General features: G+C 34.5%; 1 protein-coding gene across 1 annotated transcript; it reads left to right on the forward strand.

Annotated features, from left to right (window-relative positions):
• The first annotated feature begins 4,080 nt into the window (after positions 1–4,080).
• On the forward strand, positions 4,081–42,698 carry LOC127873279 (Bardet-Biedl syndrome 1 protein homolog). The gene is made up of 15 exons (XM_052417059.1): positions 4,081–4,229; positions 5,850–6,019; positions 7,844–7,933; positions 21,256–21,380; positions 22,673–22,719; positions 28,875–29,118; positions 29,576–29,682; positions 31,840–31,963; positions 35,168–35,293; positions 35,594–35,696; positions 36,431–36,589; positions 37,643–37,776; positions 38,224–38,358; positions 40,717–40,803; positions 41,485–42,698. Exons 1-15 carry the CDS (start codon positions 4,183–4,185, stop codon positions 41,569–41,571), a joined length of 1,785 nt encoding a protein of 594 aa, XP_052273019.1. The 5' UTR covers positions 4,081–4,182; the 3' UTR covers positions 41,572–42,698.
• Positions 42,699–72,089: the final 29,391 nt, after the last annotated feature.

Here is a 72,089-nt window from a genome sequence, read left to right on the forward strand (position 1 = left end):
GAGAAGTTCAATGATGGCGAGAGATGCACTTTAGCATGGGTGCTAACACATTTAAGATTTATTTTAATTGTTGATATGACCCCAAAAATGGTTAATATTGTAATATTTGAATTGTGACACAACAACGCAACACTGTAAGAATCAGAAGCCCATAATTTATTTGCTTCTACATAAAGTCAGACTTCTGGCTTCTTCTGCGGGAAATAAAGCATGGCCTTCTTTCTTGAAAGCTCTCTAGTCGAGCTGAAAAAAACAACAAGCATCTCAATTTCACTTCATTAGGAGTGTTGTATTTTACTTACACAGTTATAACATTACAAATTTACAACACAACAAACTACCCCAAAATCAAAATTATTTATAAACACAAGGCTGATGTGAACAAATAAAACACAGTGTTGTTAAACATTTTAATATTTAAGAAGATTAACTTTAGAATGTCTTTTCACTACAACTAATATTATTAATTTGAATTGTCAACCTTCTTGAATCCAATATCTGCAGCATATTCTCTGAAGCATCTTCTGCACATGTTTAGGCCATACTTTCGGATCAGACCATGGGTGTTATTGCACACACGGCTGAAAAAAGGAAACAATGAGCCATTTTAAATTATTATCATCTATTTTTTTAAGTTTATTTAGAGCATTTTTTACATTTCACATAAAAAGGATATGTATACCATTTGTTCTGGCTACCACAAGTTTAAAATGTATCTTTTTATAAGTTCTAACATTTTGCTAGATTATGTTATGGTAAAACACCTAGAGCAGTCTACAAGCATTTAACAGTTGATAGACAAGTCACCATAATTACTCCCAGTCTTTTTTCAATGACTGAATTTTACCGAAATGCGACTAACCTATTTTTAGTAACAAAACATGTGCTCTTTCTGCATTTGAAAGAAAACAGAATTCTTTTGAGTGTAACCTCCCCATGCTTATTTTATGAACACACTATATTTTGTATACAAAAAAAAGAATACATCTAAATGCAAAAACAAATGTTAACACTGGTTTGGCTTAACAAAAAATGCGAAACTGACAAAAATGCAAAACAGACATTGAAAGTTGTATTGACAAATCTCATAACACAGCCAAGGTCTATTTGCAACCATTCAAATGGAAATCTCGCCACGAGGTAAAACAATATGGCCTAGTATAACAACATACGCTGATATTGTTAGATGCATTAGACCATTTCAATTGACTTCTCGCTGTATCAAGAATTAATATCACCACACTTGTATATACACGGACTTCTTTCATAACATTAAAACTATTGTTTAGTAGCCCGACCCATATATAACTTTCCAAATAGGGTTACAGGATTAGTCATTTATTTTAAACCTATTGGTTGAAGTTCCTTTAGCTATCATGAGCATGCCGTAATAGAGCGAATACAAATTAATAAATTTAGGTGAAAACATTATTAATATATAAATTATAATAATTTTTCATTTAAATGCTTACAGACATTTGTTTGATTTACCCGTAACACGAAGTAATTATCGCCGGAACTGTAATGTTATCACTTCACTTTCATAGACAAAAAATAAGTCGGCCATTGAACAGCGAAAACATGTTACAGTACCGATTAAAAGACCTAAAACTTCTTTTTCTTAAAAGACTTCAACTCGATGCTAGAGATGCTAATACCAATAAAGATTCATTTTATCTTATTCCAAACTTAATAAGGTGAATTACCAATATCTAGAGCCAGGGCCGTATCTTTTGGGATGAGAATTCCAAATGTTAGCGAAACCCATGTTGAATCTCGACGGAAAAGGATACACACGAGGCGAAAATTACCCACAATACTTTTAGGTCAAAGCGTAGCTGTTGAAAATTTCAAGCCAAACATAGGTGCCGGAACTACAATCTTCCGAAAATTAAATCAATAATTTGATCTTTTCGAATTTTCGAATTAGTATTTTTTACCATAAACAAAACTAAAATTATTGTAAAACTATCTCTCTATATATTTTATATAAGGCAAACCTTCTAATCACTGTTAGGTGCCCATCTTTAACATCTTCAAGTAACCCTTAGTGATACCCATTGCTGTGCCGGCCGCGGCCACCGTAACCGGAGAGGTCTTGGTTGAAGAGGAGAACACGAAGCTGGCAAAACTTTTACTATCTCTATACTTTTAACTACAAAATCTCTTCTATCTATCATATCACTTCATATCTTTCTCTTGACCTAGCACCACCCGTCGCGTAATAATAAAGTGTGATTGCGCCGACGTATGATGTAGATGTAGATGTAGATGTAGAAACGATTTGTGCATTATGACATAAACACCTAGCATAGGTTTTTGTTGTTGAAAGCGTGTATACGACATATACAGGGAGTTTCATTGTTTTGTGAAATAAAAGGCATCTTCGTACATATCTTCCATGTTGTCATATAATCGTATGCAGTCTTAAAAGGATGTAGCACTGCACTATATTTGATATGTGGGTGAAACATAGCTACAATATTTCTTACACCCAGTATTTCTCATAATTTTCTGTAGATACATCGCTTACTTGATATTTAAATATATTTCATATTTTGACCGTATTTGTTTACCTGCTAATTACTTTAAAACCTATCACGTAATCGTGTTTCTAGATTTCCGATACTTAAGACACTAGAACTTCACACTTCTGTGTGCAGTATTCGATTCACACGTCACGTTTTTGGCATTTATGTTTTCATTTTTTGTCTGCATGTTTATCAAAATCGGTTTAAACTCGTATGCTTTGCAATGACCGTACCAAGGCGGTTATTCCAGTTCCGATCATTAAGTTTTATAGTAAGTGTTCTGTTATGAATGTAGTTGATAAGAACAAGAATTTCTCTCTCAAAAAAACATTATGGAGTTTTATAGCCATTTTTGTTTTCTGTCCATGTACGTGCATTTGATTGGACTCGTTTTTGACAAGCGCTTGGTCTGTGAATAATTCTTGGAAAAGTATGCGTTTCGGCTAGCCCCAAAACCGGTTTAAACTTCAATGTTTAATTACAATGTCCGTTCCAAGGCGATGAATTATTTCTGTGTTCATAATTTTATAATTTTCATTGCTTTCTAGACTGTTACTCACTATATTGAAGTCAAATATGCCCAAATAACATACTATTATATGCAGAGTAGTGGATCTGTTATCAAATAAAATGCAATAAATTATAACATACTTTTTATCCATTTACAAAAAGAAAGCATGTTCTTTGATATTTATTTAAACCAAATTGAATCAATTTACACTGACCAATCACAACCTTAAGCGAGAAAAGATCGCATACATGTTTAGCGATCATGAGATTACGGGTTTTATCCCCATTGTGTGAACGTTCTTAAGATCTTCCCCAAAGACAACAAGTACTGGTTCTACCTAGAAACGGACAAAGCGCGTTTTAATAAGCCTTCGGCTGTCGATGCATTCGAGCTAAAATAAATATATTTAATCTTATCCGTCACATTTAACTTTTACATTGATATCCGTTTTAACACTATAATAAACATGTCGTATCGGTGCATACATTGATTGGGTGTCATGCATATTGCTGCGGGTATTTCTGGTTTAAATGCTTTGACAGCTTATGAATCTCGCTTTGTGTTAAATCATACTTTTTAATTTCAACTATTTGAAAAAAACACACAACAAATTCTAATATTGCATTTTATTTAAGATAGACATTAACAACCAAGCTGTGTAATGTTAGCATTTACAACATTATTTAGGCTTCTTCCCGAATTGCCAGGGTGGGAGCTGATGCTTTTGCATTCACATTCCAAGGTGTTGACCCCAGTTTTATTCATACGTGTTTGCGTTTTTTACTTACGATTGTGTCGTTTGGTTAGGGTCTCACATAAATTAAGGACCTCAAGCTGAAGGCTAACTTTATGTGAATATGAATGTGTTTATTTGTTGTGATTTTCTGTAAGATAAAATACTTAAGTAAAACAAGTGAAAATACCAATACAATAGAACGGTAAAATGCTTCCGAGACGTAGATATCTACGTCTCTGAATGCTTGTTCTATGTATGTGAGATGAAAACTTACATTTGGCTGTGAAAGTCTACTGTGTGACCTCATAAGACGTTATGAATGTTTAGTTTTCACAACACACTAATATTTTTGCACCGACAAATTGTTTTCATCGGTAACGTCAAGTGGTGAAATATTCTGTAAAATGGCCACAGTTGACTTTGCAAAGCACCCAGTAGATATTCAGAAAACGTAATTAAATTCATTATGATTTACTTTGTAGGTGTTAATAAAAGCTTGGACGTATGTATGCATAAATAAATGATGACGCTTAAAAATATACTTGACAAGACTGAACATAATGTTGTCTAGTTACAAAATAGCATTCCAGGCAATCCAGCTGTAATTCGTTTGCATTATCAACATACACCAAGTATAAGATAAATTTATTTTTAAGAAAAATAAAAATAATAGCACAAACAATGACGTCAAGTGTAATGATAATTTAAAGTCTGGATATAAAGGTTGTTTTTAAATGTATGCACTCATTTCTGAACAAGATATTTTTACAACATGCCCATTGTATTTTCCAAATGGATCCATGAAACTTATATCACTTGCAATTAATCCTTAGTCTGATTCCCAGAGTGTTTGATAATTTTTGCAATGACAGCTTTGAGAGTCCATAAGCACCCCTTCATAAACTCAATCATTTTGAGCAGCAATTCAGTGCCCATCACTAAACAGTAACTAATTAAGGAAAGCCTTTAATAAACTTCTTAAACACATTAAATTTATCTGAATGGCAGTCTACTAATGTTATCCGTTGCATGCACCTTTAAAAACACGACGATGTTTCAACACACTCTTGCCAACATGTTTATGTTGAAATTTTTAACAGTGTTAATATTCAACATCTTTTGGACTTTCTTGTAAACTAAGGCTACATCAAACATCGCAATGTGCAAAAGATTGGTGTACAGCGACCTAACAGATAGCGACGCTTTAAGTCAGCAACATTATGACAGTTTTCCAATATGGTGGATAAAGCGTACGAAAGAATAACAAAGTAAATTAAAAGCAATTATTTCTTGCTTTAATGGTACCATTTTCATGAGTTTAAGCTTTAGACAGGTAAACAATGATACATTTTAAAAGAATTAGTGTTCCTTAGCCCTTGCAGTGGTGATCAAATTTTGCACCCTAGGACAATAGACAGCCCATTAAAGCTGAGAGTTGAATTATTGCAACTAAATAAATCTCCAAAAGACAGGTATATCAAATAGGACTGCAAAAACAAAATTCACCTAAGAGATAAGAATATTGTTTATTGAAAACATAAGCCAAATAATCAGTAACATATACATAATTATGAATTACAAAAATATTTCAATGTTAAATAATTGCATTAAGGTGTTAATTTTTTTTACGTTTCTGTGTGTTAGAGCCATGAAACCTTTAAGAGATGACCTGATCATACAAGTCATCAGTTTACTTAAAATGGAATCATGCACTTGACTAGAGTTTATTTAAATTATTCAGCAACTTTGTGCGTGTGAATTAAAAGATTCTTACACATTTGAGGTCATTTGAATTTTGTATTCAGAACTGCTGATAGCAATATTTAAGTACTGTATTTAATATTATATAAGCAGATACTATTATATTAATAAAACTTAAATTGATTACTACCACAACTCAGAAAATTAGTAGCCTAATTTTTTAATATGCTACTTACATCTTGTTATTCCAAATGGCTTGTACAAATTTGAATGCACACAAAATATTTTGTACAGTGAATCCAGGCAAGTTGCTAGTTACAAATTTAAATATCCACAAAATAGAAAATTGTCAAGGCATATTTTGTTACAGTGAACCTAAGCAGTCTAAATGGCTGGATGCCTATCAGGACCCAGTGGCCTCACTCTACTCGTTCACCCAGTGTATAACGCTTGCCGACATACAGGCTGATGGGGACTGGAAACTCATTATTGCGGACCTGGGCACTGGCTCCTTCAACATGAAACTTAAAGTGTACAAAGGTATTTGCAAGATAATTGTTAACTTGTTATATCTTGCAATGTCTGGTAATTGTCAACTTTTTATTTAAGGTTAATTTGTTGGTGGTTGTCAAAGTGGATAAGCAATTTGTCGTGTAGGGTTATTATTTTGCAATCAGCAATATAGTTTAGCTTAGTTTTTCATCAAACAATTCTGCAAAATAACCTTACTGACCTACTGAAATCAAAACATATTAACATAATAAATAATATTTACCCAATAAATCAATATATAAAATATAAACACATGATAATTTGGGTAAAACTTGCCAATTGTATGTTTCACCAAATATGTTTATAACGATAAAAAACACATTTAAGACAATTCTAAAGAATCAAAATGAATCCAAATTAAAACTTGTGTCTGTATTGTGAAAGCACATCCTCAAATAGTATTATACTAACTTTTTAATTATTCTGTGACTATAACTAGAATATTATTATCTCCAGCAAAAGGCAGTGGGATATATAATCAGGGTTCGCACAAGGCTTGAAAAGTGCTTGAAAACGTGTCCTAGGCTTGAAAAGCCCTTGAACAAAGGTTGGCCTTGAAAAAGTGCTAGAAAAATACTTATTTCATGTAAAAAAGCCTTGAAATTTTTTATTTTGTTCAAAATTACTTTTATCATCGCCATAAACTTAAATCGTTCTTAAGGAAAATATTACGAAAATTTATCATAAATTCCTTCGCGCAAAAAATGTGTACCAAAATATAAGTTTCGTACACTATTGGGTACGAAACATTAAGTGTACACGTCCCAGATTATGTGTACTACGTCAGAGGTTCGCCATTGTGATCAATTTTCGCGAGTAAAAATTCAGCGATGGGGAAGTGTCGTTTCAAACCAGAGTGGTTAACTGAATATTCCTGGCGCTACTTTCTGGTCATAAACACCGATGATATGCAGAAAAATGCTTAAATAATTACAACTTATACGATACGTCAACATTCTTTAAACATGAATATTCATGGCGCTATTTTCTGGTCTTAAAGAAGTTGTCAAAATGACATTTATCGTTATGTTTTGCGCGAAACTTATGAATGTTCCTCGGAACAGAAAACACATGACATTTGAAAAGCACATTGTTGGGTCTATATAAAGACCATTGGTGTCGGGGGAAATGGGTGAAAGCGCTTTGAAAAGCCACAATAAAGGGGAAAGCCACAAAGAAAACATGAAATTGAGAAGCAAACAGGGGTCCTGCATTGTGCTTTTTGGTGAAACAGGAAGGTGCTATTGTTAAAACTGTGCAATCTAAAACAGACATTAACAACAACAGCCCTGTGAAATACAAAATGTTATAGTAAATGACTTCTGTTTAAATGAAATGAACTAGTCTGTTTGATGTGAGCATATAAAGAGACAGTGTGTTTGTTTGTAATAACTTTAAAAAGTAAATACATATGTGAGACTCATTGAGTTAAGGATGGATAACATTTATGTGTATGTAATAATTAGAAATAACACAAATGATTTATTGTGAAATTAGTTTAATGTGTTAGAGCAAATAAATGATATAAACTGTGTTAATCTGGCTTGAAATGCATTTTTTAAAGGAAACTAACATACGGTTCTCGGCCTTGAAAATGAAAATTTGGCCTTAAAAAGTCCTTGAAAAGTGCTTGAATTTAGGTTTGAGATTTTTGTTTGAACCATGATAATTGACCCTGTTCATCCGTTTGTCAGTCCGTTCCCCCCGCCAGTTTCTCCGTCTTTCTGTCACAACATTTATTTTTGGTAGGGAATATCAATTCAACGAATTTGCTCATTTATTATGTAAATTTCATCAAGGTTTATATTATAGGAACTGATCTGTTGAGTGAGAACACGATTATTGACCTTCCTACTGGTGTAGTCACCTTCTACATGGACACTCATGAGCCCAGGACACCTGGTATTGTACCAATTGTTCATCATATGAATGCATTGTTTCCACACGAGTAATGAGACAATCATGTCACTTTGTTGTATACTGTAATAACTCTAAGTCTACAGACACTCTAATTTTTCGGACACCCTCTTTTTAAGCAAAAATAATTATTTTTCGTGACTCTAAATTTTTTGGATGTCCAAGTTTTTGTCCATAATTAATGTCTCTTAATTTTCAGAAATATATTTTACCGCTTTTCTACAGACTTTGGCCCTGTTTTTGCTTATCTTGTGACATTTCGATCATGGATTTTTACAATGGGATTAAGGTCATAAAACCTGCAGATTCATGCCTGAGGGCAATGGACCATTACGTTGGCGAAATTGGGTAAATAACCATGTTTTGGGTAGAAAGTAATGTATTCACCCAACAGCTTTTAAAACAGTATCGTCCTATTAAGGAATCAGAATGTTTTTTGACTTTACGTTTTTGTTCTATATCATTTCAAGCAGGAGTTAGCAAAGCTGTGAAGTTTTATTTACTTTTTTTAAGCAGAAAAAGAAGAGTTCATCACAAGGAAAATATTATACATTGATTGATTGCATGTATTTCAATATAATTATTATTTTCGGACACCTGAATTTTTGTCTCTAAATTTTAAGAAACCTGTCATTGTTGAATATTTTTCGTACAAAAATTTTCGGACACGAACATTTTTTATAATTTGTAAGTGTCTGAAAACTTAGAGTAATTACGGTAACCCTTTACATGTTTACAACATTTTTAATAAGTTTCAGTCTCTTATTATTATGCCCCCGGTAGGGTGGCATATAGAAGTTGAACTGTACGTCAGTATGTCAGTCTGTCCGTACGTCCGAAAAAAACTTTAACATTGGCCATAAATTTTTAGCTCACCTGTCACGAAGTCACATGGTGAGCTTATATGACCGTGTGATGTCCGGCGTCCGTATGTGCGTGCCTGCATGCGTGTGTGCGTCAGTCAACAATTTGCTTGTGTAGACAGTAGAGGTCACAGTTTTCATCCAATCTTTATGAAATTTGGTCAGACTGGTTATCTTGATGAAATCTGGGTTGGGATTGTATTTGGGTCATCTGGGGTCTAAAACTAGGTCACTAGGTAAAAAACTAGGTCAAATAATTGAAAAACCTTGTGTAGACTATAGAGGTCGCAGTTTTCATCCAATCTTTATCAAATTTGGTCATAATGTTTATCTTGATGAAATCTGGGTTTGGATTGTATTTGGATCATCTGAGGTCAAAAACTAGGTCGCTAGGTCAAAAACTAGGTCAAATGATAGAAAAACTTTGTGTAGACAATAGAGGTCGCAGTTTTCATCCAATCTTTATGAAATTTGGTCAGAATGTTTATCTTGATGGAATCTGGGTTGGGATTGTACTTGGGTCATCTGAGGTCAAAGACTAGGTCACTAGGTCAAAAACTAGGTCAAATAATAGAAAAACCTTGTATAGACAATAGAGGTCGCAGTTTTCATCCAGTCTTTATGAAATTTGGTCAGAATCTTTATCTTGATAAAATCTGGGTTGGGATTGTATTTGGGTCATCTGGGGTCAAAAACTAGGTCACTAGGTAAAAAACTAGGTCAAATAATAGAAAAATCTTGTGTCGACAATAGAGTTGGCAGTTTTCACCCAATCTTTATGAAATTTGGTCAGAATCTTTATCTTGATGAAATCTGGGTTGGGATTGTATTTGGGTCATCTGAGGTCAAAGACTATGTCACTAGGTCAAATAATAGAAAAACCGTCAACAATTTGTTTGTGTAGACAATAGAGGTCACAGTTTTCATCCAATCTTTATGAAATTTGGCCAGAATGTTTATCTTGATAAAAACTGGGTTGGGATTGTATTTGGGTCATTAGACGTAAAAAACAAGGTCACTAGGTCAAATAATAGAAAAACCGTCAACAATTTGTTTGTGTAGACTGTAGAGGTCACAGTTTTCATCCAATCTTTATGAAATTTGGTCAGAATGTTTATCGTGATAAAAACTAGGTTGGGATTTTATTTGGGTCATCCGGGGTCAAAAACTAGGTCACTAGGTCAAAAACTAGGTCAAATAATAGAAAAACCTTGTATAGACAATAGATATTGCAGTTTTCATCCAGTCTTTATGAAATTTGGTCAGAATCTTTATCTTGATGAAATCTGGGTTGGGATTGTATTTGGGTCATCTGGGGTCAAAAACTAGGTCACTAGGTCAAAAACTAGGTAAAATAATAGAAAAACCTTGTGTAGACAATTGAGGTTCATTCCATTTCGTGTTTCCGGCCGCCATGTTGGCTGTTTGTCAATAAAGAATATATAAAAGCTTCTGAAATTAACCGCCAAAGTTACAGGAAAACAGAGAGGCCCTGCAAGAACAGAGAAATCCAGATCCACACTACTACCGCTATTGATTCCTTGCCCGTCCATGACTAATTTTTTTTCTTTTTCGTAAATTCTTTAATAGCACTATTTCGGACGTCATTTGGTTTTCGGAAACTTTTTTCTTGGTTTTATATTACAGTATATAGCAACTACCAAATGACTTAACATAGCATTATTATTTGTTTATATAAACTTTTTGGGTTATTTACCGGTGCGGTGCGTGTTATTTATGTTATACTGTCAGGTTATTAACGACAATTAGATTAAATTTATATATATTGGTTGATTGTCCCAGGATTGCGATTGTAGTGATTATTCTTTCCTTATACCTTGTCGATTTCTTTTTCTCATTCAATTCCTACAATGTCCTTTCACAACAAAACATCCAAAACATCCAAGGGGCAGAGCAAGAACCTGGCCCCTTTACTAGGGGAGGCACTTTCAGGGTTAGATTCCCATCATCTTACTCACAACATCATGCCCTTTAAGTGCCTCCTCCAGTCAGTTGGAAGTGTAGGCCCCATTATGTCTTTTTTCACTATATTCCAACTGGTCTCGTGTTTGGCTAAGGAGCTCCCTGGACTCGTTGAGCGGACTGTGCCTCTTGCGTCCGGTTGCATTTTACTGCAACTCAAGTCCGCTCAGGCGCTTGCCACCCTACTCTCTAGGGGGACTTTCTACCTTGGCAGCGTCGCAGTCCGGGCCTTATCACCTTCAAACATGAGGTCAGTGTCAGGTTTCATAGCAGGGATCCCGGAAAGTCAGGAACTCATGGAACTTCAAGGAAATCTTATATTTAGCCCTGCGATTCCCCTTTCCGAACTCTCTATAACTAACTTGGAAAGGGTTAACCCCTATCGCCCTGCGCCCCCTGGCTTTCCGAGACTGGTCAAAATAACTTTCCTTACATCTATCCCAGTCCCAAACAAAATCCTTGTGAAGGGCACAAATATTGCCCTTGACATTCGTCCCTGCCCGGTCCAACCTGCCCGGTGTTTTAACTGCCAGGGTTTTGGACACATAGCCAGCAGGGGTAAATGCTCCAGCATCACTACCTGTTGCCGCTGCGCCGGAACTACTTGCCAGAGAAGGTGCACCAACAAAACACGTTGGTGCGCCAACTGTGGTGGCCCGCACTCTGCTTCCTACCAGGGGTGCCCCTCCTATAAGAAGGCTGTCTCCTTAGCCACCTTCGCTCATTTTTATGGGGTCACCTGGTCCGAGGCGGAGAGCAGGCTATTTATGCCTGACACTGCGAGCCACAGCGTGGGCGCCCGTAACACAATCAACACAACCGGTTCCAAGTCAACAACCAAACATGCCTCTGCCGGTATTATCACGCCCCAAACCGAGAGGTCATGTCCTTTAGTTGAGGGGCTAGTGGGTAAGAGTACCCCCCCTCAACCTTTAAATAGGAAATCCTCCCCTAAGGTTACTATTGTGGAACCGGTAACCAAACAAACACCAGATTTATGCACCACCCCCCCTGTATCGCCTATCCAGGGGGATCCACCCACTCAGAGACGCCCTCCTGTGGCTACCAGGGGGTCCTCCCCGTCCACCACGTTGACCGACGGTGCTAGCCACACCACCTGTAGTGGTCCTACACTGTCGGACGACTCTATGTTTGATATCACGGGGAGAGACTCTCTGGTGTCAGTGCACTCCAGTATATTGGAGAACCTTTCTATCTCTGGTATCTGTGAAATAGAGGAGGAACCCCGAGTTAGTGTCCCCCCTAACCGTCCCAGAATGGTCGACTCCCAGACATCCCCAATGAGCTCCCCTTCCGACAACACCAGCAGACGCAACTCGTTTGCTGGGGACTCATTTATTAAAATCAAGGGTCCGCCAGCAACAGGTCCCACCTATAGGAAAATATATCTCAGCGAGCTGGCGGATCTGGTTGCTGAGATAATAAAGGACCAGAAAAGGCCCACTGGGAGTCGAGTTATATCTTACATTTATAATAAAATTGATTCTCGATTCAAAAATTGCAGAGAATCAATAACAAAGGTTATCCCCCCTGATAAAATTTTAACTAATAAAATCCATTCTGGAACTGGGGATCCTCCAATAGTAGTAGCAGATCCAGGATGCCCCCCCCCCCCGGCCAGCGGTACCCGCCCTACAAATAAGAAACACGTTCGGCTTGCCAGGACCCCTGCGAAACTCAAAGGGGCCTGTGCAGGCCACAAACTAGGAGTTAAATCTCCTCACCACTCAATTAATCAGATTAAACGCAAGTTAATTTCGCACCACTATGGACAGTAACCTGCAAATAATATCATTCAATGTTGGTGGTCTTTCCGCCAACAAATTTACTGAATTAAAATATTTTATTGACTGCAACCCTAATACCCATATTATATGTTTACAGGAAACTAAATTTTCTAATATTTCTGTAAAACAAATACCAGGGTATAACTGCGAATTTAAGAATTATGTTACTTCAAACCAAAATATTGCTGGTGGTCTTGCCATATATATTAAAAATACAATTAATTATGAACACCTGGGAGTGAACAACCAATTTAAATCTGATGGTAGCACTGCTATTGAGGCATTAGCAATTAAATTGGTTATTGACAAGAACCGGCCTCTTATCCTGGTCAACTTATATTCAAGAGGATGTGATCTTGAAACCCTGAACGGCCTCTTTAAGGAATTAAGGACCATTAAAGGACCCTTTGATGTAATATTCACAGGCGACTTTAATGCACATCACCCTGCTTGGGGTTCCATAAATTCAGATGCAGAAGGTCGGGCGGTAATAGAATGGTTGGACGAGCAAGATCTTATACTGCTCAATGACGGTTCTCCAACCAGGCTTAACCCCACTGGTTTAAACTCCCACATTGACCTTACTGCTGTTAATGCCAGGATAGCAAGTGCGTCTGCATGGGCAACTGTTAAAGATACCATGGGATCTGATCACCTCCCACAACAGGTTACCCTGCTCAACTATATTGCACAGGGAACTGAGGCCCAATGCTCAGGGGAGCAAAAGTTTTTATTGGATAAAGCAAATTGGGCTCAGTTTAGGGACCTCTGCTTAGATCTCTCCCTTGCAGATGTTCACTCCCAGGATCCAAATCTGTTTTGTATTAACTTAACCAGCAGGATACTGTCCATAGCGGAATGTGGCATACCGGTCTCCTCCGGCAAGGTCAAAGCCAGAAATAGGGTCCCGTGGTGGAATGAGGCGTGCTCCAATGCGGTACAGGATCGTAAAAATGCTTTAAAAATCCTTAAAAAGAACCCCGCTGAGCATAATCTTCTTAATTATAGGTCCCTCGAAAATCAGGCAAAGCGGGTTATTTTGGACGCAAAAACTCAAAATTGGAAAGAATTCTGTGATTCAGCTATCATTAATAAGAAAAATACTAGGGATTTTTGGCAAAAAATTCACAGAATTAAAGGAAATTCATTCACCCCTGTACCGCTACTTAAATACAAAGGCGAAATTGCCACAACCCCAAGGGACAAGGCTCAATTTTTGGTACGACATTTTCAATCTGTCTCCAGTGACTCAAACCTTCCCGTTGAAACTCTGAATTATCAAAAGCGGTTTGAGACTGAGCACCGAAATATTTTAAATGAGCCTGGGGATAATAGCACGCCTCTCAATTTACTTTCACTATTACAGAATTATTAAGTGCCATTAACAGCAGGAGCAACACCGCCACGGGGCCTGACAAAATAGCATATTTAATGTTTAAAAATATGCCAGCCATAACTCTAAAAATCTGGCTTAACCTATTCAATCAGGTGTATAGGACAGGCAGGATACCACCCGATTGGAAGTAGGCCACAGTGATTCCAATTCCTAAACCTGGTAAAGACAAAAATGATCCAAACTCATATCGACCAATAAGTCTAACATCACATGCAGGTAAATTACTAGAAATAATGGTCAAAAATAGATTAGAACACTTATTGGACTCAAATAACATACTAAACCCCTTCCAGTCTGGCTTTAGGAAGGGGCGATCTACTCTTGATCAGCTAGCTAGATTACAACATGATATTCTTTCTGCAAAAAATCAAGGGCAATCAGTATTAGCAATTTTTTTGGACCTTCAGGCTGCCTTTGATTTAACATGGACCTTCGGCATACTAAAAAAGCTAGCTGACTATGGAATCACTGGATACTGTTTCCACTACCTCAGAGCATTCCTAGAGGGCCGTAAAATCCAGGTCAGGGTCGATGGGGAGTTATCAGAGGTAACCATAACTGATCGCGGAACCCCTCAGGGGTCCGTAATATCCCCAACTCTGTTCTCCCTCATCGTAAACGGTCTACCTGATGCCGTAAAAGACTCAGGAATGGTTATCTCCCAGTTTGCCGATGACTCAGGCACTTGGTTAAAGGGGTCTAACATGTTACGCCTGCAAAAGAGGGCTCAAGCAGGCTTAGACTCCATATGGAAATGGGCAATTGAATGGGGATTCAAAATTTCTCCAACCAAAACAGTAGGAGTACTATTTGGCGAACAATTTCAGCACTCTTTGGACTTAAATTTAGGCGGCACCAAAATTATCTTTGAAAAAGTGGTGAAATTTCTAGGTATGTACCTAGATAAACAGTTAACTTTTACTCACCACTTTAAATATTTGGCAGAAAGGTGCGAAAGGGACCTAAATTTAATGAGAATGTTAAGAGGCACAGGTTTCGGATCAGATAAAAATAGCCTCTTAACACTCTACAAGTCCCTTATACGTCCAAAGCTAGATTATGGAGCCCAAATCTATGCATGTGCTAAGCCAAACGCCCTAAAAATGGTTGATGCCATTCAACACAAGGCCCTAAGGATAGCTCTGAGAGCCCTAAACTGTACACCGGGTGCACTGCTAGAGGAGGAGGCCGGTGTGTTACCTCTTGACTTGCGTAGAAAACAACAGTCCCTCAATTTCTGGGCCAGGGTTAAGTCTCGGCATGGTTCAAACCCCGTAAACAAACTTGTCGGGACTGGCACCTTCGTCAAGGGGAAAATACTTAAGCGTAAGCATGTCGCCCTACCTTTTGGTGCGAGTATTAGGACCCTGGTTGAGGATGCCGGTCTCGACAAGGTACATGTAGCAGACCTGAGGCCCTCCAAGGCCCCCCCCTGGACGCTTGGACCCATTGATGTTGACCTATCACTCTCTAATAAAATAACGAAAACTGACTTGCCACAACTCATCAAGTCAGAAGCTCTCTCTCTTATAGATAATATGTATGCTGAGCATCTAAAAATCTACACTGACGGCTCCAAATGCCCTAACTCTGGTTTGGTAGCCAACTCTTTTGTAATCCCTTCAAAAAACATTAGTAAAACGCACAGGCTCAGCAACAATCTCTCTATTTTTACAGCAGAACTTTTGGCAATTAAATTCTCTCTGTGCTGGATATTGGTCAATAAACCTACTAAAACTGCTATTTTATCAGACTCAATGTCATCTCTTGAGTCCATAAAAAACAGAAATAGCAGATCTAGGCCTGATATTTTAGCTAGCATTTTGGAACTTCATCAACAGTGCCTAGATAAATCTTTAAAGGTCACATTAGTATGGTGTCCAGCACATGTCAACATCAGTGGGTATGAACAGGCCGACAGGGGGGCCAAAGAGGGCCTCTTGAGGGGGGCCGTAGATGTTGGGGAACCCCTGGCACCTTCTGAGATCTACTCCCTGACAAAGAAATTTGTTTTGGGCGAGTGGAATCTCCGGACCGACAATTTGTCTTCCCGTCGACATACTTTTACTAGACCTGCGAAAACCCTCAGGCCGCCTGACAGATACTCAGCAAGCATTGTGCTTGACAGAGCCATCACGCGCCTGAGGATGGGAACCACCCTATTACCCGGTGGCGCAGGAAAGTATGTCCTCGGTATAGACCCTGCATGTCCTAGGTGCCAGGAACCTCTCACTGCGCCCCACATGCTGCTACACTGTCCTAACCATAAGGCGCAGAGGGACCACCTTGAAGCTGCATTGCACTCCCATGGACTAGTTTTTAACCTTACCAACGTGCTAGACCCCAAGGGAGCAGCTAGGGGCCCGGTCTTCTCTGCCCTCGCCAAATACTTACTAGATTGTCAGATAACTGACAAAATCTAGGCCATTGGGGGAGGGAGAGCAGCCAACACCCACCTAATTATACAGTCTTGTGACTGTTTTCTTTTAAAAATGTGTAATCTCTGCACAAACCTGATGTAATCAAATAATTGTGTTGGATTTGTGTCGCTTTTACACAACGTTTATTTTAGTTTTTAATGGGTTTATTGTTCTACCCCGCCCTTTCTAAATCAGGCCAATGGCATTGACCTGGTCTTCTTTATTTTAATTCATTTTTTATGAGAGCATGACGTTAGTCCACCATTTACATTTTTCAGTTTTTTAATATAATCATATTTTATGGCATTTCTTACTACAAGAAAGGACGAGGCTGTCCAGTAACCTGGGATTGTTGGCTGCATTGCACCCCCTCCCTTCCTCTTTGACACCCCACCCTTTCCCCTTCAAACTCGAAGAACCATGTCAGACTGGAGTGCACGGTGCAGGGCCTTATACCATGCTAAAACCCGTTTTTAGCCCTATCTAGGACAAAGTATTGTCGACCTTGTTGAAAGTACTAATCTTGTACCTTGGAGTACACTAAGGATTATTATAACTGCTATCTTGTGTGGCAATTTCCTTATTTTTGTGAACACTGCTATTTTATATAGCAAATTGCCTTAATTTTATTATTATTGCATTAACTCATGTTAAAATTGCTACTTTAATAGCAAATATCCTAATTTTTATATTAAATTGCTATTTTATATAGCAAATTGCCTTGGTTTTACTGCCTAATTGTCATTATGGATACCATATAAGGTACTTAAGTATTATTTCCTCCAATGTTATCATCAGTATACTAATAATATTGGATAGATAAGAGCTTTTAGGGTTTATCTTAACGTATCAAGGTAATATTTGGTCTTTTTACCATGTTACATCTTACCATTATCAATTTTCCTTCAATAGTATACAAACTATTTTTCATTTACCGTGCACTCCCTCTGGTCCAGGGGAAACAACCATTGTAGACTTCATCATCACAATTACCTTAGTACAACTGAGTGACACCACCCCTGCTGGCTCTTCTTTTCCCCCACCCACATCGGCCTACACTTCCATAAAATCTCTCCTTCTTTCAACCCTCCAGGGTGGCAACATGTATTTTAAATATTTAAATGCATATAGTCCTGTACATATTGTAAATAATGTACATCTTGTACAAATTTAGCTGTCTGTCTTATTTTTAACTGTAAAGTACATTGTCTTACCCTTAATTTTTATGTGGCCCTATGAAGGTGACCGTTTGGAGACACGTAAGTTATTGCCCTTAACATATAAGGGTTTATTACTAAACCCACTTTTAAATATTGTTTTAATGCCACTCTGGGGGGATCTCTCTTTCCCATAGCCCAATCCTCCTTAAGTTCCATACAGACAGGGTCTTATGTTGGAGCATTACGGCTATATTCCCTGTCTGCAAGTGTTCAACATTGAGCCACATACATAAACTTGTACTCATTAATTTTTTATCAACTCAATACTCAATTGCAATATTAATATATAATTGAGAGTTACACACTCTATGTGATATCATATATTGTCTTTTTTTCTTTTTTTCCTTTCCTTCTCATATAATTGCATTTGCACATGCAACTTCACTCTACATTTGAGAGCTGTTAAATCAGGCTCTGGCTTCTCTATTAATAAATGTTCTTAGATATAAACATATCTCTCTTATGATTAGATCTTGTTGTTTGGCGCTTAGCTTAAACTTTAAACATACACATAAAAATGGTACTTGACTATGCATGTAAACATATTGTGGCAATGTTCAACCACTTTGTGATCTGGAAAACCCTCAAATATTATTATTTTGTTACACAAACATATTACACATCTGTGTATTCCTTTTTCTATAATTAATATATTAAAAATTGTCCTATTTGGATTCAATTTTTTAAACCACAGATCACAAAGTCTAAAGACTCCAACAAACTCATTGCAGTATATACTGAACAGTGGGTCTGGTAATGATGCTGCCACATACAACAGTATGTGTGTTTTCACCATCTTTACTTATAAAAATTGGGCTATTCTTTCTCTCTCTCCTCCTTAAAAAACAATACAAAGAATAACATACAATAACAAGATCATATGAATGATATAAATTAATAATAAGTACAGTATACTAAAAAACAACTCCATGTTCTTTTGGATTAACTCATTCTTTTTCTTTCATTTATATTTTTGCATATAAACCATTATTGTTTACTTTTTCTTAAAAGTACAAAGTCAGCCGTGGGAAAATCTATTTTAAAAACGGATTGACCTACTGGCAATCCTTAATAAGAAATTTCGGCCAACCAGCGCCATCGTTGTATAAACGCATCAACCAATTAAAACGCCGCTTTTTTAACCGCGTTAGGCCTATTCACTGTATAGCACTGCGTCTTTTTAACGCTTCATATAAAGGTTATATATTTTTAAACCAATAGATTTTTATTAAGGCACCGCACCAACACTGCAAAGTTTTATATTTATACCAATGGTACAGCCCAGTAAAATCGGGCTGTCCATTTTATGGCCGTTTTCGGCTTTTTATGCAGAGTTCTATGTTAAGCAGTGTGCTCGGGCAATGGTTTTTAACCGAAGTCCCGAGGGTAAATAACCCCAATAGAAGAGGTTGCAGTTTTCACCCAATCTTTATGAAATTTGGTCAGATTGTTTCTTGATGAAATCTGGGTTGGGATTGTATTTGGGTCATCTGAGGTCAAAAACTATGTCACTAGGTCAAATAATAGAAAAACCGTCAACAATTTGTTTTTGTAGACAGTAGAGGTCACAGTTTTCATCCAATCTTTATGAAATTTGGCCAGAATGTTTATCTTGATAAAAACTGGGTTGGGATTGTATTTGGGTCATCTGGGGTCAAAAACTATGTCACTAGGTCAGAAACTAGGTCACTAGGTCAAATAATAAAAAAAACATTGTATATACAATAGAGGTCGCAGTTTTCATCCAATCTTTATAAAATTTGGTCAGAATGTTAATCTTGATAAAATCTGGGTTGGGATTGTATTTGGGTCATCTTGGGTCAATAACTAGGTCATTAGGTCAAATAATAGAAAAACCTTGTGTAGACAATAGAGGTCACAGTTTTCATCCAATTGTCATGAAATTTGGTCAGAATGTTTGTCTTGACGAAATCTGCGTTGGGATTGGATATGGGTCATTTAGGGTCAAAAACTAGGTCACTAGGTCAAATAATTGAAAACGTTTTGTAGACAATAGAGGTCACAGTTTTCATCCAATCTTTATAAAATTTGATCAGAATGTTTATCTTGGTGAAATCTGGGTTGGGATTGTATTTGGGTCATCTGGGGTCAAAAACTAGGTCAATAGGTCAAATAGTAGAAAAACCTTGTGTAGACAATAGAGGTCACAGTTTTCATCCAATCTTTATGAATTTTGGTCAGAATGTTTATCTTGATGAAATCTGGGTTTGGATTGTATTTGGTTAGTCAGGTAAGCGATTCAGGGCCATCATGACCCTCTTGTTAAATATTGAAGATAGCAGCTTGATATTTGGCATGCATGTGTATCTCATGGAGCTGCACATTGAGTGGTGAATCTACAGTCACGGTTGTGGCTTTTAATTATTTGCTACTAAAAATAGAGAGTGGCTATTAATTATTTGCTACTAAAAATAGAGATTTGTTAGAGACAATATTTTCAAGGGAAGTAATTAATATAATTATAAATCTCATATTATATATTTCCTTACCAAGAATTTAACTTCTTTTCACAGTTACTGTACAGATTTTTTATTTTGGTTATTTATAACTCAAATGAATGATTTGTCAAAGTTTTTTTTTAATGATATAATTATCATTTCTTTACTGTACTTATTCGTAAATGGTAAGGTTTACTACATACCTCTGAACTTATGTCTATAGGTACATGCTGAACTCTGGCTATGATCTTTTTAATAAACCACAGGCCTTGGTTGTCAATTATGTCTGACTTGGTCATTTCGACTGTCTACAGACCCTCCCCCGCCCCGCCTCCCCCTCCCCCTGTTTGGATTGGACAAAATCCAAGGGAAGTAATAAGCTTTTAAGGAAGATGATTTCTATACCTGCCAAATGATTAATATAAATTTTATTTCAAAGCGGCGCAGTAGGGGGCAATGTGTTTCTGACGAACACATCTCTTGTTTATTTTATTGTTTTATGTCAAACACCATATTTAAATATATGCTCTTCCTCTGACTTTTTTAATGCTCAAGATAAAACGGCTATAATGGAAACATTTTTGTTGTGCTTGACAACTGTTCATTTCTTAATGGAACAAAACAACTGTTTGGCAAGTGTTGGTTATGCACTTGCAAACAAAGTGGTGTAAGCAGTTTTATTCGTGTCACACTTTTGGTTCGAAGTCTGACCACATAATATATTATACTATTGTGCAGCTAATTCTCCATTACCTCTGCATTTTTCAAGAAATCAAATTGAAAATTGAAATATGTCATTACCGCGAAGTGCAGATGTTCATGACACACTTTTCAGACACAGAGATGCATTTATTAATGAATTTATTGCCATTGAAATCCGCCATGGGTAATTTTCTAGTTCCATCTAGTTCAAAAATGCCTGTTATCACTGGAATAAATCAATCAATCATGATTTCTATTCTGGATTATACCATAATAATAATACTTTCTTTTCCTTGTTTGACAAAATATCACTTTCAACTGAATTTAAGAATATAAAAAAACAACACAAAACATCTTGTAATTAGTGATTTAAACTACCAGTATGCTTCAACATGCATCAGTAACTTGTGTGTGTTTTGGCTCATCTCTGTTTTTTATCTATGCTGCCTCTTTCAGCCATTGCCGTAGCCTCTGGCCCATTCATCTACATCTACAAGAACCTGAAACCCTACTTTAAGTTCACCCTGCCTCCATTGGAGGTGCACCAAGTGGAACAAGACCTCTGGAACCAAGTCAAGGAAGTATGCAATGTGGTGTAATTAACCAATTGATGATACAAATTTTTAACCACAGTTTTGTCTCGTTCATTCTCTTTAAAAAGATTTAATGGATTAATTTTATCAGAAAAACTCTTCACCACTGACAAAAATTATGTATTCTTTAGTGTGAATTAGATTTTGACAATTCACAGAAATCTTAAAGTATCTGCTGTTTGATAGCCTTGTCTTAACTGAATTTGAGTACAAGTATGGAGATTTTTTAACCACGTAACTCAAATTATATCTATAAATAATTCACTAACAAGCTAAAAATTTTGAAAATGATTATGTTTAAAAGGATAGCAGTAGACGTGCCACTTCATAAGACAAAGTACTTTTAATGTCTTATTTTTTGGAATAGAACATTGTGTAGCTTGTGAATCTACTGTTACTTATTAGGCTTATCAAAGATGACACCTTCTGCCTGTATGGATTTTTCTATTTAACCCTTTCAGTGCTGGAACCGAATTTTGAAGGCCTTTGCAAACAGTTTGGATCCTGATGAGACGCCACAGAACGTGGCGTCTCATCAGGATCCAAACTGTTTGCTATTCTGATAGTATTCTTTGAAAAAAATTGAAAAAAATGCTAATTTTAGAAATTCAGCAGACAACATTTTAGCAGACGACAAATATCCCAGCATGCAAAGGGTAAAAGGAAGTCCCTTTTAGACCAAATCCAGTGTAGGTGGAAAGTTCAAGCCTTGATTTGTCTGTGCAGACTGCAAAGGCTAAAAAGAGACAATACTTCACGCATATAATTATGCATTAAGCCCAGTTTTTCCTAAAACCGGCTCAAATGTTAAGCAGACACAACAGTTTACATTCATTATCTGTGGTTGTTTTCAGGGAAGGATCAATGTGTACGTGTTAAGCAGACACAACAGTTTACATTCATTATCTCTGGTTGTTTTCAGTTTACATTCATTATCTCTGGTTGTTTTCAGGGAAGGATCAATGTGTACGTGTTAAGCAGACACAACGGTTAACATTCATTATCTCTGGTTGTTTTTAGTTTACATTCATTATCTCTGGTTGTTTTCAGGGAAGGATCAATGTGTACGTGTTAAGCAGACACAACAGTTTACATTTATTATCTCTGGTTGTTAAGCAGACACAACAGTTTACATTCATTATCTCTGGTTGTTTTCAGGGAAGGATCAATGTGTACGTGTTAAGCAGACACAACAGTTTACATTGATTATCTCTGGTTGTTTTCAGGGAAGGATCAAGCAGACACAACAGTTTACAATGATTATCTCTGGTTGTTTTCAGGGAAGGATCAATGTGTACGTGTTAAGGGAAATGCTTGAAGGGTTAAGGTGAGTTCCAGTCTTAATAATCACATGTAAGTCTGCTCATAAGGGTGTACCAATGATGTATTAGTTAGTTGAGTACTTTTTATACGAGGATGATCCTAACTTCACAATATGTCCAACCAAAAAAGTCTTAAGTCTTGCATGTGATAAAAAAATTAAAAATAAATATTATGTTTAACTGCCATCTTAATGGAAATAGTATAGCCTGGCAGATGAAGTTTTAGAAGAGGTATATTGCAGTCATTAAGGTGGTTGGGCAATCAGCATAAAATTGTATAATTTTGTGGAGCAAAATTCTTCCATATTTTTAGCTCACCTGTCACGAAGTGACATGGTGAGCTTATGTGACCATGTGATGTCCGGCGTCCGTTTATGCGTGCGTGTGTGCGTGCGTGTGTCTGTCAACAATTTGTTTGTGTAGACAGTAGAGGTCACATTTTTCATCCAATCTTTATAAAATTTGGTCAGAATGTTCATCTTGATGAAATCTGGGTTGGGATTGTATTTGGGTCATCTGGGGTCAAAAACTAGGTCACTAGGTCAAATAATAGAAAAACCTTGTGTAGACAATAGAGGTCACATTTTTCATCCAATCTTTATGAAATTTGGTCAGAATGTTAATCTTGAAGAAATCTGGGTTGGGATTGTATTTAAGTCATCTGGGGTCAAAAACTAGGTCACTAGGTCAAATAATAGAAAAAACCTTGTGTAGACAATAGAGGTCACATTTTTCATCCAATCTTTATGAAATTTGGTCAGAATGTTTCTCTTGATGAAATCTGGGTTGGGATTGTATATGGGTCATCTGGGGTCAAAAACTAGGTCACTAGGTCAAATAATAGAAAAACCTCTAACAGCATAATTAATTGTTTTTCACTAAGTGTATAATAATAATGTATATATCAGATTAAAGAGAATAAAATTTTCTTTATTATGGTTTTTATTTCATGAAAATCCATAAAGGATAAGTGTTATTAATCGTTGCTTAATTATTGAACGATGCGGATTATTGGTATTGATTTTTTTCCTGACAAATGCCGTCCCAGATATTAAACTCTTTCACCTGTAGACTGTGCATCAATACATCGCCATGTTATTGACCTGAAAAATTGAGACGTAGTCGGCATTAACACCGGTCAGAACCGGTCATGGAGACAAAGGAATATTACTGGTGTGAAAACGAAACAATGCTGTAATCGTACATCGTAGCGGCTTAAATAAACAATTTCATATGATTAAAGATTAAAGATTGCTGCCGATTTAAATCAATTTGAGTAAAAGCCGTTAGCGAATTATCAACTTAGTCACACAATGAACGTAAGTAAAGAAGTTGATAATTGATTTTAATTTCGAGAAGTTCTTAATGTTGTAATGATTAAAGGCTAAATGTGTTACAATTGTGAATTATGATAGATGAACGGGTATAAAACCCTTGACATTTTCGGGTATAAAGTGTCGGAAATTGCGACTGTTATTATGGCGACCATAGGCAATAAGCGTCCTTTGGACTCTGACAAATCTAATGACCGGGTCTAAAAAAAAAATCAAAACTGATAATAGCTAAAGAAACTTCAGCATACAGTTTATATATTTTACCTGTACGCTGAAGCCAAACCCGTATCGAAAGTCAACCAGAGTCGTAACATATTTATGTCACGCTATAAATCAAAGAAAGCTCATTTTCTTGGATACATTTCTACATATATTGGTGAATGAATATAAATTACTGCATCGGGGAATATTTTAAGGTTCAAATGTTTCAAATGCATCTTACAATAGATGAAAATAACTATCATCAGTCTGAAATTCACAATTTTGACGCCATTGTCGCTTTGTCACGCGACGTGTTTTTATTTGGATACTTTCAGATCCACCTTGACATTTTTTGCTGAAATTGTAAACATTGCTTTCTGTTTCTGAAATCTATTATTTGTGATTAACAACTTACGTCTGGTGGATTATAAGACTGATTTCAGTGTGAATCAGGTAGTTTTAAATAATATTTCCTTTGAGTTTGTATTTACACTGCCATTTGTTTACAAAACAAGTCAAAATAATCTAAAATACCGGGATTTGTCATTCTGAATTTGAAAACACTTGAGCACATGGTATGTTACTAAAAATAGAAATAACGTCATATGACTGTGAAATCTCGGGAGATTCGCATTTCAAGAAAGTCTGTCACATCGCTGTTTTTCTCGATATGTAAGAGCAGAATATATGAATTTTAAATGTTTAAGATAGTATTTTGTGAAAGAATATATCAGTTTAATGTGAAAAATGTCAATCTTTCCAATCAAGTGGTTGATTTGAGCCAATAACTGCATTTAAAAGCTGTTTTGGACCGGTCTTTGTTATCTGTCAACTTTTCGGGAATTTCTGGTTGACTTTCCTATTGGGGTTGGTCCATAACTATAAAGTCGTGCCTGTCAAAAATCATAAAAAGCGACATTTAAAGTTATGGAAGCCAGAACTTATCTGATAATAGATCATTCAAAGATGTTTGGCTTTCCGAATTTAAGTGGTTAGATTATAATGCAAAATCAAAAACGATGTTTTGCAAAATATGCATACAGTTTCAAAAATCAAATTCATTCACATCTGAGTGTAGTATGTTGAAAAAAGACAACATTTCAAAACACGAAAAATCAAAAGATTATAAAAAAGAATGACAATCAATATTTAAATGTATATACATTAATATATGAATAATATATTAAAAATAACAATAATATGTTGTTATGTTCATAATAAATTTATATTGACACTTTTCAAAATTAGCTTTTTGTTTTGAAATTAAGCATATTTGATTTTGTTTATTTCAGATCACAACGAGGCCTCACAAGCTTCTAGTCGTAAAACATCAATGACAAACGCGCAGGCTGCAGCAATATCCAAAAGTGAAGCAGCTGTAGTGTGGGCTATGACTAATGTGTACTTTGCTGCACAATATACTCTCGCATCATCGCTGGTTCCAGACCTGAACAGATTGTGTGTCTTGCAGGTAAAAAATAAATAAAACATTTTAAAAACAAATTTGATTTATTTTAAATTGATTGATAAATAATTTTTTAAGTTTGCTAAAAATATTGAGCAAAATATATTTGAAATCATAAATTATATTTTCAGGTTGCAAATTTGTACTTATATATTTTCAGGGTGCAACCCAGCTCAATGAACTTAAAGTTGACAGCCATACGTCATATGAACACAGCTCCAGTGTGTCGGAATTTCAAAACTGTATGGCAGACGTTCTGAGGAGTGATCTTCTCCAGAAGATATAGACATCATGCAAGTACAGTATCCCGATCGATGAGAGCACAGACATTTCAGTGAAGCAAAATTTAGTGACCTATGTTAGACTTTTGGAAACTGATGAGTTTGGAATGGCTTTGCCACATACTTACTTTTTAGGTGTGGCTGAACTTCAATGAGCAAATGCAGAGAGCATACATGAGAATGTAGTTAATTTGCTTGGTAGAAAGGGAATTGACATTAAAAATTTATGTGGGGTGAGCACTGACCATTCTGTAATGGTTGGGCGAAATTCTGGGGTAGTCACCCGTCTGAAGCGTGCAGTACCAGGTGTGTTGGCAACACACTGCATAGCACATTGGTTGGCATTGAGTTGTGCCGGGGCAGCCAATACCATTCCATATTTAGTGAAATACCAAGAGATTCTGAATTCTGTTTATAAATTCTTTCAAATTCTCCAAAAAAACATGTCCACTCTTTCGCAAATTCAAATGGTACTAAAAGGGGGAACAAAGAAGTTCAAAGAAATGTTTCACACTATGTACTTCTATAAATGGTTTGTTGTAAACTGTTTATTTTTGTTATGCACACATGATGATTATAGTAATAAACATATTAAAGCTTCGTTTTGTAGTTTCTTCTTTAACACCCCTTAGCCTAGACTTACAACAGTTGGTTCCTAATGCTTTGCTAAAACTTTGGCTACAGTTTCTAAAATTTGGCTACATAAAATTCCATTAGGCTAAAATGTTGGCTACAGAAATTTTAGGGCCAGGGGAGCCCTGTTTGGATTGTATTTGGGTCATCTGGGGTCAACAACTAGGTCACTAGGTCAAATAATAGAAAAACCTTGTGTAGACTATAGAGGTCACACTTTTCATCAGACCTTAATAAAATATGGTCAGAATGTTTGTCTTGTTGAAATCTGGGTTGGGATTGAATTTGGGTCATCTAGGGTCAAAAACTAGGTCAAATTTAAAAAACACTTTTGTAGACAGTAGAGGTCACAGTTTTCATAAAATCTTTATGAAATTTGACCAGAATATTAATATTGATGAAATCTAGGTTGGGATTGTATTAGGGTCATCTTGGGTCAAAAACTAGGTCACTAGGTCAAATCATAGAAAAACTTTGGGAAGACAATAGAGGTCATAGTTTTCATATGATCTTAATGAAATATGGTCAGAATGTTTATCTTGATAATATCTGATTTTGGATGGTATATGGGTCATCTTGGGTCAAAAATTAGGTCACCATGCCAATTCTAGTAAAACAATGTGTAGATGAAAGAGGTCACAGTTTTCGTCACGTCTTAATGAAATTTTGTCAGAATGTATTAATAAATGAAATTTGGCATGGGATTGTATATGGGTCTAATAAAATTTAAGTTCATGAAGCAAGGTAAGTCAGGTGAGCGATTCAGAGCCATCATGGCCCTCTTTTTTAATCAACCGAATTTGAATTAAAAATATATCGCCCCAATAACACGAAAATGAGCAAGACACTTTTTTGGATGCCAAATGATCCACACATTCTTAATTCTGGGTTATTTGCCCTTGAGGTGATAACTGACCAAGAGAAGTAGACGTACTTGACATGTTTGTAACATAGCTCTAGGTGTTTTTATTTAGTTTTGAGAAGTTGTATACTTTAGACACAGAAAAAGTAACTTTTCTTATCACTCTATAGCAGTGTGTGTCTTGCTCCATATTCATTTTATTTTATAGTGAGTATTTACATAAAGTTGTCAATCATTATTTTTCAAAGTTAAATTTTCTTTTACTTATCTTTTTGTACTTGTTATAACAACATAGTCAGCCATTGATGCTTTCTATGGCACTTCATAATTACCACCTACACCTAGATCTGAAGGCAGAATACTCACTGCGTGTAGAGTTCACCCATGTGATTTACCTTTCATCATTGCGTATCTTGTTTCATTTTGAATTCACAATCTTTTCCTCAAGTATGTTTATTTAACCCATGTAAGCACATGTATGTGCCATATGTGGTTCTGAGTGTAATTCCACAATCTTCTTCCTGGTCAATGTATTCCTGAAAACATGATTCTGACCATGTACTTCATGTATCCTTGTAATTTACCCTTGTATTCCTTCTTTCATTTTTTCTGTGATAGTTCACAATCTGTTCCCCATCCCCCATCTATGTAGATCTAAAAGGTGTCAAATATTATTTGCCCGCTCAAACTGGGGACTTTCAGTTTGGCTCTGGCAAATTTGAAATCCATACTACTCTCCTGATCTGGCCAATCCATTTTCTGAAAAGAGGGCCACAATATCAAATACAGTAAGAGTGACAGGGTTTTGTCAGCTGGCAGTGGTGGGGGCAAGTGGGGCTTTAAACAGATTTTGATATTCAAGTATGAAAGCACTTTACCTGTCTTTGTTCATAGTTGATCGATTGCTATTGGATTTATAAGTGTGCCTTCTCAGGTCATTCTTAAACGAACAATAGCCTTGCTCTGGAAAGAGGGACCTTTATGCATACATGTATACTGAAAGTGTCATCCCAGATAAGCCTGTGGTGACAGCTCAGACAATTGTTTCTGCTTTTACAGAATTTTCTTTGCTGTAAGGAAGTTTCTACTTTGTGAAAATCTGATATAGGCAGAAACTGTTGTCCCTGATCAGCCTGTGCCGACTGCAAATGATAATCTGTGACAGGTATTTAAGCACATTCACTGAGCCATGTTTTTGGAGAGTGAGGCTCCAATGTTTGTACAAGACATCTCCATCATATACATGTAAGGATATCCCTGCTTTCATAAAGGCTAAATGCAATGTCAATCAGATCCTTTCAATCTGTCAAAGCACCCATGGTATTTACCCAAGTCTCCAGCTTACCTCTGCAATATATCAGGATCATTCTCTCCATGTATGTAGATCTGAAGGCACAACCCTGACAGTGCGCTCCCTGCGCTACCTCCAACTCTCAGATGCGGGGGACCTTGTGCAGTTCTGTGAGGTCTACAAGAACTCGCCACTCAAGCGACAGACAGTGATCACATGTCTCAACACTCTCAAGAAGTCCATGGCCGATGAGGACGCTATTAGCTGTCTAGTGCTGGGGACAGAGGATAAGTCAATATACGTCCTGGACCCAGAGGCATTCACCATTCTAGCCACAGTAAGAATAGAGTTGTGCATGTAATATTGGAACAAACAAGAAATAAAAGGATATCTTAAATCTTTTCAGGGTCTTTTTATTTATTTGTTTAGCGAAAATGTTTACATTCTAATTGGGAAAATTGGTCAGAAAATCCGATTTGGAATGTAACTATTTTCGGGAACAGACTTTCTTAAGGGAAAAAATGGTGTACATGCTGTGATTTATGTTTCTCATTGTTTGCATATATTAGATAAAGAAATTTGTTTGTCTTTTGTTGTATTTGGTGTTGTATCTTTCAGTGGTTTGGACTCTTTATTATGGTCAGTTAACCTACTCAATATATTCCTGGACAATCAATGTAAACCTAAGCAGTGTTTCAAAACCAACTGTAGATGTTAGTGCCATTAACCTGAAAGTTTATTTAGACCTTTGCATTTGCAAGTCTCAGTCTAAGCATAACTTTTCTGAATTTCAGATGAGCTTACCAAGTGTTCCCGTTTTTCTCAGTGTCACAGGAATGTTTGACGTGGAGTACCGGATTGTGGTGGCATGCCGCAATGGCACCATCTACACTTTGCGAAGGTAAGTTGTGAAACAGACCTTGTTTTTGACATGGAGAACGAGGCCTTACAAAAATCAACCCTTTCATCATAATACTTGTATAAATGATATCATGATGATCAGGGGCGTAGATAACCTCCAAACATTGGGGAGGTGGACGCAAGGTCCCGGCTCTGAAAAGAATAACATTGTTAATATAATAAATTTTGTGTTAAATATTAATGATAATAATAAAAAAAAACATTATTAAGCAACAATACGAGTATTATTTGTGTGTCGTTTTTTTCTAAATTTTGTTTGTATTTAGATCAACGATAGGTTCATAAAAGGTAAGAACGGTCGAAAATTAAAACTTTATACTAATATACATAACTTATCGTAGTGGAGCCATGTGAACGAATCAAACCAACTGGATTGGAATGAATGCTGTTCTGGCTTTTTCTTCCCGAATGTACGCTTAGGAAAAGCAAAATTTCTAGGCTGATTAGGAATACTCATTTTGAACATTAAACAATTACATATATGATATTGTTTCAATGATTTCTAATCAAATAATAACTGTTATACTCAGAGAACAAAAATATTTTCAATCAAATTAATGTTTTTCACGCGTATATTTACTCAAAATTGTTTTAAGTGGGTTACCTTTGAATAAAAGCGATCAATTAAAATTAAAAGAAAAGCCTGTCCTTAATCAAAACTCCGACAGTGCAATCACGGAAAAGAACAATAAAATGATGCAATGACATTTACCTGGACCCCTGGTTTATGACACCTAACAAGGGATATTGACACATCACTAATGGCAACCTCGGAGCAGACGGAGAGGGTAAACATGGCTTCTGCACTGACGGCGCGTGATTTCAAAAATACTGGTTTTGGGGCGGCGATTTTTGGGGATTTTAAGTTTTATTTATATAACGACGCCTAGCCGAAATATTGGGGAGGCAGCCGCCTCCTCTGCCTCCCCATTACCTACGCCCATGATGATGTTGGTCGTTGGATACTCTTCAACATATTTTTTTACAGTGAACGAACATGCTGTCATAAGTGTCAAAGCAGTCTTTTAAACCGAATTCCTTTTCAAAAGAAATATAAACTAACAAAATATGAAAATGTAAATGCCAAACATGGTATTTTGCCCCATTGATATTTGGAATGAACCATTTTTAATCAAAAGTCCTTAATTAATGAGAAATAAAAACATTTTATTCAACTGGTATAATAAGTATAATAATGTGTTACAGAAAACAAAATACTCTCAAGGGTTTATTCATGAGAAATACCATCAGTATGCCCCCTTAAAGCGAGTATGCACGATTTTGTCAAATATTTATGAATTTATATAAAATGTATAAAAAAAGCTATTATACATATATTTCAATATAAATTACAATAAAAGTTAAGAACATGTGTCGAAAAATGCGAAATAAGCCAGATATTTAATTCTGAAATCGAAAATGTCTGTACAGTCGAATTTGCCAGCATATCAATCATGTACGATGTGAATCTAAATTTAGTTTTACGGATCATATTAATTTCCTGCAACAATATTTATTCATACGACACACTGAAGACTTACTCCGATCCTAATAAAAAGACAAATGCTACGGTTATTGAAGGAAAATATGTATGAAATATCGTTGTTTCAATCGGCTCGGGCGCTAATTTGTCTTTGCCACATTTTATGAAATTCGTCTTCAATGTATAATTTTTCTTGCCTATTTTGTGTTATTGTAACATATTTTTATCAATATATTACACTTTAACACATTTAAAAATCGCGCATACTCGCTTTAATCATGAAGTACAGGGAACAAAATGGGTCAATTTGTGTTTTAATTGGAATATCAATTACCAAGTTATCATATAATGACAATAAGGAGGAACTAAGATTTTGAATTTAAAAGTTGGAATTTACTTTGTGTGCCCCCATTTAAACATTTTTCTTCAGAACATGCCAACATTTTCTGCATTTGGCACGGTAAACATATATCAAAATCAATTAACAGGGGGTGGGGGCTAATTGTATTCATTAAGTGCATTATTATATCCAATTGCATCAGTGAACATATTCATAAGGAGGATGTTTATGTCAGTGCCTTATATTCAGAATTTCATGTTATAGATGTTTATGACTTATAAAGTTTAAGGCACAGCAATGTCTTTGTTTTCCAGAGGTCAAGACGATCCAGTGAAGAACTGCATTGAGCTGAGCTCCCAGATAGTCGGTATGGAGCGCCTCAACAAGACCATCTATGTGGCCTGCATGGACCAGACTGTCAAGTGCTTCTCATCAAAGGTTGGTGCTTGCAAGTGGTCAAAGTAAAATTGTACAGCCATTAGTTTGGGATTTGTTTGTGCGCTGCTTTGAAATATAAGAAAACTCTGTTTTTGTACCGATCTGAAAGTCTCATGGTATATTAATAAGTTTGATTTTAAATAATTGATTTTTATGCTCCCTCCAAAAATTTTGGGGGGAGCATATAGTTGCCGCTTCGTCTGTCCGTTAGTGTGTCCGTCCGTCCGTGCACAATATTTGTCCGGGCTATTTCTCAGCAATTAATGACCGGAATTCAATGAAACTTTATGGGAATCTTCACTACCAAGAGGAGATATGCATATTATCTGCCGGTTCTGGTCAGATGATTTTTCACAGAGTTATGGCCCTTTGAAATTTTCCATTAACTGTACATATAGTGCAATTCTTGTCCGGGCTATTTCTCAGCAACTAATCACCGGAATTCAATGAAACTTTATGGGAAGCTTCACTACCAAGAGGAGATGTGCATATTATCAGCGGGTTCTGGTCGGATGATTTTTCACAGAGTTATGGCACTTGGAAATTTTCTATAAAAAGATTCTTGTCCCCCCAACTACTGTGCCCTCAAGACGTTTCCTTTTATCTGAATATATATTGAAATATTAGGACAAAAAAAACTTTGAGGAACATCACCTGTCTCCGACGGTTTCTTGTTTGTAAAATATTAATGCTTATTTTTTTATAAATATTATGTGCTGCTAATCAAAAAAATCTTCAACAAAAATAGAAGTCTTTTGATGGTCTAAAATATTGCTGTGCTATAAGCAGTTGAATTCCGTTTGTGCAGAGCCTTGACTCATACTTTGCATGTGCAAATCAGTGCACTATTATGACTTTCAATGTCATAGCTTTACTTTATAGTTCCAATAGTTTATTTGACAATGGAGTTGTTTCTTTGAATAGAAAAATGTATCAGTTTGAATCTTGGGACTGCAATAGTTATCTCAGTGACAATATAATAAGATAACGGATGGGAAAAGGATCAGTGCATTGTGTGATTGCAATGAAAAATACTTTTTTCTTTTTCTGACAGTATGACACACGTCCTGTTAAGCACATGACAATTTACAAGTATCAAACTGCTAATATATACTTGCTGAAATAAAACAATCTGTACTTTTCAGATAGTCTGCAAGTTTAATATGTTTGTTTGTGAAACAAAAATTAGACCATTATTAACATTAGAGCAAATTAATTTAAGGTAGCGCACCTCTAATGGGCACATATCCAAATATAATCTAATTAATATTTTTCTTAATCAGCATCATTTCACTGAACTACATGCAAATTTGTAGGTAGGCTTTCCATGCTTAAAAAAAAAAATATACCGATTTTTTCAAAACCACCCCCACGCTCGGCTTTTGTCCAGTTTATTTTCACCCCTGGGGTATATAAAAGTTCCATAATTCATTCAAATTTCCACATATGGGCCTGCAGTTGGTTTGTACAGATGCTGTAAAGGTGTTTAAAGTTTAAACAAGATGAAATAAGTATTCTTTTACAGACATTTATTTTTTACAAATTTTTATCTATGGAAGAGCGCCATGAAATGTAAGTGATTTCAGCCAAGTAAAAATTGGGTCGGTTAAAAACAAAGTGTCATAAAATTCAAAATAGTATCATTTAAGTCATATTTTAAACTTAGTTTTTATAGAAACACTTTATACAGCAAAAATACCAAGAACTAGACAGATTTACCGTTTACTTTTTGAAATAAAAATAAAAATGCAACATGCATGGTTCGTATTTTCAACAGTAAATCACCCAATTTCGCCATAACGTTGTTTTAATTTTAATAATTGAAGAATGTGCATAAATATTGCAACATATTTAACAATAAATATAGCATATATGCCATATTAAATCAAATTACGTTAGAAAATAAATAAACACGTCGCAAAAAAGTATACGTCGTCGGCAGGATTCGAACCTGCGCGGGAATATCCCAAAAGATTTCTAGTCTATCGCCTTAACCACTAGGCTACGGCACCTAATAGTAGGCTCTTCAACCTTCGAAGAAATCGCGGGAAATCATTAGAGGTGCGCTACCTTAAGTCAAGAATGCACATAATAATATTACAAATTTATAACTACAATGTGTACTCTCGAGTCGTGGTAAAATCACATTTTTGAATCCCTTTTTAGGATATATTGTGCACTTAAAGCAAGGCGTCTCTATACACAGGGCCTTAATTCAGGTTTTCTGGGACTTTCCTGTTTAGCTTCTGCTTAAAGTTTTTTATTCAAATGAGTTAAAATGTGAATCAAGGGAGCTTTTACCTTTTAAGACATATTGAATGGCCGGTTACAAGATAAAAGTCATCGAACATAAACTTTTTTTTCTCAAGCATTTGATTTTGTGGTTGAGCAGACCCATGAAAAACCACCAAACTTTGACAATTAGTGTTGGATGAATAATATGATCTATGCTCTGTGAAAAGGGGGGTTTGATGCATGTGCGTAAAGTGTCATCCCAGATAAGCCTGTGCTTTCCACACAGGCTAATCAGGAACGACACTTTCCGCCTTAACTGGATTTTTGCTAAGCAGAGACTTTCTTGAAACGATAAATATCATAAAAGCGAAAGTGTCGTCCCTGATTAGCCTGTGCTTACTGCACAGGCTAATCTGGGATGACACTTTACGCACATGCATAAAACCCACTTTTTCACAGAGCACGGCCCATAATTATTTAACAGTAGCTGTCACAAAGGTAGTTAAGTGTATGTGCATGCTGTTCCAAGTGTGTCCCATTGTCTGTCTGAGCCTGTCAACCTTATAACTTCATTATTCATCCTCCAATTTAAAAAAATACCTCACCACCTATGTTCACAATGTCAAGACAGCATGTCACATCTAGAACCAGTATTACTAGCTCAATGCTCAAGATCACATCCTCCAATTAAAAAATACCTCACCACTTATGTTCACAATGTCAAGACAGCATGTCACATCTAGAACCAGTATTACTAGCTCAAGATCACGCATAAGAGGTCAACGGTTTACTGTGGCCTAATACAGCTTGTAGGCTTTGAAAGTTTTCACCATTTTGTAAGAATGTTTAGCTTAAAAACATGTGTCCCTACCTCGTTGTGCTTGTCATGATCAATTTACAACAAAAATTGAAGATTATAAGCTGCAGTGAATGAAAAAGGTCAAGTCATGATGTTTTGCTTGCTTTTAGGGTAAAAAATTGTGGACAGTAAAACTGCCAAAGTCCATCACAACGTTGGAAGTAGTGGACTACAAGCCAAAAGGATTTAAGGCAGTTCTGGTTGCCCTGTCAAGTGGAGAAGTGCATGTGTACAAGGTAACATTATTGAAGGTGTATTTGTTTTTTGTAATTGACTTGTGTAGCAGCATGTTGAAACGTACAATAGCAATTCACCTAAAACTTAATGTGTTTAAGAAACATTGCATATAGTAAGAAAAGTTGTTTTGGAGTGAAAACACTTAAATATAATAAATGGACAAATAAATTCCATAATATTGTTTGCACAAGTGTTTTTTAACGATAAATTTCAAGTGAAGGGATCAGCAAATTTTGAACCCCAAACTAAACCATTATGTTTTGTGTACAGCATTGTATTTCAATGACTTGAGTTTTCAGGAGAAGTATTTGGTGGATGTAATCAAAGTGGACGATGTTGTCACGGCGATGAGGTTTGGCAGATTTGGACGGGAAGACGGAGCACTTGTCATGGTAACTGCATGTAAGTTACACCCCCTTTAGCTTATTTTAATAAATGATTGTTGAACTCATTGTTTCTGCTGTTAAGGATAAAATAATTTATGGATCTGATATATCTCCTTTTGTTTTGACATTTCATCATAATGATTTCCTTAAAATATGGCAATTTATCGAAAACTACGTGTTCATGTTTTATTGATATTCTTTATTGCTTCCCTTTGAAGTTATAATTAATCACTTTGCTTGGTAGATCATTGTCACTTGAATGATTGTCTCCCATGTCTGACATATTCTTGGTAACAAATGAATGCTTGAATATAAACACAATTTTGAATGTCTCAGATATTGCTTAATTACTGATAAAGTATCACCCACACTAATGTCTTCTGTGAAAATTCTCATAAGCTGGGTCCTGTGTTATTAACAAACTTATAACACATTTATCTTGTGACCAGATGTTTAGTACATAGCTATCAGCATTCATGATCAATATGTTTCTTATCTAAAAAGCATTCAAAATTTACCCAGGCAAAAATCGCAAACAAACTTATCAACATAATCGTTGATGCTGATGAATTATGTTTCTTCTAAAATTGTATGGTTGTTTAAGGTTTTCATACAATATAAAAGATTTCCACAGAATAGCAGTCATAAGAGAATAGCAGTCATAAGAAAGATTGTATTCACCTTCATATACTTGAGATGCTGCATAAAAATAGAAAAAAATATTTTTTTAATTCTTACCCCATTAAACAGGTGGAGGTCTTCAGATAAAGATCTTGAAAAGAACGGCCACCTTTGAGGAAAGAGACTTTCAAGGGGGTCCTCCTGCTGCACAGAATATCAAATTAAATGTCCCAAAGAAGACTAAACTGTTTGTTGACCAGACATTGAGGGAGCGGGAGAATGCAGTCAGTTAGTAATCACATATACTTTATATGAACTGCTCTCTGTTGAAACAGGATTAATGCTTGTACTTAAAATGTCATCCCAGATAGGCATGTTCAGTCCAAACAGGCTTTTTGTTTTCAGGTATAAAACTTTTTGCCATAACTGGATTGTTGCTAAGACAATAATTCCTGTAAACAAAATATACCATAAAACTAGAGAGTGATGTGCCTGATGAGCCTGTTGGGATTGCACAGGCTTATCTGTGAAGTCACACTATGCACATGTCCCAAGCCCCATTTTCCCAGAGCAATTTTAGGCTCATGTTCATGTTTTACATGTGTGTTCGGTATCCAAGCTCTGACATACAACCACATCTGATTGAGAATGTATGAACACATGCAGAAAGCTAGTGCAGGGATGATGATTGTTATCGGGAGAGGGCATGTTTTCCAAAGTCATGCATAAAAATGCATTACTGGCAACAGTGTGTGTGAAATTTTTAATTATTGGTATGCATGTTGGAAATTGCCTTGTTATACAACTGTTTAATTTTGCATTTAATAGTTGAAAGTATTTAGTACTGGCTTGAAAATGCCCAAGAAAACTTGTAATAAAATACTTTTGTTTTCATTTGTATGGTTCTCTGGTGACAAAGCATCAATTTTAATAATTACTTGTTTATTACCTGCACAATATTACAAAGTTAAATAATTGTATTAATATTTTGTGGTAAATCTATGCTGCTGATGTGAAAACTGTCCATGATGGCATGCCTGATCAGACCATATTTTAACAATTGCATTGCATTTTTATATAAAATAAATTTCCTTTATTTCTGTTTAACACAACTATTAAAAGATAATTGTATTGGATAAATCTTTATAGAAATAAAACTAACGTGCTAGTTTTCTATTTACAAAATTTGGTACACCTTTTTATGCTGAATTTCCATAATTGACATTCCAAATATTGGTAGAAATAATTCAACAACATGATGATCAAATTCAATGTTACTACATGTATATTACTTTCTTTGTTTAATCAGTAATCAAATCCTCTTCTTTTACCTTTATTCAGCCATGCACCGCACGTTCCAACGGGACCTGTACTTACTACGACTCAACACGGCTCGAGCGTATGCCAAGGCCCTTAACCAAAGCATGAACCCCATCTCTACCAACCCCAATGAGCCTCTGAAGCTTTCTGCCCAGGTATTTAACTCCATCAAGCTTTGTTTTAGGTTTGTACTTAGAACATTAATTGTTACTTTAATGTGGTAGCAAAGGTTACAATTAACTAAATAAATGAATTGTAAGACTTTTTGATCCATTATCAGAAGAGAAATTTGTGTTACTGCCAGCTAGCATTTTATTGAAGGCAATTAACCTATATCATGCACAACCATTGAATATTATACAAATATTTAAAAAATCTAAATTGTATACTATAAATATGCTCTTTCTATGGCCATTCTGCATGCTCCCCTGTTTCATGTAAAGCAGTTGTCATTTTCTGCCATAAGTGTGCGCATTTGAAACTGGTAAAACTGCTAACCCACAAAAAATGTTTGGTGAACAGTCTGCTGTAATAAGACCAAATAGGTTTCGAAAAAGGCAAACAATCCAACAACAAAAGGACAATATATTTTTTATTTGTAGGTACAAGGTATAGGACCAACATTTAAGATGACAGTGAATCTTCAGAATACGTCCTTGAACAACGCTTCAACAAACCTGCACATAACGTTTGACTATGATGAGAAGTTGTACAACTTCAGGAGGACTTACATTCCAGTAAGCTCAAACATGTTTGTTTGTCAGACTTAAATACCAGTAAGCTCAAACATTTATGTGTATCTGACTTACATTTCAGTAAGCTCATACATGTTTGTGGGTCTGACTTACATTCCAGTAAGCTCAAACATTTATATGTGTCTGACTAACATTCCAGTAAGCTCAATCATTTATGTGTGTCAGACGTACATTTCAGTAAGCTCAAACATTTATGTGTGTCAGACTTACATTCAAGTAAGCTCAAACATTTATATGTTTCTCACTTACATTCCAGTAAGCTCAAACATGTTGGTGTGTCACTTTTAAATGATTAGGTTTTTGGAGGCATATAAATGCATCATTCCCGTTTGTCTTTTTAAATGATGTCTCCCTTGTTCCTTACAAAGTATTTTACAAAAGTGATACAATTTCATGATCTTGATAATAAGCATGTTAACTTATGCCCTTAAGTATTTTGGTGCATATTTGTAACTGATCAGCAAAGATATAGTACTTTTCGTCAAGCCTGCTGGATAAAGCTGTCAAAGTGGTCAGTGTACTTGCTTTCTGGGCTGTAACTTTGTCATTAATCTTGATAACATGGCATGTTGCGTGTTACACCTGTCTTCCTACCTCAAATAACAAGGTCATACTTGGAGGTCAAATGTGAACTTTGGCATAATGCAGATGCTCCAGGCGATAACTATGTCATTGATCATGCAATATTAAATTTACTTTCCACACATGTTCACAATATGGAGATGACAAGTTGTCTGTAACACCAGCAACTTACTTTAAAAGTCAAGGTCCATAGTTTAAAGCTAATATTTTACATAATTCATCTTTTTTGCACTGTAGCTTCAGTATTTATTATGCAGTTTTACCAAACAAATTTGCAAATGTTCACTATCTAAGGACAGCGTGTTGCTGGTAAGAACTGTGTCCCTGGATCAAAGGTCAAAATATCACTTATAGATTTAAGGTCCAGTCTGAACTGTAAGTATCTTTTTCATGATGTAATTTAAAATTAGAGGCCAAATATGGTCACCTTGTGGAGATTGTAGGTCACATGTTACTTACCAGTTATGTTATGTTCACCATGTTAAAAGTGCATGTTTCATGGGTGTCCTCTGCCCCTTGCTCAAATATCAAGGTCAAGTTAGAATATCAAACTGGGACATGTTGCAGCTTATTACATACTTACAAGCAGTCTAAACCAAGGGCTTAATATTTTTCAGACATGCATTTACTTGATAGTATTTTACGCTTTGCGACTAAAGAAGAATGTAACACAAAATGTAGAACTTCTTAATTATAGTAATTGTGAAGTGTTTTTTTTTGGCAACCAGTCTTAATTATAGTAATTGTGAAGTGTTTTTTTTTGGCAACCAGTCAATTGTGGTGACATGTGTGCAATTTGGTCTGGTATCAATCATTGAGTTAGTAACTGTTTACTCTTATTTATTCATGCTGAAAAGTTCCCCTTTTTTGGCATTTTTCAGAAAGTCTCTTTTTTGAAAAAATCCAATTTAGGTGAAAAGTGTCATCCCTGATTAGCCTGTGCGGACTGCACATGCTAATTTGGGACGACACTTTACTCACATGCATGAAACCCCCTTTTCACAAAGCGAGCCCCATATATATATGAGTTAGTAAATGGATACATGTTTTGCAATCAATGCACTATCAATAATCTCCTAGGAAATTACTTGTGACATGCTATTAATGATAACATCAACGCATGAGTTATAAAATGACGTACAATTTAGTTCTTCATTTGATGATCAACAAGCCTTTTTACACCAGTTCATTAATAACATACCATAAAATGACTTTTTGAGTTCATTAATCTCTGAATTAGCTTTACCACCTGATATTATCAGCTCTTTAATTGGCTCATGTCAACATTTCTTGCTTCATTTAGCAGCTGTTGGGAACAAAAAGGTCAACAACATGTCCAGATTATGTGCCAGCAGCTTTTTTGTTTGGCAAAAGTTTTACACCAAAACCTAATTAATCCCACATTATAGCACTGTATCTAGTTGGTAACTTAACACGTTGAACTAATTGGAGGTTTTCATGAGTTTTCTTCACTAAATTTATCACAATTTTACATTGGTAGAATGCAATTTATAGCTACCAAACTTATTTTATTGTTGTCTATGGCAAAGAAAAGCTTTTCTAGTTGTAATACTTGTGTGTTTTGATCCTTTCCACCAACAAATACTGTAAATCCATTCTTTACAAAAACCTTTTGTTTGATATTAATTTTACCATACCAGGTGCTGTTACTGTTTGCAGCTCACCTTTCAAAAGAAAACATACTTTTTACTCTAAAGTACAGATCAGACTTATAGAGAAAATAAATATACTTTTCAGGTACCAATGCTCGTGCCAGGCTTGAGCTATGCTTTCGAGACCTACATTGAATGCCTGAATGACAAAGGCATCTCAGACACTGTCAAGGTATGTGCCATTATTTCAATATTTCAGCGCAATCGATTTTGTCCCTGATGTTACAATACCATCATGGCTATTCATAGCTGACACAATCAGATTCCAGAATTTTCCAGAATACCTTTGCTTTTGTAATTTATCTGTATGAGTGTTTGTAAGTGAAGATGCCAAGGTGATAGTAAAGACTTATTTCAATGTGAATAATGAGCTGGCATTCAAAATAAATCTAATTGACAAACTTGCTTCAGAGTTAAGTTTTTAAAAATAAAAATCAAGTATTTTTCGAGCAAAAATTTGTTTGAAAAATAACATGACATAATTTAATAAAGGTTACTTGTTATTTTTACTCTTACATAAAGGGAGTTCTTTAGTTATTTAACAGACGATCTGTAATAGCTCTGTCTTTGTCAAGCATTTTCTTATAAGCCTCATGCGAAAAAGGCTCTTATGCCATATACAGCCAGCTTATCTCAAGAGCTTCTCTGTCTGCAAATGAGACCACAAAACCATAAGTGATTTTATAGCTGATAGGTTAGCTCCTGGAGCTACACTGGCCTCATATGCAATAATACCCATTTTTGCATGACAGGCACATATATGAAACAAATTTCATTTCTTGTCAAATTTATAGATTTTTTTTACTGTAGTTCAAAACCATGCTTGACCTCAGTTTCGCAATTTCTGCTTCAGGTGTATGTGTTGAAAGACTCAACAAGTGTTCCAATCATTACTGGGGTGATAAGTATGCCAGTAAGTGAGACCCTTGTGGTTGTCTAGGAAACAATGTGATATTTCAGTGTTATTGCAATTGACTTATATATGTATGGTGGATCAATGAGGAATTTGGATGAACCTGATCTGCAAAGCAAAATGTTTACCAGTATTTCTGAGGACAACAGAAACATAAGGTTGATCTATGAAAGTTTCTGTGTTTTTGTAAAAGTTAATTGTGAAAGATTTTTTTTTGGTAAGCTTCATTTATCATATTATTCTTTTTCGGTCATCATAAATGTAAAAGTATAATTGTGTACATCCTTATCAAGTCTTTTGTTTTTTCAATGATATATATATCGTGTCAATCTGTGTATGTAACATTGTATTTAAGAATAATTTTGGCTCTTACATTCATTAAATCACAACTTAACCTTTTATATTAATATAAACATGCTAAAATATTTTTTTTCAAAGATTGCAAACATTAAACAAAACTTATTAGGTTAAAAAAATACATGCTCTATATTCAAACAAGCAAAATATTACTTCTAATTTTTTTTTATAAATATATGTTTGTATACTGATTATTCTTATTTGAAATCGGAAAAATAATTGATAGTTTGTAACACTTTTCATTGATACTGTAGCAAAACAGTGTATTACTGACAAATTACCCTCACAATTAAAAAGCCTTTGTAGTGAAGTGGTTGCATTTTAGCTTTTGTTTCTAGAAGCACTGGTCTTGAACCCCCGGGCAGTTGCGTTTATGTATTGATATTGTTATTATTTAAAACTGTCAATTATTACAGTTGTGAGATTGAATTCATGTTGTATATATTTTTCAAAAAATATGGACATCTGTGAAAAAGTATTTTGAAATAAACTAAATTGTATACTGAATAATAAGACATGAAGTCATTTTTGTCTGTGCTATTTTAAATTATATTTTATATGTTTCAGAGACATTTCTCTTGCATCACTGTTATAATAATAATTTGTTCACAAACCTTGATATCCTTTGGGCTGAAAGTAGTTTTGTGTCCGCCCATTTAATGTTTTTTTAAATGTTTATCTTTTTTTTATGGTTTAATACTGAGTGTGTGTATTTATTGAACACTGTTCAATACTGATGTGTTTATTTATTGAACACTGTTTTGACTATGTGAATGAATAAATGAAAACAAAGAGAAGTGAGTACGTGATGAGTTCCTGTAAATAATGCTGCAGTTTATCCAGAAGGGAAAAGGGTGGCTCATATTCACTTACATTTTTAAAGGTGTAAACAATTCAGTATGAAACCTTGTTTATGCTCTAGTCATATTGTAATTTCAATGTTCATGAAACTTGGTCAGATCATGGGTCTAATGAAATTTCGGCCGAGTTTACATGATAAAACTTGCTGATAAGATGATATTTAGATCAAACTCAAACATAGTTCCAGTCTGTCTAAAACATTGCCTACAATAGGGCTGGAAAGTTTCTTTATAAACCTATTTTGAAACCTAGTTAACTTTTATTACGTCACATATTGTCCAATGTTCATGACACTTGCTCAGAATTTTGTTCCATTGATATCTGAAATGTATTCGAAAATGGTTCTGGTCTGTCAAAAAATTATTGCTGTAAAAGGGTCCTCTCTTAAACTTGAAATTTGGTTAAGATGCATCTCTCTGAATATGATTAGAACCATTATAGAGATAATTATGTTGAAGATATTTTGATGATGACAGTAATTATGATGATGATGATGATGATGATGATGATGATGATGATGATGATGATGATGATGATGATGATGATGGTGATTAAGGTGATCGATTCAGAAACATGAACCATAACATAAATTTCTAATGAAATTGAATTACTCAAAATGAATATGTCAATTGCTATTAAATATTATATTCATTTTTCAAGAAAATCACATAGTAATAAACCCAGTAGAACAACAAAAACTGTTTCGTTTGAATCTTCATTTGCATATCATCAAAATAACTATGTAAATCAGGAGCTGTAATAATCGCATTATTTGATCCATACATAAATAGTGACCTATTGATCTGTGTTGGCTCTTTTGACGGAGCGGCAAGCAGCTACTGCCTAACTTAGTTGTTCCTGTAGAGTTGGTCCCCATAAATAAATATAAGGTTTAAATATGTACATCAACTGTGTTGTATACAATTTCGATGATGAAACATTTGCCATATAAAGAGCTATTATTTGTTACAAGGATGAACTATATTTACGGTTTTTCTTACACCTAGTTTGTCTGACAATTTCACTTGAAGCATTTCTAACTTAACAGTTATATATCTTTATAGATAAACCATATTTCTCTGTATACTAATATCTTTTAAATTAACCCATCCCCTCTATATATTTCAGATACTTACGACCCTAGTGGTTAGTGTTGAAGGATTAACATCATACTTTTTATAAAAATAGAGCACATGACTAAAAGTGGCAGTGAGGCAGGACAAAACAGTTTTCTTTAATATTTGCAGAGTTTTTGTAGTTTGTGCATGGCTACCATATTACACTTTTGCCAATAACCTTATTAAATGTTTGATGAATGCAAATAACACGGACCATAACTCTTTTTTAAATATAATTTCTCTCTTTATTAATTTCATGAAAATTTGTAAGATTTCGGATTAAATGTCATAATATAACAGAGAAAAGCACAAAATTAATTATAACTTAACACGGTTAAAGTCCCTTTCATTCGTTTTGTACGAATTTGGTGTATCTTTATCGGCCCTACAATCGCAGTTTATTTAAGAATCGCATGTTACCGGTGAATTGTGACACCTCTACTCGACTAAATGTGTTCCTCGTATTACTGCTACATAGAATATATTTAACAAATCCAAATGTTAATAACTTCTGTACATTAACCCAAAACATTTATTTCCAAAAAAAAAGAAAATAATAATTTACCAAACACACATATTTCTGGTTTCCTTATACAATCTTCAAATTTAGTTGTCGCAATTCTATTTAATTTATTAAGCAAAACATAGTACATGCAATAGGATAAGGAAGGTGCCGTTGAACATCTGTTTTCATCATTTTCTTTCGTTATTATTGAGCTGCATGCAGGCCCGTTCTTCTTCAAATGTATAGAAAGACTATCGTGGTAAAATTAAGAAATAATATTTTTCTTTCATGGTTTGTTGTCGAATAACCCACACTGGCCACAGTTAGGAGTATAGATGCGTAGGAATTAAATCACGAGTGCGAAGCACGAGTGATTTGATAACACGTATCTATACAACTTACTGTGGGTTATTCGACAACTAACCATCATAGAAAAATATTATTTCGATTCTAACACGATTCTAATTGATTTGGTTCAAGTTTTAGTACGTGAACTATATTTTTCAATACTCCGCCCTTCTTAGTACAAAGTTCACTATTTAGTGACGTCATTGAATTGTACAAACATATGACGTCGTTTTCATTTACAAATATTTTGCAAATGACGTCACTTTCATTGAAAACAACAACCGTAGAAACTTAATGACGTCACGTTTATTGATGCTACTGAAAGGCTAACATGCTATTACATGTTTTCTGAATTACGTTTCCTAACAAATAACATTCTTTGTAGGCGTGGTTATGCCAATAATCACCAAATATACATAGAGAATAATAGGTTAGTGTTGATTATAGATCAGGCTTATCATGCGAGGCTTAGAAAACAAAAAGCACGAGCCTTGGCGAGTGCTTTTTCGTTTTCGTGCCGAGCATGATAAACCTGATCTATAATCAACACTGACCTATTATTCTATTTATCCCACTTTTTATTCAGTAAACTTTTTTTATTTAAACAAAATAAGTTTTCACGAGTGTTTGTCGTACTTTGATAATGACTGTAGTGTAACCAAGGTCAGTGTATTACTCCGCGTTCCAAAAATAACCGCTGATCAAATAATCATTTTTTTAAATCAGAATATCGTTCTGTAACAAAGTGTCGAGCGTTATTAATTACAATTTTAATCATATTGAATTGCAAATCTTTAAGTTTTATGATATCAATATGACATTAAGTTGTTATATACAAGGAACTACATTTGTTTACAACGTAGCCTAACACCACACACAATTCACTTTCGATATCAAACTATCGAGTCGATCACGAGGTGCACATTATTTGCTTCTTTGTTATAATATGTGGTTATTTCGTGACGAAATAACAAAGATACTTGGATTTAAGCTAATTATATACATTAACATTTTGAATGTTGAAAGTGGCACCAAAGAATTGTGAGGCAAAGTTGTTCGAACGCTGGTGAACCGTGAAGTGACTGGGTGGGGCGAACATCAAGATCAACTTGTTCGACGGTAGACAGTGGTTGTCTAGGCTGCATTTCGGCCATAGTTTCGGTGCGTGAAGGTGTACAAGAGGAACTGTTGGATTGTTACATTTACTGGACTGAGCAAGAATGAACACTTTTGCAGCTGTTCAACAGATATGTTGGAATAATTGGTTAAGGACTGGACATTTTTGTGCCCTGTTATTGCCATGGTTTCAGTGGGTGGATATTTGTATTTCGAAATTTTTGGACCAGGAATTTGCGAACTGAGTGGTTCGTTATTCTCTTGTGCTTGAGAAAGCCGGAGTCTTTTGCCATGGCCTTCAGCATCTGACCTAACTTGTTGACACCCAATTGTTGACGCAAGAATCACCGGGATGCAGTGTCATTTGTGCGTATTGCCAGGTAGAAAAGATGCTTTGAAGAAAAATCAGATGGATGCATATCCGAGTACAGCTTGTAAATTAACACAGGATTTCTTGGTCCAGACGATTGTTTTCTACGGTCAAAGGGGAGCAACTCGCACTGACTTCTTCAAAGGGGAGCAACAACAACAGAACCTATTTGCATAGTGTTAAATTTACCTAATACTTGAGGTTTTAATACAAATAAATGACAAAAAAAAACACGTTTTTTTGCTACTTTCCTTTGTTTTAAGGTCATTAAGATTGACAAACATTTGAGATTGTTTTTATTATTGATGCACTTGGCAAACACAGGTGACGAGGTGCGTGGGAAAAAGTAGTCCCGGTTCGGCAGTTGATGACGTCATTTCGTGCCATTGATTATAGACCAATTCACGCGTGACGTCACGCGCACCTGCGTATCTTTATCCGTGCTACTCTGGTAGGCAAAAGAAAGACACGATCAAAGGGGAGATATCGAGCACGATATTTATTGTCACGCTCTACTTCTATATTAAATACATTATTTAATATATTTTGACATGTATACGATCATTTTTAGATTTTAGAATTAAACATCCCAAAAGTTGTTGTACTGTACTCAAACAAATAAGAATAAAAACAAACAATAAATAGATCGATTCCATGCACACAGCATATATTAACCTACCACTATGATAATCCATAATCCATCTGTTATTAAGTATGTACAATTGCTGCAACTAAAGAACAGGGTCTGAACTAATAACAATTTGTTTATGTGTTAAGGAATCTTTGAGTATCAGATCAAATTTGTTAAATCGTATAACGTAATTTACCCATTGTTCATCTTATGTACCCCAATATACATTTGATTTATTCATACTCGTGTTTGTTGAAATATGTTTTCTGGCGCGTATCAATATCAACCACATGACTGTGATGTTGACGAGGTGCATTGTGCAAGTCAACTAAAAAAAGTCTTCCAAAACATTGAACTAAAGTTTACAATTATATCATTCTGTAATCTGACTATAGCTGATTACATCAATGCACACATTATAAACTCGGTAGAATTATTGGCAAAATATTTTATTTTTAAATGCAAACAGGCAAACCGGAAAAAAAACAACACCATAAATAGATTTTCTTGTGTCCTTTAAATAATATAATTTAACAAAAGGAATTAATCGCGACTTTACAACATAAATTACATAATTTTATATTGTATATTCGTTGTGCGCTTTTTGTGCTCAATGGGTACACCTACCCTAAAAAAAAAGTAAATATACTTTGTGACATAGTTTCACCTACCTTAAAGCAACATATATGTATTTTTATTGTTATATACAAAATATATTATGTTGACGATGGGAGTAAAAAGGAAATTACTAAAAAAAGTATTGTCTGTCTAGGAAAACTAACACTTTGACACATTAAATTAATTTAATTTAATTGGTTTGATTTGATTGTTTGCATCAATCTTAAAATCGTGTTAGCCTTTGTATTTCGGTGTTTAATTGCCCCCTTTGTTCGGCACAAGCCGATTATCTCGTTTTGATCAGATATTGTCCCTACTTAACTAACAGCAAAGTGTCATAAACTACAGCAGGGACCTATACAAACAATAGGTCCCTGACCACAGGTGGTATATGAAAGTCTGGTCATTAAACACAATTGATGATACCACCATGTCTTCTTCCAAGTCCAAGTCCAAAATTTATTGCATAAACATTATACAATGTCAAAGCACAACAAATAATATCGACATGGAGAAGTACACAGTCAACAGAACATACAACAGAGTATTTAGCATCCCAGTGCTAACTATAGACAATAGTAAAACATTACACATATAGTAGTCGTTAATGAAAAGTGACATGCGTTTATAATAGTACAATGTATATAAAGAGTAAATTATTAAGTGTCTCTTCTTAATTTCTCGGCATTATATATAAATTTGGCAATATTATATAAGCTGTTACTGCATGTTGATTTAAGAAGGAATTCGAATTTATTTAGGGTAGGCCAGTGACAGTAATAAGGTTTAAAATATTTCCTTCTGAGCTCCTTATACATTGGGCAAACAAGTAAAAAATGGTATTCTGTTTCAATTTGGTTCATGTTACAGGATCTGCAGGTTCTTTCATTCAGGGGCATATTAGTGTATCTACCAGTTTCAATAGCAAGTTTGTGTGAGGATGTTCTAAACCTTGCAAGAGCAAATCTGTATTTCTTTTCATGAAGTTTTTGCAAATATGGCTCTCATTTGAGTTCTTGTTTAACGAGAGAATATGTTTTAAGTTTAGATGATGAGTTTACGTCGAAATGCCAGGTTTGATGATAACTATCTATAATTCGCCTTTTAACAATTTCCAGAGTGGTTAAATCTAAATTTTCTGTATTCCAAATTTCCCCAAAACCGTTTGTTTCGAGGCATTCCCTAATATTTGATACCCAATTGTTTTTGTCGTGAATTCTGTTTCTTAGCGTATCTCTCTTTAGCATGTTATACACTTTTTTTACGATATGATCGTTATGTAAATTAATCAATTAGTACCAGTATTTCAGCGCATTAATTTGGCGACATACATGGAAAGGGATCCTACCGAGTTCTCCGTACAGTGCGGATGAGTTTGTAGATTTTTTAACTCCAAGAAGTGATCTCAAAAATTTAGTATGGATTAATTCAATTTCTTTTGCTTGATGGAAGCCCCATATCTCAGAGCAAAAATTTAGGATTGGGGTAACAAGGGAGTCAAATAATTTTATTCTTTGCTGGGTTGGTAAATCAATTGCATCAAATATCTGAAATAATTTACTTAATGAAAACGATGCGTGTTGTGCGATCAATTTTTGGGATCTGTAAAAGTTACCATTTTTGAACAAATTTATACCAAGGTATTTGAACGAACTTACAGTTTCGACTAAGGTATTGTATATATATAACTCAAATGTTGTTGCCCTTCCTCTTTCAAATACCATAGCTTTGGTTTTTGAGACATTAATTTTCAGCCCCCATGTGTTGCAATAATTTTCTACATCTTTTAACATAATTCTTAGTGTTTCTGGTGATTTGGCGAACAATACCATATCATCTGCATATAATAAAAGAAATAATTTCAGAGTATCAATACATACAATTCCTGGGAGGTTATTATGGAAAACATTATTTATAATATCATTTATAAAAAACATGGCTAACAGTGGAGAGCTGGGGTCTCCCTGTTTGACACCGATTGAACAGTCAAAAAATGCAGAAAGTGAATTTTTATAACGTACACATGATTTTACACAGTTGTACATAGCTTTTAATGCGTTCACAAAGTGACCGCTTACATTTTCTGTTAAAAGCTTTTGCCATAGCATGTTATGATCAATACGGTCAAAAAATTGTTGGTAATCTACAAATACACAATACAATTTTTCTTTTTCGCTAAGAACTTTTGTAATAATTGAATGTAACATGAATATACAATCAGAAATTGATTTTCCTTTTTGAAATCCAAATTGATTAGGTATTAATGTATCATGTTGTGTGGACCAGTTTTTTAATCGATTCAAGAGTATTTGAGAGTATATTTTTCCAAGTATGTTAATTAATGTGATACCTCTGTAATTTTTGGGGTCATTTGCATCACCTTTCTTAAAAATAGGTGTAATGATTCCTTTACCCCATGACTCTGGATACTCGTGAGTAAAGAATATACGGTTGTATAACGTTTTTAGAAACGGGATTATAATATCAATACTTGATTTAAACATTTCTGCTGTAAGTTCATCTATACCAGGACTCTTATTGTTGTTTTGAGCGTTTACCGCAGAACGTATTTCTAACTCGGATATTTCTACGTCCAATAAATTATCAAATATATCGTTTATATTTATATTCTGATATTCACGATTGTTATCGGATGGTAAAAGCTCACCGAGCATTTCCCTAAAGTGATTATAAAGATCGTCGGTTGTAAGCGAATCAGCCGAATCAACCTTTTTGTTGAACAATTTCTAATTGATTTCCAGAAGGAGCGCGGATTAGTTTTGGCGAGATTGTTAATGTTGAAACCTTCTTTTTTCTTAAATGTAGCGCGAACTTTTCTTTTTGTTTTATTGTATTTTGACCTCGCAAGTACTAAATTTTCTCTATTTTCCATCGTTTTATCCCTGCAGTAAATATTGCGCAGCCTTTTAAAATTATTTCTTTCATCATAACATTCCTTATTGAACCATTTTTGCTTTTTTGGTTTCGCTGTGCTAGAATTCGCGCAGTTTATCGGCTTTCCGAATATGGGTTTTACCGTAGCTATAAATAACTCGGTGAATTCCTGAACGACGTCGTCGATAGGCCGTATGTTCAGTGAAGCGGTAAGGTTATTTAATAGATCAGTTTCGCGGATCAGTCTATTTTGAAAAACGGGGGTTTTATCAGTGTCAAAAACTAGTTTTGTTTTCGTTTCTTTTCCATTAGATTCATGCCTAACATTTTTAACATCACCTATATTCGTTTTTATGTTGAACGATAAACATGCATGATCAGAGAACTCGTTAAAGTCGTGAACACAAAAATCGTGAATTAAATTAAAATCTTCGTGTTTTAGTAGAAGATAGTCAACGACGCTTACTCCCCTACTAGAGCAAAAAGTGTATTCGCCCACTTTATCGTCAGTCCCCAATCTTCCGTTTGCTATTAAAAAACCTGTTGCTTGACATAGTTGTAAGAGAATTTTACCAGCATCATCAATGACTGTATCCTTACTGTTTCGTTGTAAATTATTATCATTAACTTGGGTTATCATCGGTTGAAAATCGTCTAAATACTTGTCAAAAATTATTAAGTCATATTCATTAGATGTTCTACAATTTAGGTCTCCTGTAATGAATGTAAATCCTAAATTATCAAATTTTAACATTTCAGATTCAATTTCTCTAAAAAAGTCAAAGTCATCTGCACATTTTGAATTACTTGGTAATCGATAAGCATGACAAATGTAAACGTCAGTATTGTGTGGAAAAACTGATTTGTCTATCTTTATCCATACAATACCATGTTTGTCTTTACTAACAACGGTTAAATGATTTTTTAAATATGTTTTGAAATAAACAGATATTCCACCACTGCATCGTCCTGACTTACGTTTAAGTTTCTGTCCATATAAGTGTTCACTGTCGAAATTTGTTATATCTAAATTGAATGGGTTATTGTTGTTTATCCATGTTTCACAAAGTAAGATTATATCGAATTGTTGTACATGTTCCAGAAAGTCACTGTCACTAAGTTTCCGTTTAAGTCCGTTGATATTCCACGATGCTATGCGGATCGGATGTTCTTTCTAGTAGTATTGAGCAGTTATTTGGGTTTGAGTAATATACCGCCAAAGTTCAACTGTTCAATTAGATATGCTACATATCGTAAAAAAATAATAAAATAATTTGTCCAGTATATATTAACAGAAAATGTACGCTTTGAAGATACTAGCCTGTTTGCCGGTAATTTATAACAAAACGTATTTAATAAATGGTAAATGTACTTATAATCATTAAACGTATTTAGCGGGTACCGGTTAATGAAAACTACGTCATTCCGTTTGAAGATTGAATGTTACGGCCATGCAGAAACGACATCATGAAAACAAGAAATTACGTATGACTACCGGGGTAAATAATATTTACGAAAAATAAAAAACAATGTAGATATATATTATAACATGTGAGATATTTGTCACTCATATACACTTGTAAAGGAATTTCAATATACATGAATTCACAGGTTAATTTACATCATGTGAAGTTGTGTTTTTCAGTTGTATGTTTCGATTCATCTATCGTGTTATTCACCTTAAAAACAAATCATCCAATTTAAAAGAAAATGATCATAACATTTAAATACTGTCATGCACTTCGCTTTTAATAGGGCTTTGTTGTACCGGTATGTCAGATTTTAATGCACCCCTTTTCTTTCATTCATTTTTTTTACCACACTTTCATACTCATACAATTGATAATTATAATTATATAATGGGATGCTTTATTATTTTTTGTAATTTTGAAGTCCTTCTGCAAGAAATACAACGGCTAATGCATAGCTTTGTTTTGTGAAATTGTCGGTGTTTAGTCTTCAGACCACCTTTACCTTAATGCTAATGACTAACGAGTATATATTTTTTTATAGATAAGAATACATGTATTAATTAAACAATATTGACATTAAAATTGCAATATCTTTAATAGTATTTAGGTGTTATGATGTTGTTGTTAATGTTTTCGATATATTGACTAAACACGTGCCGTTATTTATATGACATAGTGTTTATCGTAACTGTACCCAGTGCTTTTGCCTACCAGCGCAGCGCGCATGCGCGAAAATTCGGAATCAAAACAATAACAATGAATTGGTCTATAGCCTTGCCGTTGATTATAGATGAAATTTAATAAACGGGGCTTTAATCAACCGATTTCGCTGTAAAAGTGGGATAAAATTAGTTGTTTCATTACACTTATATACATGCTACATTTATTACATTTCTTTTACAGCGGATTTTAGTACGTGCATTTTACTGCAATATTTTCTTTATTTATTAGGAACATTTTTCGAAACATTAAGCTCCGCCTATAAAAGTTATTGCAGAATAACCCAAGCTTGATTTTCTTCTTTGTCTATAGAAAACAAGTTACGTGCCGTGTTAGAATTATAATAAAACTCATATTATTACACTTCTTAAGTACTATTTTACGTTTCTGTTTTTTGAAGGTTTGAGCACTTTCAGAGCAATGCAAAAAAAAACAAAAACTATTACCGTCACAAAATTGAAAATAAATGAAAACATATCAGATCAAAAGAAATGCATTACATATCAAACAAGAGATTAATGTCGAACAAAATTGTCTTTCATTACTCCCCAGCGGCCTAAACAGCCATAGGATTCTATTATCAATTCGCGTGGTGAATTGTGCCTTTGCCTCTTCGCAATTATAGCAACGCGAAAATAATGTCAGGGGTTCATTTATTGTTAATCCTTTTTTTGTATTGATATTCTGTCTAATTGCTTCGTCATTTAAACAGGAAAATAATTAAGATTGAGTGGGTGTTTATTTCAACGAGCTATTTAATATTTAATTTCGTCTGTGTTGTCCTTGGCATGTTTTCTATTCAGTAATTACCGACTGTTAATGTTACGACTTAAAATAACACTTACTTGGACCAGGAATTCCACCGCAAAAGTGTAATTACACATGACTTTTACGCTCACCTTTGTGAGAGTTTGGGCTTTAGATTTAAACGAATGCTTTCAGTCATATATTCAACATGAAAAAAAAAATTGCACTGGTATGAGCATTTTCAGATGAGTGTGTCCGTGGTATCACACAAGAAAAAGGGCTTCATAATTATGGAAATCAAGTTTGACGCTTTGATAAATAACATCTCAAAGGTTTGATCATACACTGCTAAATGCCAAATAAGTGTAATGTGGGAGGAATGGTCTGTTCAAGTTCTGTCTGTGTGATATGGGGAACACTATAAAACAGGGATATTATATGTTTGCAAACAATGATGGTTATTATATAGTCTATTATTTGTATTAAGATTCATTTAAATTAACATATTATTATACTGGTTTCATGCAACCGATTGCCAAGTGAAACAATAGTTGCTTAATTTGAACGAACTGTGACATAGTGTGTTTACCGATAGCAGCGCGATTTCTAAATCTCCGTATAAGGCTGCTTCATTTCAATACCACCGTATAAGGTCGCGTAAATTCATACCCTCCCCCCCCCCATACCCCCCATATAAAGTCGTGTCATTTTATACCCTTCTCCAGTATAAAGTCGCGTCATTTCAATACCTTCATATAAGCCATTTGTCTCATAGAAGTTACAACTACTGTTTGTGAAGAGAAGCGCTTCCCTACATCTTCCGAGTGCACATTCACCGTATGGGAGGTGGGGTATATATGTAATTAAAACGACGCTACAAATGATTTTGAAACTCATGAATACACGACTAGTGGCCTAGAACATAGTGCGTTGGCATCACAAACACATTGAATTGAACAGTGACAAGAATCTTTAGGAATTGGAAAAGATCGGGTGTCCCGCAAAATCGGTGAATATCAGGAACCATCTCAGCCGCCATATGCTGTCGCTTGGCATCCGTCACACCAGGTCGTGCACACCAGACCACTGTCTTCTTGCCCTACCCCTGTCTCATTACAGGGTACAACACAGATACATAAATGCCTCGATATTTTTTAACAGTTCAAATGTATTTAATTTACTTAAGAAAATGTTACACTACCTTCAAATTCAGAAGGTCGTGAGAGTTAAGTTGAATAAACAGAGATGACTGGCCATCTTAAATTTGATTCGTAAAAGTTATTATCCGCAATAAAATATATTTTTTCATCTCTCAAGAACAAGATGATTTTGGGTTTGTCTCGGTGATTTAGAAAGTATATATCAACAATCTTGCGGATTAAATAAGTGCTTTGTTCAAAAACGCATATTTGACCAAAAGAATAATTCGAAGATTAACTATTAAGAATACTTTACACGAAAGCTACAACATTGGCAAGTAGATACTGCAAAGACAGTTCTTAATTGGATTACAGGCAGTGTTAAATGTTCTTTAAAAAAACAAGGTCACGATGAAAAAAAAATGCAAGCTATTATTTTCTGGTTCTATGGAAATGTGTTCATCGAAACCACATGGTGTATCTAATAGTAAATTTATTCCAAGTGAAAAATGGAAAATAACGTTTGGATATATATCTTGGAGAGTAATAAGCTATTATAATCCTCGCTTTCTGTCCACACACTAGTGCAAAGCTCACAATAACGAATATTCATGAAATTGCTTAATTATGATACAAGTTGAACAATATGATAATAGATTCTTGAAAAATGACCAAACATGACGAGGTTTTCAAAGAACAACGACGATGCGTTGTTGATCTAAATCGCATAAAGGTAAATATTGGCTTGTTTTGTTCACTACTATATGTTGCTTTAATTGCGTTAACAATACAAACTTTCAATATTTATAAACGTCATTTAATGTATGATATGAGATCCAGTTTAAAATTTGATGAATCGTTTCTGAAAATAACACATGACTAAATGGCAACTGTAAGTAGCATATTTGCTTATAGAAGTTGTGAGAAATTTAAATAATGCAAACAATATCAATTTGAAAATTTATAGAAACTGACTTGTTTTGTAATAGGCATCATAATGGACTGATCCGTGTTCGAATTGTACGCATCTTCCAATTAAATTACTTGTTGTCATATTTAAGGATATATTGAATAAACAGCAATCTAGGAGTATTAACGCATTCTAGTTTGAATCGATCACTGCTGTAAGAATCAATTAAAATAAAAGTCCTTTCAATTCAGGTGTTTGATAGTCAGATAGTAAGTTATAACACACAAACTATTAGGTAACATTTGACGCATACGTTTGAAACTTATTCCATATTTAGGATAGTGGCCATCGTGGTTCCTTTTCGAATACCTTATCATACTAATTGATTATCCGTTAATTGACTACTACACTTGACAAATACGATAACTAAGCGTGTGCTTTATTACAACAATTCAAAACATGATATTGTTACAAAGTAATATAATAAATTAAAAGCTCATATAACAAACAGGGCGTTTTGAACAGCATTAACCAAACATAACAACATTCACTAAGAACTTTAAAAGTTACTTCTACAAAACGGTCGTTATGAACATCAGCTTCAAACATACCTTCGTGCACAGGGATCAGTTAAAAGCCATTGCTACTAAATAGGCTTAATAGCAGCCATTCATCAAACATAACCACCTACTCAAAGAGTGTTTACAGCTTTTTACAAAACAAGCAGTATAAACTCCCATCGCATAACAAAAACATTCACAGAGACAACATAAAGCTATCACGTTCGCAACTTTTCTGTCCTTGCAAATGTTTTGAGGTGTCTAAACAATTCTTGCAATAACCTTTTATTCGTTGTTTAATGCCATAGGGAAACTATGTATAGGCATAACGTGTTAGTAGGGATTAATTTACTTATTGACATCCTTGATGTTTGCAGTGCAGTCAGTTGCAGAGTATAGTTCCACCACGTGCCAAACACGGCTTATACATACCTGTTAAGCTTTAAATATTTTTTCTTTAATATGTGTTGCTGACATTATTCATTTCATCATTTCACTTGAGTAATACTCACTTCGTTTTACGATTGTAAAATCCCGTATACGCCCCCTCTCCCGGAACGTATTAGAGGAGCGTATATTGGCATCACCATGGGCGTCAATCCTTTTTTCTGTCTGTCTGTCTGTCTGTCTGTCTGTCTGTCTGTCTGTCTGTCTGTCTGTCTGTCTGTCTGTCTGTCTGTCTGTCTGTCTGTCTGTCTGTCTGTCTGTCTGTCTGTCTGTCTGTCTGTCTGTCTGTCTGTCTGTCTGTCTGTCTGTCTGTCTGTCTGTCCGACTTTCCGTTCGTTCGTATGAAGGTAGGTCAAAACGTGACCGAATGCGTGTTCCTATACTCTTCAACGCACATTATTTAAACTTGCAGGAATTGTTCCCCATGATATTTTCTTGTGCTTTGCGATTTGTTCATCATACGTTAACAATTACAAATGGCATTGTTCTTTTTCACTTAAGCCTATTCATTCTTTAACATCAGGCCTTTTTATATTTAAATATTATCCGGAGCATAGCTTGCTTTAACACTTAAAAAAGTCTCAATTTCAAAATTAATAGGGAGTAAGATCTCATTTTGCGCAGCTGGGTCGGAGAGCGCAGAGCATAAGATTCTTTACTCTTAGTGCCATATTTCTAGCTCTTGTCCTTTGTTAATGTTTTACTTAAATTTGTCAAGAACATATCTAAAACAACCGAAAGGGTATCGACTTGAAGCTTAATAGCTGGATATAATTATCTCAATAAAGGGATGGCATTGCCCTCATAAAAGTTAATAAAAATAGCCTCACGAATTAAAAAATATATATTTTTATTTACTAGCAGTTTTCAGTCAGCCGTAAAATTAGTAAACATTGTTTCTATTGAACTATATTCATGACAATTTTAAAACTACTTAAGCGCATTATACCAGAATGTCTCAACAATTCAAGGACGCGACTTTAAGCCCTAATGAAAATTGATGGCATCATTTGATATCTGACGGGCGGAAACATGCTTAATAATTTGTTATCTATGTGATTTTGCAAGACGGAACTGTCTTTTCATTTCTTTTCAACGTCCATAATTATATTCCTTTATATTTATTATTCAAGTCCGTTGTAAACAAATGAAAATTTTGTTTCGTATTAGAAGGATATAATTGTTTTGTAAAGAATCAGTGCTTTTAGGTATGGGCGGAACCATTTCGATACTTATCTTTTCTATAGATCAGTTTTACAGACGAAATGTGCGCATCCGCTTTTTATTGCTATAATAGTTATGTAAGTGGATCCAATCACCGAATCTCTCGACGTTCTAGTCACAATTAAGGCTTGTTTGGTCAAACTATGAAAAGCAATTTAAGCGTTTGGAAAATCATAATTGTTGAATAATGATCCTTATTTAATTTATATAACGTTAACTGTATAAGTGAATATATATAAACAAGATACATCTTACTGGTGCCACAAGGTTTTAACATCTATTGACAAAAGAAAAATGCTTGAATATGTTATTGCATTGGCTGAATGATGCTTTATATATCCTTACCGAAAGCAATACATTTATGTGATTATTTAAATGAATAGGCTATGATATGTTGTCATTTAACTTTTACTAATTCGGTACTGCAATATTTAATAAAACTTGAACTAATTAGGCGCTGCAATATTGTTGAATGTAGTGCAAACAAAGGTTACACGTTTTAAGAACATCGGTTTCAGAATCGATAAAAGTATGTATATTCAAATCAATTTAAAATAATGTCAGAGATTTAACCAAGGTTTACAATTTTAATTTATTTGTGTAAAATATGCCGTTGTTCAGTGTATTATGTTTATGAGTCTTATTTCTCAAATATATGGCATTGTTCTGCAGGCCGATTTCCCTGATATTGCGCAGCTATTTTTATTAAAAAAATTGTGTGATCTTTTTTGGTGTTAACATAGCCCTCGTGTCCATGGAAAGTGCGTTCACTTCGATTCAATTTGTTTTCGCATGGTAGTCCGTCACAAAGATCTGTCTATTATAAACGATACAGGAATTGTGACGAAAAACCCATCTTCATTGCCGGTATCAATTTGCTAATGGATGGGCTGTAGCATTTCAAATCAATACAACGATGTTTGAGGCCAGGCAGCGAAAAAGAAACGGTAATTGCAACGCGCCATGGATAATAGTATTATTAAAAAAAACTCAAATACAGTAATGATAATGCTGAATAGGTAAATACATATGTTCAACGCTTAACAACAAGTTGATAGTTATATGGACATCTATATTACATGAAGTTTGATAAAACTAATCCACTAGACAGTAATGTGTCCAATTGCTTGAATTAGAACCCGTGCTAACATATTGCTTTTCAATCGCACTTTTCATTCTTTGCTTTGTCAAGGAATATTTTCTAACGACTTATTATACACACCAATGTGTAATATTAGAAAATATGTGTACAAGTTATACTTGCGTGATTTTAAAATGACACAACGCTATCTCGTGTCTTTGTAGCATTTGCAAGATAGTGATGCTAAATCAAACTTTTTTTCACACTATTGCATTGTAATTTAAAACAAGTATGCATTACAAAGACTAATAATAACGACGGATAATTTTGAATACAGTCGGAAGATTTAAATGATTTATACTATACACATATATTTGAAAAACAAATATTGATTAGTGTGGTTAAATATATTTGTATGTGATTATTTTGTCTTTAAATTAAATGTGCTTTTTGAACTCATAGCATTTGTTGACAAAATAGCCTACTATACTAGCCGGAAACAATTCGTTAATTAGAGTTTTTCCTGTGTTTCTACATCATATCACTGCGATATCACGCATTTTTTCATAAAATGTGTCTTCAAGTTATATTTTCACATATATAACTGTTACAAAATTCTAATAATGCCACTTGAATGAATGTTTACGTCCTTTTACTTGACTCATGTTTGTACATTCACCATATATGTTAAATTATTGTTTATATAATATCCGGAATGAATTCTCCAATCCCTTTGGAATTTGACATAAAATAAATTATGATATGTCTTCGATAACTGATAAAATTGTAATCTTAAGATTTGCAAGAAATGTTCCGACTTTACATGCAATATAAAGTTTGCGATACTGTTAAACGTTTTTGCACATATAAAACCACCTTTAAATGTCACATGTGTAATTTTTGTTCCCTTCTGTTGACAGTGACGTTAACAATATGCACCATTGCATAGCCCTTGTCATAAACATGACCGGTTGTGTAATATAAACATTTGCGTTTTATCAACTTCGTAATTATGGTATTATTTAAATTAAAAGTCTTGCACAACCCAAAATCCAAATTAGCTTTAATAAATAAACTGTATCATTTTCGAACGGTAATACGGCAGCATTCAGGAATCGTAATAACCATTCAAGGCCACAGTGTCTGTGCATATATTCAAACTATGTAATAGGGACTTTTACATAGTTTGTTACGTTTTCTTACCGAGATGCATATAAATGATCTGGTGTTAGTATTATATTATGTTACGTTCAAAACTCTTGTACACTAGAAGGGATTAAGTGGATATATGTTTAATTTTTATTTCTAGTGCATGAGAAAGTTGTCATTTTGTAGCTCTTTCGAGGAATTAAACTGCAATAAAATCAAATGAAAATTCTCTGCTAATGATTTGTAAATTGAAGATTAATGCCATGTGCATACTTTTCTGCCGTGATGATAATTTTCATATAGTCGTGTATGTCAGCATTTGCTTTTCTGTTTACTAGTATTTCGGCGCGCCATTCAAACGGTTTAAATATTCTAGTGCATTTATCATTAAAAGGCCAATACCACAGCTTCACTATTACAATGTTTGATATATCCTTGTATGAATTGTCCTGTATTGAAAATTGCTATCCACATAAGGGAAGCGGATATTAACAAGAATAGTTTTTCTTACAATATTTTCTTGACTTGTATTATCCCGATATATTTACACTTAATAACATCAATGAATATCAGTTACAGTTCTGTAGTTGTTGTTAACAATAGGACATACAAATGCGTTAAACGTTTATAAATGACACAGCTAAAACACGATTGGTAATCCAGTCAACCGTTTGACAATTTGATTAATGGTTTATACACGAATGGATCACGAATGTGCCTTCTAAAGGAATGATAAATGAATCTTGTGGGAGTTGCAACCATTTCAAGTTCACATTGGCTAAAAGAAACAAAATGAAAAAGAAATTTTCAATTTTTATTGATAGACATTTCCAAACCTGCTTTTAATTATGGTAACATAGCATATTGTAGGGCATTGTAAGAACTATAATGAAAGTCCAGATAAAGCCGTTGTGATACAGTAATTAAATCCTTTTTTTAAAGACGTCTCATTATCGATATCATTGTTTACGGTAGAGTTACTCTTAGCTATAGACCGTTAGACGTTTGTCACGTCGTGCTTTGCGATTTTAGTGCATAAAACGTTGATGAATCGAAAACTATAATACAATAAAAGCAGAGGTAGAAGAATAAAATAAATGAAATGAACATTTAGTTATTGAAAATTATGTTCTGCTGTACAGCAGATATATGCACAAACTTTCTTAATTTACAGAAGCATCTACACTGTTAGGAAATCACCATAAATCCATTCCAATTTATTGGAACGACACAAAGATACACTTTGGGCTATAAACCAAATGCGATTGAACTTGCAGGTATTAGTTTAAATCTGCACTTTATAAATTTCACTGAAGTAAACAATATTTATTTGATGTTTATATATACAGTTTGTTATGATTACAAGCATGAAATAGTTACATTATAATCGTTTATACTCGCTTTTCCTAACCGCTGCGTCAACGACCACACTTATGCAAATCCAGCAGATAAAAAAACAATCAGTGTCTACTCGTGTGTGCGTTTTAGTTCATAGCAACTATTAGCAAAAATTAAAAGCAATATCTGTTCAAGGATGTAAATGATTTTGTGACAGTCTGTCGACGCATTTGAAGATGTTAACGAGGCTTCACAATATTACATTACTTGGGATAAACAATAATTGAATGTCATGGATTAAAAGCATACGAATTCTCCATATTTTGTTGCTTTTATTTATAGCAACTCGTCTTATTAGATGTATAACTGGGATGCGGCACTATTTATAACACCCAATGCTGTCTAAAAATCACTTCTATGAAAACTTGTTTGTATGTGTTTATTGGGCATAACTTTATGTTCACACTGGTATAAGGTACTAGTATTTGTAAAATATATAAATATATAACGTAATGATCTATGATAGCAATTCGGGGGGGGGGGGGGGTCGGGAAGAATGAAAGACGATAACATGTTATAACATAAGAATGCTCGTCTGATGTTATACAACTCCTGCATATCATATGAGTTGAGTCAGTATATTATAAGCGTCAATAGTATGCACTTTAACCATTGCCAGCGTAAACAATTTAGCTCTTACGGCTTTCTACCAGAATGATTCATAAATATCAAGATATGCCACCGCGTCGGGTTCTTGAACTCAGTAAAATGCTTTAAAATGCTTTCAAAACAATTGACGGCACAATTGGATATTCGACACGAAGTTACCGATGGTAAGTATTTGCTCTCTAAGGTTTCGTGTTGCGAGGAATTTATATCAACTTTGTTGAACGGTTTTTGCAGTTTGATGAATTAAACCCAATTTATAATATATATATATATATATATATATATATATATATATATATATATATATATATATATATATATATTATATATATACTACTAAAATTGCGGGGTGGTATCTTCGTTTTATCTGAATGCTATCCATAATGCTTTGTATTTGATTTATATTTTAAGACAAACTACATTGCTTGATTCACAAAATCGTATATGCCATTTGAACCACTATGGATTTATATTTTGTACAAGTGTGAACAGCGTTGTATACGTTCGAATCGACAGGTGTTTATTTGTTCTTATCTTACGTCAGGCTGCTTAGCCGTCAGCATAAATAAATGACACATTGCTTTAATTGATACGGTTTTTAATTTTGCTCTTGTAGCTGAAGTTCTGCTTTGTTATATTATTAATATGCATTTGCAATATACCTATATTGAAAATGGCTGAAACAGATATGAATAGTTTTTTTGTTTTCATGTTTAAGTAATGTGCGAAAACGAACTAATTTTGGAAGATTGAACTCATTTGATTTGCTCATCAATAAAAAGCGGTATTGATGTACACTTTTCCATCAATATCAACAACACTACTGCAATTGTTTACTCACTTGTTATCAGTCACATCTTTATATCTGTTGATGGTGTATCACGGCCACTGCTTAATTATGTCATTGCTGTGTTGTGGTTTGTAAAACATCTTGCATAATATTCGGATCACCCCACGCTTCTGACGACAAACATGTTCGAAACTTTGTAGCTGTCGCTGAGAAAAGTACATGTAATTGTTATAGTAAACACGCTGTGTGTGAGCGCTGAGTATATTTTATATAATGTTATAAGATTTCAGAAAACTGTCTCGTACACTCCTTAGGGTAACGGTCTTTCATTTTCCCATTTCCAAAGAAATATCATATTTTCCCTTTTCCCTGTGTAAGTTAAAAAATATAAGATTTAATAAATATTTTCTTTATACGTACTTTTGTATCTTATGTTATTTTTGTTGGGTATCTATTGCTTATTTTCCATAAACAAGAAACGTAAAAAAAGTACCGAAATTTAACCGCAATCACTATGTTTATAGAAGTATGAACAACCCAACTGTTATCTAAAGGTGCCTTTTCACGTTTTGGTAAATTGATAAATTAAAAAAATGTTTCAGATTCGCAAATTTTCGTTGTAGTTTTGATATTTTTGAGGAAACAGTTATACTGACCATTTACGATGCTCTAAAAAATCTATTATATGCATGTTTTGACGATTTCAAAACCTGAAAATTATAGAGCGTTGCAACGCAAAATGATTGAATAATTTGGAGAGTTCTGTTGTTGTCGTTATATTTTGGGAGATACTACAAGGATTGCTTATATAAAGTATAAAATATCTCACTCATTGTATGAGCACGAATAGCCGAGTGGTCTAAGCGATGGAATTCTTTCTTTAATTTAATTTTTTACTGAAGCTTTTTAGATCTAATGTTTGCATTTATCAATATAAAGCATTCAATGACAAACTTCAATATATGCCAAAATCTGTGAAAAGGCCCCTTTAATGTACACGCTCTCAAAAGCAAGGGGAAAACAAAAAATAGAAATTGTGTAGTTCTATAATTAAATATAAGCAAATGCTTAAACTTAAAAAAAACACGACCCAAAAACGCAACTTCAACGCTTTTACATCATTTACATAATAAAATAGTTAGTGTTTATATCTCGCATCATGTTGATCCGATGAATAAAAGCATTGTTTTGATACTTCATGCGAACTCTACGGAACCCCGCGCAATTTCCTCATCCTTCGTATTGAAGTTTCTTCACGACTATCATTGCAAGCCAAATGGTTGCAGTAAATCATTCAATTTAAAGTTGAACATGGAAACATCGTTAAAAAGTGTGTGTGTTTTTAAATATGCACTTGGTCAATTTGGCATGACCCGACAGTTTTAAAACCATACCATCCGATTTTTATTAATAATAACCACGCCATGGTTTTACGGTGTAGTTTTCGGAATTCGCCAACACAAATTATAATCTACCCTTAAAACTGTCCGCAAACAAAAAAAAACAACGAAACTTCTAACGTAACTGCAAGTTTCTAGTTTGTGTGCGATACGTATTATACAAGTATTAACCAGCGTGTTAATGCCCAATTGAGATTCTACTTTATAAAACGTTTTTTGTTTACACATAAACAGCACAATCATTTTCTAGTTTAAATGATCCCCAAAATATATATATTTGATTCCTCTATTGCTGCTTAGCCGTCTGCCATTAGCATATCGCATAATTTCAAAATTGTAAAGAATGTGTACTGGGCTATATGGAATAAGTTGCTCAATTGCTAAAATAACAACTGGTCATGCAAACAAATTCAAAAAGCTTTTTAAATTAATACAAATCGGTTATTCGCATCGTAATCCTCGTTAATCAAATTGTCAAATGTTATCCTTTGTTTTGCTTATACTGTTTGAATTTATTGTGTGGTACGTTACGTGTGTCTATGAGTTTAAAGCGTAATGTATTTAAAAAACGAAAACACTCATATCTATGCATATTTTGTTTGTGTGATAAGCAACTGATCACCAACGATGTGCACACATTTGTATTAAGTGTTATTGGAAGTTATGAGGTCTGCGTCAAAATATGGCATGTTATTCTAAAGTACAAATAACTGCACCTAAAGTTAGCGGACCGATTGACCGTCTTACATTTACAAAAACTAAAATTTAATATTAAAGCGCTGAAGGCACTGAAGTTGTTCGCAATTGCACAATCTTAGACGCAACTAATTAAAAAAAAAATATTAGGTTATAGCTTTTTTATCGCAAGTTTGAATAAACACAACCCATTCAAATTTATTAAGAGCGTGTCTTAGCGCACAGGTCGAGATGTGTTTGCACTATTAATCATCCTAATTATGTTATAGAGATAACTTGGACGAAATAACAACATCATGTCCTTTTTAGACGTTCTGAAAGCATATAAAATATGATGAAAATGGTATAATGAGAACCAGTAAATATAAAATAAAATTTGCATTCACTATCATATTAAATGAACATTGTTGGAATATCGAATACCTGTCAACTAAGAATACAATTTCATGATGGAAATTCCCTTTTCGACACCATATACACATTCAAAATGTACAATAAGACCTTAAATGACCTTTACATAACGCCATCAGACACGAATGAATACATAGAGGATATTTGTTCATGTCAGTGTAAGATCGTTTGTTATTTCACGAGTGATTATAGAAAATATATTTTCACGAGTGGCGCAGCCACTCGTGAAAATATTATTTTTACTATGATCACAAGTTTCTGTTTCTTTTATGCCCCTTTTTCAAGAAAATAATTAACAGCTGTTTCCCTTTTGCTGAAAAGTTACCCTTTCTCGGAGTTTCTCCCGTGGCGTGCCTCAATACATTGATATGACGTCATTTTGTTGACGAAATGACGTCATTTTGTGTTGACGAATTTACGTCATTATTCCAGGGAAATTTTTCAGTTAAATTCTTTTACAATGTAAATAAACGGTAAAAAAGCATAAAACTAAAAGAAAACGTGTTGTATTCGGTGTAATATCGATTTTTTGTCACTCGTGATCACAGAAAAAATAAAAACAAGGATTAAGGGAAGTACATCTTCATATGATAATCTAAAAATAGAAAAAGGAAATCCGAAAATTTGTTCTTTTCATCGGTGAAAAGAACAATTGTGTTGTTTTCACTGCTGTTATTCCACTGCAGAAATGTCATATTTTATCATTAGGTATAAAAGAAATTCTAATATTTCATAGGCTGATTCGAGAGAAATCCTCTGAACTGTTGCTCACTGTGAATGAACAAAAACTGTCACGTGACCACAAAAGTCGACGTCAGTAGTCATTTTATGACAACAAACAGCCGGGCAAGGTAGTTTTTTTTCCAATATCTTTGCTGATCATCAACCGACTTTCATACGACCAAAGGCAGGCAATATGGCATGCATATAGCTTTCGATCGGCATATCACGCGTTTTGTGTGTTGCTCTGGTTTTCGAGAACACTTCGTCGCAAATTTTCATTTAAGAAGCAAACGTCAGTAGTTAAATTACAAAGAGTCAGTGTTCTCGAAAATTAACATCACAGAACTGTCTATGCTTAACCGGACGAACATATATTACATATGTCTATGCATAAACAAACAAAAATAAATACCAGATATTAAATAAACGTTTAAAGAGTGAAAACACATATGGCAAACGTCAGTAGTACGTTTAGGAATGGCAAACGTCAGTAGCAAAAATATGCAAACGGCAGTAGCCGAATAAATGCAAGCGTTTAATTTAATGAAACACATGTGAAACAATATTATTTATGCTAATTTAGATTTTAGATATAACAAGTTAAGATTGATGTCATAAATTAATGCATTATAAATTCTGCAACAACAAAAATGAACTAATGTTTAAGTGATATTATGTGCATCTAACAGTTTATAGGTGTCTATCGCAACCGTTGTTTATTTTTGGTGTGTTCACTTCATATACTCGTATATTCGTTAATGCAGCATCAACATATTGAAAAAATATCCCGAAAAGAGAAATATGATGCTTTTGAATATCAACCGTACTTTCGTTTTGACAACAGACGACAGGAATGATTCGATTTACAATGTGAATCTAAATTGAGTTTGATGCAGATTCGTTCATACGACACAAAGACACTATTTTGTTTACGGATCATTTCGACTATGAGGACTCGCGAGTCACGTAACATATCGAATATAATATATATTTTTTATAAACAACTGGTAGCAAGATGCGTTGCAGATAATTGGTCATTAACCACATTTTAACTAACTCTTAAGATGCATGTTCGTCCGGTAAAGCATAGACAGTTCTGTGATCGTTAATTTCAAAAACTGTCACGTGACCACAAAAGTCAACGTCAGTAGTCATTTTATGACAACAAACAGCAAATTAAAAGTACAAAAGCGCCTCAGTTGATAGAGATTCGATGAATGCGATGCGCATCGATTATTATAATGTGATAATTAAATATTGCACAGCGATCCATTCATGATTATTGTCCTAAATAATCAAAATTTATCAAATAAATATATATATTTTCATAAAAGATCGATACCAATACACGCATACATAAAGTTAACAACGATTAAATGTGTTTAAACAATTGTATGGTGCTTAACCAATTTTATATGACACGTTTGTTAAGGTACATTCGCGATATTCTGCCGAGAAGGTCAGCTAATATCAGCAACTTGCACCGATATTAAAGGATACTATGTAGCACAGCATGTATCAATTTATAAGTGTTGCAACATCATTTATTGTTTCTCCCAACAAGAGGGCCTGAAAGGCCCAAAGTCGCTCACCTGAGATAACAAGATATCATTGGGACAAATCTTCTGACCAAGTTTCACGAATATCGGAAAATAAATGCGGCCTCTAGAGTGTTAACAAGGTTTTACTATAGCCATAAAAGGAAAAATACCCCACCCCCTGGCAGCCATGTTTTTCAACCAACCGGCATCATTTTTGAATTCTTTCAAAATATTATCGGGATGAATCTTCTGACCAAGTTTCATGAAGATCGGACATTAAATGTGGCCACTAGAGTGTTAACAAGATTTTACTATAGACATATAAGGAAAAATGACCCGCCCATTGGAAGCCATGTTTTTCAAGCAAACATAATTATTTTCAAACTCATCCAAGATATCATTGAGACCAATCTTCTGGCCAAATTTCATGAAGATTGGACAATAAATGTGGCCTCTAGAGTGTAAACAAGGTTTTACTATAGCCATAAATAGCCATATAAGGAAAAGTGCCCCGCCCCTGGTGGCCATGTTTTTGAAGCAACCCAAACCATTTTCGAACTCATCCAAGATATTATTGGGACAAATCTTCTGACTAAGTGTCATGATGATCGGAAAATATATGTGACCTCTAGAGTGTTACCAAGGTTTTACTATAGCCATATAAGGAAAATAGCCCCGCCCCCGTGGTGGCCATGTTTTTTCAACCAAACGGCATCATTTTTTAACTCGTTCAAGATATTATTGGGATGAATCTTCTGACCGAGTTTCATGAAGATCGGACTATAAATGTGGCCTCTAGAGTGTTAACAAGATTAGCCTTATATAGCCATATACGGTAAAATGCCCCGCCCCTTGGCGGCCATGTTTTTCAAGCAAAGGTCATGTTTTTCAAGCAAAGGTAACCAAGGTATCATTAAGAAAAATCTTCTGACCATATTTCATCAAGATTGGGCAATAAATGTGGCCTCTAGAGTGTTAATAAGGTTTTACTATAGCCATATAAGGAAAAATGCCCCGCCCCATGGCGGCCATGTTTTTCAACCAACCGGGATCATTTTCGAACTCGTCCAAGATATTATTGGAATGAATCTTCTGACAAAGTTGTATGAAGATCAGACAATAACTGTGGCCTCTAGAGTGTTAACAAGATTTTACTATAGCCATATATAGCCATTTAAGGAAAAATACCCCGCCCCTTTGCAGCCATGTTTTTCAAGCAAAGGTTAACATTTTTAAATTCGTCCAAGATATCATTGAAACCAATCTTCTGACCAAATTTCATGAAGATTGGACAATAAATGTGGCCTCTAGAGATTTAACAAGGCAAATGTTGACGCCGCACAACGCACAGCGGACGACGGACAAAAGGCGATCACAAAAGCTCACCATGAGCACGTTGTGCTCAGGTGAGCTAAAAACACATGACGCTATCGACGTTATCGATATAATGAGTACACGTTTATCCATTCAGCACAAGTTTACACGTGTATCAATGCACCTGTAAACGAATTGTAATGTCCAGAACCATATAAATTACTGGATCCTGCATATCCATCGTGCAACCAGATCTTATCCGACCAGGCGGCTCTTATGAAGACGTGGATAGAAGCATTCGCGTAATCGCTGCTCCTGGGTTTAGAGTATGAAGGCTGGATCTGAATTCCTTGATGGACTATAGCGAGAACAGAAAACGTTGAAGTCGCGACACTGTAATGGACTGTGAAAACGTATAGGCCAGGTACCGACACAGTGAACTTTCCGGTAGCAGGGTCATAGCCTTGACCAGCATTGACCCGTACAGTTTGAAATACAACAACTTGACCATAAGAAAGGCTGTAAGTCTGCAGGCGAATGTGCGTGGAAATAAATCGAAGGGATTGTCAATTGGTCTGGAAAAAAACATACAAAATAAAATTAGACGTCAACATATAGAAATAACCAAAAGCCTACATTCATAGCATTTAACATGTTCATTCATTAAAATTTACCAGCACGACCGGATAATACAAGACATCTTTTAAATAGTAACTATGCAAAATGAAATTGTCAAGTATTTTTATGCAATCTATTTGATTCCATTTAATTTGATTTATACCGATTCTACAAAGCTTAAATGGATACATGTTTCGTATTTTTTTTTATTGTGCACACTTAATATTAAAGATCAGTACTAATTTGCTTGTTAAACGATCTGTATAGAATTTATGAAAAACGTTTACATTTAAACATTCAATTAAAAAAATGTATTTAATACACAATTGATAGCATGTAGGTCGCGCTGTACGATTGTACTCCCGGCATATGAAAATATTATGATTGTTTTAAAGTTCAAAACAAGAAAAAATTATTTAAGTAACTACCACACGAAATTCTGTTACGTGCAATTGTTCATCTTTAAAAGTCGTTTTTGTACTTAAAAACAGGGACCGGTATATTTATACCTTGTACGACAAATTTAAAATCAAACACAGTTTTTGAGGTAACTTTAATGCTAAGCTCAAAACATATTATTAATTAATTATAACAGTTCTTTTCATTTAGTTGGCGTATTTGCATCGAACAGAACAGAACAACGTATATTAAGACTCATACGTCCGCTTAAAAAGGTTGAAATCGAGTCACGTATCAATTTATTACAATGAATAAAATTAATTATAACAAAAAGTTACAAATAAATCTTATGATCACGGAACACATATTTATTATAAAGTAATGTCACTTGTCAATTTATAACCATGCTTAGAATTTCATTGTACAGTGCAACATGTCACAAAAATTTAAACAAAACGGCAAAATTTCAAAGGAGGTTAAGTTTATATAATTTAATTAAAAAATATCATGGGAAATATATTAAAATTACAATTATATTTTAAAATACGTACAGCTATGATTTTAAAGTCAGTAGAAGTAACTACATTGCAGTTTTGTTTTAATCTGATTTTGTTTCTATTTAAGTATTTCGTATAGTTAAGGAATCCTGGTCATATTTTCATTACTTTACAATCCCCGATGAACGCATTTATTTTGATTTGTCATAATGTAGTGCAGGGTCCGGATTATATGTGTTATTTTCAATTTAGACCATCATATAATTTAATTTCAATACATATATTACTGGAGTTATCAGTTGTTGTAAAATACAGTTCGTACAATGGCATAACAAATAAATACATGCAGTCGGACATGCTCGTAATCAAACATCAAAACATGTAATTTCCCACCTGTATGAGTTCATGTGTTTGCAAAGTATTCAGATTCACAAGTAGTTTTTGAACACCATTTCAAGCTCTTTTAATACTTTAAATACCCTTAAACATAACAATACAGCTTCCTGGCCAAAGCAATGAACAATGCTTATGTTAGAGTTTACTAATTATAAAAAACACTCAACACATGCATGCATAGATTGGTTCAAACTGCAGTATGCATGAAACTATTGTATTAAAATGGTACCTTTTAAGATCTCGTTTTCCTTTTTCATGTTTGTAACGGTCATTGACACATTCAATGCAAAGTCTGTTATAGCCTCAGATATATTTATCTTCCCGGTTTTGATTGCGGCATCAACTTTGGTCTCCATTTCATCTTGCATGCGCGCCATCAATTCGAGAGAGTCGGACAAGTTCTTAAGACCATCGTGTAATGTGTCCTTTATTTCTCTTTCCTTTTCTGCTTTCAATTTTTCTAAACCGTTCAGACTGTCTTCTAGTTTACTTCTATCTTCTTGAATCACCTTTACTGTATCGCGAATCTCATTCAGCATAGTTTCGATGACCAGCTCATTGCGAAGTACTCTCTCCAACAATTTTTCTTCGAAGTCGTATCGAGAACAAGCAGGGCACGATGGTTCTGTGGCTACGGTAGCCATGATGATGTTAATAAACATAAACATACATTTCCCTTGCAGCATCATGTTCAATATGTAAATGTAATTTGAACACAAATCGACACGTGGAAACGATGCATGTAAACAGTTACCAAGCGAAATGCTGCGAGCCTGGAAACTGAATGGTATATAAAACGATTCATAGGCCACGAAAACATAGATGTGTGTTTATTACGGAATGTATTGCTATAAGTACCAGTATTAAACTCAATACACGTGAATAACGGCACACAATACGCCAAAATGAAAATATACTTGCAGTAGAACCCTTTGCTTTCGCATACAAATTACGGCAAATGAGCACCAAAATTAGCAAAACTGAAGAATAATTAAACGTTATTTAAGATTGTTTACGCCGACCATATTGTAACCAATCAAAAGCTGGATTTTTGAGGTGTAAATGAAAATTAGAATATGTTACTTATAAAAATAGAGACATACAAGATAATAAAGGAATATCGTATGTTCTGTTACTAAATAAAAATTGCTTAACTGTTAACGCAATGTTAACTATAGGTTTAATGGAACTATATTAGCTGATTGCATTTATATGTTACAATCAATTAAGTTCGAACAGCATCAGCTTAAACATTATTTTGGTCTTATATTTGCAAATTACCATTACGTTGTGTAAAATTATCATATTAATTAAATAAATATGCAATTACATTTTGTGAAAAATGTAAATTTCACTGTTCAAATGCAGGACTGTACACATGTGAAATAACGAAACTAGTGTGATGTTATTTTAATATAAATCTCTCTCAAACGACCAAAAAATGCAATCTGACAATCTGCGATGAATGAAAAGAACAATTGTTGG

The sequence above is a fragment of the Dreissena polymorpha genome, chromosome 3, assembly GCF_020536995.1.
Source record: "Dreissena polymorpha isolate Duluth1 chromosome 3, UMN_Dpol_1.0, whole genome shotgun sequence".
Taxonomy (NCBI): Eukaryota; Metazoa; Mollusca; class Bivalvia; order Myida; family Dreissenidae; genus Dreissena; species Dreissena polymorpha.

What these genes read in the sequence shown, in the direction of transcription:
- LOC127873279 (XM_052417059.1), top strand. Translation starts at nt 4,183, where the DNA reads ATGGCCACAGTTGACTTTGCAAAGCACCCAGTAGATATTCAGAAAAC. An exon ending in TCAGGAGGACTTACATTCCA is followed by an intron (nt 38,359 to 40,716) that starts GTAAGCTCAAAC and finishes TATACTTTTCAG; the next exon opens with GTACCAATGCTCGTGCCAGG. An exon ending in GCATCTCAGACACTGTCAAG is followed by an intron (nt 40,804 to 41,484) that starts GTATGTGCCATT and finishes TTTCTGCTTCAG; the next exon opens with GTGTATGTGTTGAAAGACTC.